Here is a 72,089-nt window from a genome sequence, read left to right as displayed (position 1 = left end):
TAACCCATCTGGTTTATTGGAGTAATCCTTGGATGTGGAGGTTGTGGTCCTAGCACTGGCGGTGGTAACGGCACAGACTGGACTACATTCGGATTCCTTGGAACTATGTGCTGTGACGGTTGCTCAACAGGTGGTGCAGGCATTAGCGCAGGTACTTGAGGTGTGTTTGACCAGGCTAGGGGTGCCTGATTTGCTAACATACGCTTAAGTACTAGGGAATCCTTAGATTGATGGCCATACTTACCACATGCATTGTAATTCCCATTGAATTTGACTCTGAATGTGGGACATTCACTCGTGCTATGTGGTCCTAAGCACACCGAACACCATTGTTGCTCTCTCCTTGGGTACATATGGCTATTTTGAGGAGCTTGATTACCCCTAAAGTATTCTTGGAGAGCCTTAGTAAGGTCGGTCATAGACATTTCAGATATCTTGGGCTCCTTGGCAATAGGTTTCACCGTCATTGGCTCCTGCCCAGATACTTGCGAACTAACGGATTTTGTCTCCAAAGACACCTTTTTACTTGCAATCATCAAGTTGTCTTCTAATTGGATTGCATTGGCAGTGATGACTGCTTCCCACGTTGTAAGACCTCTAATGACTGGGCCATTGTATATGTCCTCGTGGTGGTGCAATCCTCGGATGAATCTATCGAGCAGTTGGTTATTATTGAAGCGCTCATCGGGAGTGCAGTGAGAATTTAGATGCTTCAATCGACTTATAAAGTCTCTCACTGACTCCCCTTCCTCGCGTTCAGCTTTTTGGAGTTGAGACGCTACTCCCCAAAGCACACCCTCACGTATGTATTCTTTCAAGAACAATCTCTTGAGAGTGGGGTAGTGAGTGCGCTCTTCAACCCTTAAGGTTCGATACCAATCTCCGGCCTTCCCACTCAAGGTTAAGCCTAAGGCTTTACACTTATGCAGCTCATTATGCTCTTCCAAGGAATCACACACGTGTTCAAAGACTTCAATGTGCTTCCTAACATCCTCGTTACCACTGAAGTTTTGAGTGAGCTTAGCCACTTGTACTGCCTTGCTTCTAGGTTCTCTCTCAGGCATACCCCGCATGTTTTCCGCAATAGATCGTTCGATCGTCTGAGCAAACGCTGCGAGGTCACCTAGGTGAGCAAGCATAGCTGGTGGAGGCACTTCTGGGATAGCCTAGCTGATAGGAGTTGGCATTGGTCTGAGTATGTTGGCAAATGACGTAGGATATGATATGTGGCTAGGCCTAGCTCCTCTTGGATAAGGGTTGTGATAAGGCGGTCGTGGAGCATACGCCATTGGCGTACTAAGAGGCGTAGAAGCTACATGAGCATGAGTAGCGATAGGTACATAGGGTCGATAGGCACTGGCACGCACTGTTGTAGGTACTGTTCCACTAGGTAGTGGTGTCGTACTAACTACCAGTGGTAATAGGTGCGCTTTCTGTCATGCTCATCATTGGGGTAGGCATTGTGGATTCCTTAATGGAAAGTTGAGCCAAGGTTGGAAAACTAAAGTTACTACTGGTGGGCTCAACCTGCATTGAGACTCCAGGCGAAACTACATACGAAGGGTCTATGGGACTCACCGAGGGAGTCTCCAATTGTGATAGGGTTGGTTGTTTGGCCTTGCCCGTATCCAAAAATCTCATAGGGCCAGTGGAAACTAGGTTCACTCCCCTATTTTGCCTCTCAAATTCGATAATTCTATGAATAACCTCACATATCATGTGCTGTTGCTCCTCTAGATTAGTGGCGCTAGATGTAGATCGTAGGACTTCTAACCAACCTACATGGTATGTGTAACCCGTGTATAGGTCCGTTAGAGTCTCTGTGTGTAGATCATATTCCCAATTTTCATTGTGAAATATCCCATCCAGACTTGGTGTGCCAAACGGTTCTCTTGAAGTGGACGCAATGTCACTTCTTATGGATTGGCTTCTAGGGACCTCCACTTTAGGAAGAGCATCGGAATGTGGTAGCTCAGTAGGGCCCTCATTAAACGAAGTGGGTAGAATATCCACATGGACACTCTTTGGGAGGGTAGGGTCTACATGAGATGTGAATGGCGAATCCACTACCCCTCCTTCTTCATTTACTTCGCTTGTCGCATGTTCAGAGCGTGTAGCTTTACTAAAGGTCTCTATTAGACGACTAAACATGCTAGATCCGAGTTGTGGGGCCCACACTGGCATGTTTTGGCTTGTCTCCTCAGGGTTCTTGGTAGGGTGCCCTTCCATGGCTTCTGAGTCAGAGGACGAGTCACTATCCACTATTCATGGATCTTGGGTTGCACTCCCTTGGGTTCCAGCCGAAGGCCAAGATGCTAACGTGGAGAGATGGTGTGAGCCTGCGTAAACTGAAACGCTTTCTAGTGGGTCAGGCTCTAGCACCCGACCAGAACGTAGATGCATGTGACGTGGATACCCTACGTGCGTTGGTAACTACCCTTGAAACTCACACAAGTGGTTTCTTAGGTGTTTTGCACCCCGTTTTTACTTGTTTTTAGATTGTTTTTAACTTGTTTTTGACCCCCTTACTTACGGTCGAACTTGGACTAGGGCGTGTGATAGCTCGAAACGAGCGTATCGTTTAAAGGGTCCTAGCGTGCTTTACAGCACCGTGTTTGCCTATCCAAAGCTCTCGTGGTCCTCAAAACAGTCCGTTTCCCTATGGGGGAAGGGGCAAAAGCCTATTTGCTTGTGGAGGAAAGGGTGAGGGCTTTATCCCACATGCTCACTTTACTTCTCGGGGAGTGGGCTACATATAGGGCACAACTTCCCATAAGCTCTCACTTGAAAGAAAGCTATGGAGGCTCACTTGAGACCGAGACCGAGGCCGGGGCCGGGGTCGTGGGTCAATTGGGGTTCCTTCTTTTCAAAAAAATTTTCTCCAATCTCCACACGTTTGGTTCTTTCTTTAAAAATAAAATTTAATTTTTTATTTTTTATTTTTTAAAGATTTTTTTTAATTTTTATTTTCTATTTTTTTTAGATAAGTTTTCTAGGGTTTCTTTAGGGTTCAGCCTTGGCTGCGGTGTAGTTCGCAACAGCACAGATCTAGGGATTCAGAAATCCCCCCACACGCAGAAAACCAGATAACAGAACGCACGCCCACACGCGGAGTGAAAAAATAACAAAAGAAACAGAAATGCACAAGACAAATTGCAGAAACATATTGCAAAACACAGAAACACCTCAACAACAAACACACAGTCGCTTTCCTATAGTGTAGATTAAACTTCACGCAGCAGCCGAGCTGCAAACTGGAGCTTCGTGCAGGGCAACTCCCCGGCAAGCGGCGCCAAAAATGTGCGCTTTTACCGCACAGGTCGTAGCTGGGGACTTGCCGAACACCGTATGCGAGCCATGAATGGCTACGGGCATACAACCAGGAAGGCAAGCTCAAAACAGAATGCAAAAGGTGTGTCACTCACCGCTCAACCGTCGCCTTGAAGGATTCCCGCGTCGCAACCGTGAAGGAGGAGCCGTCGTCGCCGCTCTACCGCCTCGCCGCCGCCGCCGTGCCGCTACACAGTACGCTCGATCGCTCTCTCACTCACTCTCTCTCTCTCCCTCTCTCTCTCTCTCTCTCTCACATACACGCAGGAGAAGAAAACCAAGGAGATAAGGCAAGAGCACTCTTGTATTCACAACACATGAGAATGAGGATTTTAGGGTTACATTTGACTCTTATAGGTGACTTGGCCGTTCACACTTGGGCGCCCATACATGGCCGGCCGACCCTAACCCTTATCCTACTGATATTCAAGGTGCGCCTCTCATCAGCGATTACCCAATCCCTTCATCCTTAACATATGGTGCCGACAAGCCCGGCCCATAACTCAGAATATTTAAATTAATGACGTAAAACATAGTACGTCTTAGTGTCCGTCATAGGTTAACACAAGCATTACAACCTATGTGACATTACCCCCCCTTAAGAAGAGTTTTCATCCTCGAAAACAAACTGGGGAAACCTCTTGGAAATTGCACTACGGCATTCCCAAGTAGATGCCTCCTCATCCCTGTCTGTCTATTTAACAAGTACCTCCTGGTACACTTTATGTCGGGTTTGTCTGTCACGATACTCTAGAATCTTCTCAGGTTCATGTGGTATCTTTGGTGGCTCTATCAAGTCCACCAAAATCTCTGGAGAAACTGCGTTCTCTAACCCGTGAAAACTGATTTCTTCAGTTTACTGACATGGAAGATAGGATGGACTTGAGAACTCTCCGGTAACTCAAGTTTATATGCTATGTCCCCAATCTTCTTAAGGATTTTAAAAGGACCACAATATCTCGGAGAAAGTTTATCACACTTTTCCGTTTTCATGGTTTCTGACTGCGCAGGAACCTTAAGGAATACAAAGTCACCTTCTGCAAAGGTCACCTTTCTACGTCCTTCATCCGCATAAGTTTTAGCGCGATCCTGAGCGCTACAAATGCTCTCACGTGCGGCTCTGAGCATATCATTCATATCTTCAAGGAAATCCTTGACAGATTGATTTTTCTCCTTTTCTAGGCCTACAGCCATCGGAGATCTCGGCTAGAATCCATACATTAACATGAATGGTGTAAATCCAGTCGCGTTGAGTGTTTGGAGCTGTTATACACAAACTCCAATAAGGGCAAGTACTCTTCCCAATTAGATTGCTTCTTACTAACATAAGAACGCAACATATCCTCTAGAATTTGGTTAACTCTTTCAGTTTGACCATCAGACTCCGAATGATCTGCCGTACTCATACTCAGAGTAGTATCCAACTTTTTGAAGACTTCCCTCCAAAAATGACTGTTGAACTTTCTATCTCTATCCAACACTATATCTGCGGGCAGGCCATATAGCTTGTAGAGATGTTCAATAAAGAGTTTTGCCAACTCTGGTGTTTTAACAGTTTTCTTTGTGACGATAAACTTTGCCATTTTAGTTAACCTGTCCACTACCACCCACACCGAGTCATTCCCTCGACTCGTCTTGGGTAAATCGGTAATGAAATCCATGGAAATGCTTTCCCATTTCCCTTGAAGAATCTCCAGTGGCGGATGGAGTAGTCCTCCAATCTTAAGACGTTCATGTTTATTAACCTGGCACTTACTACATTTCAGCACATAAGTTTGGATGTCCTTAAACAAACTAGGCCAATAAAATTATCTTTTTACTAGTGCATAGGTCTTTTGAATCCCGGGATGACCCGCACTTGGACTATCATGACTTTCTTTAAGAATTTGGGCCCAAAAGTCACCAATAATTTAGTACACATACTCTACCTTTGTAGAGTAAGTATCCGTCGTCAATGGAGTAATTAGCATATTTCTCCCCCTGACGAAGTTTATCACTCCCCTTTGAAGCCGTGGCAGTCAAAGGTGATGAAGGGCCTACGTCAGAGCTCTCCGGCTCCAAACTATACCCAGAAGACATGGCTAGTCTCTCCGGACTAACTCTCGCTTCCCTTCCCGTTGCACCTTTGGCCAGTCTCTCCGGACTAGCAATCCATGCCAAAACGAGGGAGGTGGTCGCGTCTGTGAAGAAGTGCGTACGCGTACAGCGTGCCAGACCTCTGTAAAAGATGGATCGTGCTCACATAATCCACGTAGTGACTCCAAGAAATCATTCTTGAAGACTGTGAAACTAAGTTCATTAATCTGTGGCATGCGACTAAGTGCATCTGCCACCATGTTATACTTACCTTTCTGGTAACGTATCTGAAGGTCAAACTCCTGTAGAATCTCCGCCCACCCAGCTTTTCTACCCTTCAGTTCATTTTGAGTTGAAAGCCATTTCAGACTTTCATGGTCCGTCCGGACCTCAAAAGAAGCACCATATAAATAGTGTCTCCACTTTTTCAGTGCATGAACTATCGCTAGTAACTCTCGCTCGTAAGCCGAGTAGTTACGCTGTGCACGATCTAACTTTTTATTCTCAAATGCAATTGGGCGTCCCCTTTGCATAAGTACGGTCCCAATGGCCTCATTACTAGCGTCTATTTCCAAGATAAACGGCTCATTTGGATCGACAATAGTCAAAATAGGTGCAGCTGCTACGGTCACCTTGAGCTAATCAAAGCTCTTCTGTTGGGCTTCCCCCCAACTAATGTTTTTAGTTTTTGACCGTAACTGGTCAGTCAATGGGACTGCGATCTTTGCGTAGTCCTTCACATACTGTCCGTAGGACCCCGACATGCCAAGAAAAATCTGCAGTTCCTCGAGATTCTTCGGCGCTGGCCATTTAAGAATAGCCTGTACTTTTTCTGGCTCCATCCGCGTACCATCGGCGGATATAATATGGCCAAGGTAGTGAATTTCTGTTTCAAAAAATTCACATTTGCTCTTCTTTGCAAATAGTTTGTGCTCTCGCAACAACTCGAACACTAGACGCAAATGCTCTATGTGTTCTTTCTATGTCTTACTGTACACAAGAATATCATCTAGGAAAACTACTACGAATATTTCCAGATATGGACGTAAAATGCTGTCCATCAGCGTCGTAAACGTCGCTGGAGCATCGGTTAGCCCAAATGGCATAACCATAAACTCGAAATTCCCGAAACGGGTCCTAAATGCTGTCTTCGCAACATCTTCTGCTTTAATTCTAACCTGATGATATCTAAAGTATCTCGATCCATAGAGTTGATCAAACAGCTCATCCATGCGTGGCATCGGATACTTGTTCTTAATCATTATTTGATTAAGAGCCCTATAGTCTATGCACATCCGCATAGATCCGTCTTTTTTCTTTACCAGAAGAATAGGCGATATCCCTGGACTTGAACTAGGCCGAATGAAGCCTTTGTTCAAATATTCTGTCAATTGTTTTTTCACCTCCTGTGCCTCGGAGTGGCTTAATCTATAAGCAGGTTTGCTTATAGGTTTTGATCCTAGCATAACTTCGATGCCATGGTCTACTTCTCTAGATGGTGGTAAACCATCTGGCAAATCATCAGGAAAAACATCCTGAAATTCCTCTAATAAATTCATTAAAGTATCTACGTACTTTTTATTTAATGTCTCTTTCACCTTGGATTTTTTCTTGTTTGAATCGCATGCATGCCAAACAGGGTTTTCAAACAGTGGGTCTCGTCCAAGGCTATTTTGTTTTCCTTGTTTGTCTATGCAAACATCATTTACAGTTTCATCCTACGGAAACAGAATTTAAAAGAAGGTAACAAGCATATACCTCTACTATCTAGTCTCTGCTGACCGCCGCTGTGCACAGCTCCATGGAGGAAATAAGTGGTATGGTGGGGATAGACGGTCGCCCTGCAGGGTAATGACTCTACCTCCATGCTCAAAACATAGCGTATTATGTAGGTAATTTCGAGCTAGACTAGGGCCCAAGCCATACAGCCACTCCCTGCCTAAATATACGTCTGCTCTGGCTAAGTGCATGACCTGAAAGTCAAGCAGAGCCTCGTAGTCCTGCATAGATAATGGGACCCCCAATACTACGGTATTCCATACCGTTTTGTCATACCCGTTGGCTAGGCCAATAGTATACTCATGATCGCTCTGGGTCTCAGTCAACCCTAACTTCTTGACTAACGAGTAGTTCAAGAAGTTGTGGCTAGCACCATCATCGATAAAAACTGTGACTCTACGGCCACCTATGGTGCCATACATGCGCACCATGTCATGCGGACCTACAATAGGCTGCCACGTCGCTGGTGTCACTGAACAAGCGTGATGCTCATCTCACAATGACACACTGTCACCTCTCTGAACTGTGCGGAACTGAGAGGGAGTCTCTGCACTGTATGCAACTGCCTCTAGAGGATTTACCATCTTTTTTTGGGCTCGTTGCCACTCGTGCTGGCTTTAGGCTTTGGACACTCAGCCATCATGTGCCCTACATCATTGTAATTAAAGCAGCGATTTTCCTTTCGTGCTTTAATATACTGCTCTTTCTTTTGGATTTCGCTGTCTCTTTTCTTCTTCGATGGTCGCGATTTTTTAGACCAATGACCACCCTGTCCTTCCTGGTCCATCCTATCCCCTTGCTTATCACTACGAAACCCTTTTCTTTCAAGACCTGACCTCCTCTTCTCACTACCCTCAACCCTGCTAGAACCACCATGCACACTACGACGCTTGATGTCATCAAATATCTGTGCATACTTAGTTGCCTCTGCTAAGTCTTTAGGCTGTAAGGGCTCTACGTACTCAAGGTAATCATCTTTGAGGCCTCTTTTAAAGCCTCGCAATGTCTGGAATGCATTGATCCCCTTTAGCTTAAGTACTATCTCCCTATAGTCTGAGATATACTGAGTCAGGGATTTGTTCTCCATCGAGCACTTGTCCCATAACTCCCAGCTTCTCTCCGCCTCATTAACAAGCAAAAACTCTTTTCGAAACATCGTTTCAAACTCCGTCCAAGTGGCAAGAAGAGTTGTCAAACTCATCCACCACTTGTATGCTTTGCCGGTTAATGAGAGGCTAGTCTCTACGGGCTATATCTGGCTAGGCTGTTGTCCATAGCGCATGCAAGTCTGACCACTTCGCTCTTGTTGACCGAGTCCTTGTTTCTCTCTTTCTCCTCGCCACCAAAACTAGGCAGCTTCAAGTCTTTCAATAACGACGAAGCTGTCTCTACGGACGGCCCCGCAGGCGCATCGGCTTGTACTCCTACAACCACTGGCGAGGCTATGATCACCCGTGTTGCAGGAGCTCGTCTATCACGAGGAGTCGGAGTACTAGCCGAGGCGGCTGTCAGTGCATCTAACCGTGTGAAGATGCTCTATAGCATCGTGACTAAGTCAACCCCTGGACTTTACCCATATTGTTCAGTTTTGCATTAAGATATTTAAAAAGTCCACTAGAGAGCTCCATCTCTGTCAGGACGTCGGCAGGGTCCAATAGGTTATAATCGTCATCTCGTCATATTCCAAGAGGTCCTCCTCGGTCTCCTCGGCGACATCAGTGTTCATGTCATCTAGCTCATCGACCAGAAAGGGGTCATATGCCTACTGTGGCCGTGCGGGCTCGCTGGGTCCTAAGTCGGGGTCAACAGACGAGGAGGACGCTGGTGGACCTTACCTTGGACCATACCTTGGACCTTACCTTGGATCGTACACACACCAGGGCACCCATACAAAATAGCCGTACATGGACCAAAGACCGACCGCCCTAACATAAGGTCTTCCTTGGCTGCCACATGGACACCCATGTGGCCACTGCCCTAGGAGAGCCGATGTGTACCCCACCTTCAGCCCGCTTACAAGCACCACATTTTCCACAGGCTCATGCAACCATAGGCCGATGTACTTTCACGTACACCATCCTTTCCACCCCTTTTCTGCTCTCCTTACCCGCACCCGTACCGGACCCTATATAAACCCCCTAGCCCCAACACCCCCCTCTATGGCCGACAACCCCTCACTGGCTGTGGAAGCTCTCTCCGACAGCCCTCTGCGGAGCCAAGCTCCCAGAAGCTCTCCCCAATAGCCCTCTTTAGTCAAGCTCTCATAGCGAGTCCACTTGTGTTGTGGAGGGGGTGTCCTACACCTCTCTCTCTCTCTCTCTCTCTCTCCCCCCTCCCCCGAAGGCTTGTGAATAGACTTAAGGGAAGAACACTCCTCCTCTCCCCTAATTGTGGCCAGCCTTCTGGCGAGCCCGCCTTTCTCTTCACTTGTTCACTTAAGGACACTCTAATTTTTGCCCCCCATATAAAGAGACTTAAGCAAGCACACTCTAGCCCTAAGAGGTGGTTTCTACAAGTGAGTCTTTTGCTCATAAAGTGAGCAAACGGACTCCAAATTGTGATCCATTTGAATCATTGAGTTCATGATTGTGCGAGCAATGAGAGAGTGGATAGTATGGCTCCTCCTCGAAGACACCGAAATGCTACCTCAGGAAGCGTGCACGGCAATGACATAAGAGGGTATGCTTTAAATGCGACCCCAGCTCTTCCTTTGGGAGTCCCTCGTGGAGGCAATGGCGAGCCGAGTGGCAATGTTAGGGAGGCTCAGAGTCGGCCCAAGGTATCCCTCCTACCATTGGGAAGTTGAAACTTGCTAGTTTGGTGAGAGTTATGGATGCTACCTAGTTCTGCGGGCCTAGGCTAGTGTAGTGAATAAGCCCACCCTTACGCGTAGACATCCCTCTAAGGAGCGAGAGGATCAAGCAATGGAGCCTAAGAGGGTGACAGGCCAGCTTGAGCCCTCGATGGCTACTAAAACGACAAGGTGTATGGTCCCATAGGGATTGCTGCATAGATGGGGAAAAAGGAATTGCTTCTAGGAATCAAGAATAGAGGTTGCACAAGATAGGTCGATCACTCTATGGGTGATTTGATTTTTTAAGAACCATTTAGGAGACCACGCTCCCCTTCATGTGAGATAGAGCTAGGTCTTACCTAGTAGTCGTATCCTCGTATCTCTACACGATCAAGGTGTCGATGATTAGGAACTTTTAAAAAAAAAACTTAGTAGACTATCTTAAGGATTTTCCTTTTTAGCTTGGGGACCTTAGAACAATGGGGCAATTGTATAGGTTAGGCCAAGATGGGATCATGACGCACTATCCTCAAGATTTCGAATATGTTGCTATCCTTGAGTAAGCCTAGTCTGGCATAGCTGGAGGATATTTCTTAACAAACACCACCACCAAATAAAGTTATACTCGTAGGTTTGTGGTGGCCCACTTTATTTGGAGATACAACTGAATTTATAAAAGACTACACTGAATGTCAGCATTGGTGTTCACAATCGTGATAAAATGCCCCTACACCCTATAGTGTCTCTTCAACCATTTGAGAAGTGGGGCATTAACTTTGTTGGACTGATTAGTCCAGTAGCTCGAGAAACTGAAGCGCAATTTAACATCGTTGTTGCCATGGACTATTATACCAAATGGGTTGAGGTATGTGAGACCGGATGCAAGGGCAACGACCAAATTCCTTTACAAAAATTCGAGCAGGAGTTGTAGAAGAACCCGAAGGTGCAATTCAACTTCCCCTCCAGGATACCTCCACCTCGAACACCCCTCATCGTATATGAAGAATGGATGGGTGGTTGCAAGATCAAGGTTCCCAGTTTTGTCCACTCAGGCACCCTGTAAACAGTAAAAAAACAGGCATTTGTTTACCTTTAGTGGCTAATCTCTCCTAGTAAATGAAGGAATTTCGTTTCAAGTTCTTTTGTTGGAACATCATATTCAAAGTTGGAAATATAGTTGCATAATTTGATTAGGCATTAGATAGTCAAAAGTCCTCATTTTCTTAGGTACAAAGTCAATGTATACACCCTGTCCCAAATTTAAACTGATTCCATAAAATGCTAATATCTTTTACATATAAACTCATATGAGATTCCCACTTTGTATCTTAGATCTTCACATAATATGGAGCTTAACTTGATTTTTTGAGAAAATTTTAAGATATTTGTCTATTTTCTTTAAATATTTCAAGGTCTTTAAAGTGTTATAATATACGCCACTTTTTGTACCCACAATAGCTACCACTTAAAATCCTCAATCTTGTAGATCAAAAGAGTGGGTAGATACTGAGACATTAGTAGAATGTGGTGGTTAGTAAAAATTACAAATCCAATGGTTGGATTTTTAATGATCTCTTTTTCAAAATTCTTCCAGATTGTCAGAAGGCCTGTAAATATTAATAATCTAATTAGTAAAATTACATTTTTGATGTGAATCATATAAAACCTATAGGGACTAGTGTGCTCGTAATGGTGCATCTATGGAAAAATAAATTGGATCACTCTAAGTATGGAAAGATCATTTTTTAATCATTTTATCATATTTTTGATTAATTTTGATAAATTAGACTAATTTATATTAATTTAAGCTATATTGGGTTAATTTAAGGGCAAGCGTCTTTTCTATTATTTTCTTGATCTCATTTTAAGTACCTTGCCCCCCAAAACTTACTCTCCGAGCATTGTCCCAGTCCAGCATAAACTGGATAAAACTAGACACCCTGATCTTGCAACAACCCGGATGCTTCGTACCATGTGCAAGTTCATCCAAGATTACGATGCTGTGCCATCATCCGCTTTTCAGGCTTATCAATTGGCATGCACTCGACGAACGTTAACAGGGCATGGCCTTTGACATCAACAAACGTCCCACACTTCGCCAAATACTTGGCTACTATAAGCGAGTATAGTGAATGCAACGTTGTCGTATGCTCACTTTCGAAGATATTTTCGAAACCACTTTCTAGACATCTTACAAAGTCTTTTATTGTATGTTCGAAACCACTTTTTGGACATTCTACAAAGCCTTTCATTGCACCACCCAATCCCGCTTTAGCTTCTATTGGAACTTCAACGACTTCTACCACTAGCCTCCCATAGAGATTCAGTGTCATTTCTGAGGGGCGGACCTCTGATTAGGAAGGGTAGCTAACATAACTCCACATGCGGCAACTTCTCTAAGCCATATTTTTATACCGCGTAATGCGCTTCATGTAAAATGATTATGGGAAATCTCTGAGCTTACGATTTAAATAATGCCAAAAGATAGTCTAACACAGAGCTTACGACTTATGTAATGCCGATGATGTACATTTAGGTTAGGAAATTAACCTAGACTAGCTTATTGGGCCTCTATACACATTAGTTAGGTGGCGGGCATTGTATAAATGAGTATTGTATATAAGACATTTTGACTATTGAGAAAAGACATAATCCTATTCTCACAATTGAGTTCGAGTCTTCTTGCTCTTGTGATTGTATGCTTTCTCATCTTCTTTGTTGCATACATGCTTAGGGATTATGTGGGTGAGTGATGGTGTTGATGTATGTTCTCTTCTCCATCTTCCCTTCTGTGTTTCCTTTCCTCTATCTTGCAAGGCTTGAGTGTTGTGTCCCCTGAACAACTCTTAGGGAATCTTGGTGGGCCTAACTTCTTGCGTAACGCCCTTTTGAAAGAAGAAATTTGAAAGCTTAAAGTTCTTGGCTAGTGCGCTAAACGGCCGACAGACAGTCCATCACCTTTGGGCACTTGTCTAAGCACTAACCTAAAAGCAACGAGGCAGGGGCTGTGTGGTGATTTCACGCATCAGATTTTGCCAATCTCAACAACGATGGAGCTTGCCAGGATCTCCACCACCGGCAAGGTGACTGTGTGTCCGCCCTCCTTCAGAGGCAAACCAGCAGCATGGAGGCCTCTCTCGTTTCACACATCTGGTATTCCAACAACCTCTCAGAAGACTCTCCGGCTTGTGCCTCGCAACAAAAGAGGCAGTGTTAGATGCCAGGTTGAAGAAACCATCAGCACCCCCGAAGGTCTCGGTCTCTCTCTGTGTCTGTGTGTGTCTCTCTCTCTGTGTGCAAACCCTATTTTAAATTGTTATTGATTAGCACATGTTTATACGCAAAATCATGGTATGATTGTCATTTTTTTTCTTCCAATAATAAAAATCAGAGAGTCATTGTCCTTCGTCTTTGATCTGCTTGCCTGTTAGTTTCTCTGTGTGGTTAGGTGTTCCTGACTTTACAAACGAGGTAACAGCCGCCTGGAGACCGTTCCTGTGGAAGCCGCAGCAGTGGCTGTGGTAACCCCTTTGTTAACTGGCTGGTGGTTTCCTGGCATCATAGGATGTCGGTGGTGATGTCAGCACTGCATCAGCACAACAGGGGAGGTCCAGCTGAAATCTGACACCTGTCAGTGTTGGGGAATGGATTCCGATGTCATCGAATTGTTTCTTGATAGATCAGCACCGCAAGAATGGTTTCTGAAGTTCCTGATGTGTATGCATCTCCTTTGTCTCTATTGGAGGAAGAGAGGTTGGTTGGACAGTGAACATGCAGTTTTTGCTGACCAAGGACCATGCCGTTGCAGTAAAGTACACCCACATTTTCCAGAGTGATGATCGAGAAATAATGCCCGGTGTTACCCTCTTTGTGATTAGAAAACTAGTATCTTTGAGCATCCTTGTGGTTTGGAACTTGCAAGTTGATCCATAATCCTGCTTTAGTGGAACAAGGGTTGAGCTAAAGAGTCTAGCTTGGTTGGAGTTGCCATCTTCCTTTTTTGTCGTGTAACTTAAATACCTCCTTGGCGGCTTCTCCTTCTTCTTCTTCTTCTTCTTATCATATTGTTTCCCAATCTTGTACGAAATGAGCGGGCTTGCTATTGTAATGACGAGTTTTCTTCTTCCCTTATTAGAAGGTTTATGCGGGAAGTTTTTACATGATTAAGAAAAGCATATCAAAATTATGTGGCATCTCATGCACGAAACTCTTTTTTTATTAGTGGAGTCATTTCTATTGGAGACATGATGTACCCTATCTATTGACAGCAGTACAATGAGAAGAAGAAGAAGAAGCCATAGAGGCATTTGGGTTGTGTGGCCATGCAACTCTAACAAAGGAGAGCAAGGTGAGTTCTCCATCTCAGGGCTTGTAGTAGGAGTTAGGAAGGATGTATGGTGGATCAACTCAAGAGCTTCGAACCGCATTACTTCTGGTTTTTTAATGACGTAGAGAGAAAACATGGACTATATGATTAGAGAAAATTGCATTAAGTCGCAAGGAGATGCAATATTTTCTCTCTTATGCCCTTTGGAGGACACCAAGTAAGTCATATATATATCTGGCATGTACTAAACATCACCAGCAAACTACCATCAGTTGGAGAGAGAACAACTTGACAAAATGCATCAGGGAAGGTTGTAATTACAAACTCAATGCAACTACATCAATCCGCTTGTACGCTGGTAGCTAAGGAAGACAGTAAAATATAGCTTTGGCATGAGAATTATGGCCATCTTAATTATAATAGTCTCCAACTGCATGAAAGAGATCATGTAGTGTCACATGCACCTGCTGCACTAGGGTGCCATATGGCCATTCTTTATAGTGTATAGCTGTAACCTTTTAGATCAGCACTGAGCATGTTATGAGCCCTAGTCCAGGGGCAAGTCCCCAGTAGCCATCAAGGCCATAGGGTTAGTTGTCAGGAAGTTGTCCTGCACACGGTTACTACCCACTTGGATTATTCATTGTATTAGTGTCTAGGTTAGCTTATTAGGCCAAGAGCTGGGTGCCAGACACAGATGTCAGTTTGTCATAGGACGCGCACACAGATCAGGCTGAAAACCTCAATTCCAGGCTGCAACAGCTTGACAAGTGCCGGGCAGATTGGGCACAATTGGGAGACTGAATTAAGCCTGAGCAGCCTGTGTGGGGCCTGGGCTTCCACATGTGTGAAGCAAAAGCCTTAATATTAACGTCAAAAACTAATGATTTCAAGCCCACAACTTTATTAATGCAGTCGACCAGCCTGTGTTGCAGCCGGACATCTCCATGACTGTAGAGCATGCAAGAGGTTGATCGTCATAACACACAACAAAGCCTTCTTTAAACCCGTGAGTGGGTGCAATTCCACGTAGAGAGAGAGTAGAAGAGAGAGAGAGAAAGCAGATGAGAGTTGACATAGTATTGGGTCCCAATTTACCCAATGAACACCCCCCCTCCCCCCCCTCTCCCCCCTTTGCAAGCAGGAGTATTTGCTTATATTGATCTTGGAGAACTTACAATGAGTATGAAGGATGATGGAGGACTCCCAGATGCAAGGACGATGTAGACCCAACGAAGGCTGATCCAGATGCTATCCAAGCTCCTTTGAATGGCACTTCAATGATCACTATGCAACCCCAAAACTGAGGGATGCACATATGTTGGCTGAATGCTGAAGATGCCCTTCGTTGGAGACCTGGGAATGCTTGGAACTGATCTTGTATGGAGCTGAATTTGCTGAATACCTGAATGATTGAGTGGGAGGGATGCACATGCTTTTATATCTACAAAAGCATGCAATTGGCTGGTTCATACCCTATCGGCCAACTGATTGTGGACAAATATTAATATTTTAATGTTTTGGTGCTGGTCGACCTGATGCTTTTCACGACTAGATCCCATCCTCGGAAAATTTGTCCATGTGGGTACTATATGCTTGGCAGAGACCCACAAAAGAGCGGATCTCTTGCACGTTCTTGGGAACATCCCATTCGAGAAATGCCCTTACCTTTTCAGGGTCTAGGCTAATCGCGTCAGAACTGATGACATGTCCCAGAGAATGAATTTCTTCTACTCCAAATTTGCTCTTTTTTGCATTGATGTAGAGCGCATTGTCTCGCAAAAGTTGCAAGACTTTTTCGACATCCTGCACATGCTGCTCTGCAGTTGCAGAAAAAATGAGTATATGAGCTCCACAAATACCCGAGACATCATCTTGTTAAACATTGCAGGTGCATTGGTGAGACCGAATGGTCGTAATGGCCACATTCAATCTTGAAGGTTGTTTTTGGAATGTCAGCCGTAAAGATCCGAACCTAATGATAGCTACTTTTGAGATGTATCTTTGAAAAGAACTTTGCACCATTGAGCCGCCAAGAATATACTCAACCCTGGGCATTGGGAACCTATTCTTCATTGTGAGCTTGTTGAGAGCCCGGTAGTCCACGCATAATCGTGCGCACTTGTCTTTCTTCTGCACAAACAAGATAGGTGCAGCAAAGGGTGAGGATGACGGTCGGATAAATCTAGCGCGGAGTAGCTGGGAAAGCTGATGATCTAGTTTGCTCTCGAGTGCCTTACAAAGGCGATAGGGGAACTTATTGGGTGGTTCTGTCTCGGGGACCAACTCAATGCGATGATCCTTAGGACGACTGGGTGGGAGCTGTGGTGGAAGATCATCCTTTAGCATGATGTCTTGAAACTGTGCTAGGAGACCATCCAACTTTAGTGTTAAGGGAGTTGTGGACTGAACATTAGACTGGTGGCTATGGACATAAATCAAAGCATACTCGACTCGTTCTCTCATAGCTCATTGGGCCTGGATGTGTGAAATTAGGGGAATACTTGGAATGCTCCTATCCCTGCGAATTAGGACAGGCTCAGGAACACCATCAACAATTGTGAAAGTGTCCTGCCTCCAAGCAGGAATGGGTGCATACTCCCTAAACCACTGAATGTTGAGAATCATATCACACCCCAAAAGCGGTGGGACAATGAAGTCTCGCTAAAATGTGGCCTTTTGAACCATGAAAGAGAATTGTTGAGCCTTATGAGGGATGTGTATGCGAAGACTGGGTGTGAACCTGTCTACGTCCAGATGATGCTGAGGAGAAATGGTATCCTCAGAGCTGCCCATATCAAAGAGAACAACGAATTGTTGTCCCGTTGCATAAGCACAAATGAGGGCGTTCTTTTGCTCCTCAACCTCGCCCTCCTACTTATCGTCAAATACCACTGTGGGTACGGTGTTTAAGGCGGGCAAGCGTTGGATTGCATTGGTAGCCGATGCTGGAGGTGTAGCTGTAGTTGTTGTGGTGGCTATTGTGGAGGCCAAGGCCTTGGCTGCTTGCGCAGCCTGCCACTTGGTACAATCTTTCTTACCATGCCCCATGGGGTGGCAAAAGAATCATCCGTTCTCCCCCTTATACGGCGTTTGCTCTTGTTGCAGATATCCACCAGTGATGCCCTCCTTGGCCGTTTCCTCAGGTGTTTTCTTAGGCGTGAAGGTTCTATCCTTCTTGCTCTTGAAGTGCTGTGGGATTCTTTCTTATTATCTTTGTTATTCTAAGTCCACTTCCCCCCTTGAGATAATGGACTGTTGGGTTGTGGATGATTGTTGTTGGGGTTTGGAGCTAGTCTGGGCCCTGGCGTTGCTTGGACTTACCTCCATTCAGCATCATTTCCTGATTCTGAGCAAGAGTGAGAGCCTGTCATAAGACTGGCTCAAAATTACGCACAATAAACTTGATGTTTGTATCCAGACCTCTAATGAATTGTTTCAATTCATTCTCCTCGGATACACCTAACTGTCGTGTTGATGGGATTACTTTATTAGAGTAAGTTAGCACGGGTGACCCATTTTGGAGTGTTTGTAAAACTCATCGTCAAGGTTGGTCATGTACTGTGGAGGGAGAAACCTTTTCTTTAGGTCGGACACAAAGGTGTCTCATACATACTGTGGAGCCCCTGTGTACGGGTCTACATGTAGACTCGACCAATGTTGCTAGCAAGTGACCGCTTCGCTTGAAAGGTGAGGTGCCGCTAGGTGGACTCAATCTTGTGGATCTGAAAGCATAGCCAGAGGAAAATACGCAACAAATTGATGAATGAATTGTAAAATTGTAGCATGATCACACTTACCATCATACTTACTAAAGTTCGGTTGAGCTCATATGACGGTGGTAGTGGGGGTGGTGGAGGAACTTGCGCCTTGGTTCGCGAGTGTAGGGAAAATAGACAAAACATTCACCTGCGTAGTGGCTATCAATTGCTCATTTTGGAGTTGCATAGCCTCACGATGAAGCCTTTCGCGGGTAGCTTGGTCTCCTTGCTTTCGGTCTTCTTCATCCTTGCGTTTAGCTCCCTCGGCCCTTCGTTCATCCTCATGGCAAACTTCTTTGGCTAGCCGGTCTTTGTGCTGTTGTTGCTCCATGAGAAGAAATAAATTTTCCAACTCTGAGAGCTCTTTAGGCTTTTCTGCTTCTTCTTTAGCTTTTTCAGTTGCCGCTTTGGCTTTTTTAGCCTCTTCTTTAGCTTTTTTTTCTTGTGCCGCTTCTTCTTCTTTGGCTTCAATTTGCTGCCATAGCAACTTGTTTTGCTCCAAGAGCAATATGATGAAATCGTCATTGCTTGGGGGAAGCATTTCTGTAGGCGGTGTGTCTTCCCTGTAGAACTCCTCTTCAATATCTTCCTTGTAGCTTGGTGACGATGTCTCTCCCGACATTGTGGAGGCCTGTGTTGTTTTTCCTGATCGCAGTTTTACCATCCACGGAATGCTCTCACTTTAGGGTAGCCAAGTTGGGTTGCAACCTGCAGCTTTGATACTAATGTAGCATGCAAGAGGTTGATCATCGTAACGCATAACAAAGCCTTCTTTAAACCCGTGAGTCTGCAATTCCACTTAGAGAGAGTAGAAGAGAGAGAAAGCAAATGAGAGTCGACACAATATTGGGTCCCAATTTACCCACTGAAGCCCCGCCCCTTCCCCCCTAGTATTTGATCTTTGAAGGATTGAAGGATGACTAAGGACTGCCAGACGCAGGCGGCCAGGCAATAGAGGCTGTCCCACAGCAGCAGGCTGGGACAGCAGCCTATGCGCAGCCCAACAGTGTGAAAAGAATGATTAAAAAAGCATTTATTGCTGGATGAGCTGGCCGACCAGAGCATCTTGGGGGTATAAATACCCAGCCTAGAAAATCAATAGATCATCTCATTATTCACAATCGGTGGTGTTCCAAGGGCCAGGACAACCAAGGGGAAGTGCTCCAACCAAGGTGAAAAGTGCAGGTCAAGATGCAGTCTTTATTTTCAGATTTACATCATTCTAATGAAGCAAATACACCATTCGTGGTGGGGGCCCTACAGAGGGTATTTGGGACCCAATACTCTCTCTCTCTCTATATTCACACCCTATAAGGGTTTTCTGTTTACCTTCCATTTCCAGTTTCATTTTCTAGGTGCCTGTAGTATCATCTTTATTTTTCATTTTCTGGGTTTTTTTATCCAGACATTGTATCAGATCCACCATGATGTAACTTTTGGTCTCATAGGTCATTATGGCCTTTTGAAGACGTTAATATAACATTTCATTTCATTTCATTTCTCTCTCTCTCTCTCTCTCTCTCTCTCTCTCTCTCTCTCTCTCTCATGACATCTTGGTTCGAGGCACATGGTTTTAGCATGGACAGATTGCCTCCCTTCCAGTATTCTCTAAAGGCACCCTCTCTCTCTCTCACACGGACAGAGATTACTAGACTCATCCGTCAGGATTTAGTTCAGCTGGACATTAGGAGGACATGGATACAGCCGACTGAGGAGCTGGGCACGAAGATGGCTTTCTACAGAGAGCATTTTCTTCAGCTCACAGCAGATGGTTTTGTGATCAGACCCAGTTACATGGATGTACACTTGTCTTATGCAGTACGATGAGCTATTGGTCAGATTCGCACATCCTCACACCAGCTTGAATTGAGATTGGGCGATATAGAGGTATACCAGCTGAGGCGAGGAGTATGCCATGGGGAGCCAGAGACAGAGCTGCATTATCTATGCCATTGTACTGCATACTATGAGATACGTGGTCATTTCCACTGTTTATTCAGAGAGGGTTTCGGACCACTTTCTAGAGTCATGGGGTACCAGGACCAGAGGTGTTTGGGATTGTTCTTGCTTGAGCTGCGGAGATATAGAGATATCCTGCTTAGGCGCACAGAGAGCCAGACTCAGAGGCACATTACAGACTTCTTTAGTCCAGCCATCACTGCGTCAGATGGACCGCAGCAGCAGCAAGTCATGGATACCGCCCACACCAGCGGTACACTGATTGATCGTGCGATTGAGCTTGGGTGGTCCAGACGCCCACGACTACGGAGGAGGGCATCCCAGCATAGACGGAGGTTGCAGCGGCGGATTCAGATTATTCTTGTGAGACATGCGGGACACCCAGTCAGGGTGCTGACCACAGAGGATATTGAGGAGATCCGCCAGCGTCCGATGCGGCACATATTATGAGATGGAGGCACCTCCATAGTGTACCCCCCCGTCCCACATGATATTGTATCCCCTCATTGTACTCCACTCACCTCCATAGCGTACCCCCCCCCCCCCCCTCACTATATTCACACCCCATAAGGGTTTCTCTTTACCTTCCAGTTCCAGTTTCATTTTCTAGGTGCCAGTAGTATCATCTTTATTTTTCATTTTCTGGTTTTTTTATCCAGACATTGTATCAGATCCACCATGATGTAACTTTTTGGTCTCATAGGTCATTATGGCCTTTTGAAGACGTTAATATAACATTTTATTTCATTTCTCTCTCTATTTTCTGCACATCTTCTTCAGTATTGTGCGTTATATTCGTCATGAATGATTGCTGAATTCTGAGCATTGAAGCTACCGAGTCTTCCACGACTCATCCGCATGTTACAGAGTGCTAGTCTATAGGATACAAGTATCAAGGAGAACCACATTAACACCAATGAGTGCATGTCTACTTGATACAAGTATCAAGGAGAACCACATTAACGCCAATGAGTGCATGTCTACAGGATACAAGTGTCAAGGAGAGCCACACATGTGCCATCTAGCCCGGTGTAGCAGATGCCACAGACTTAAGCCCGTGTGAGCAAGTCTATGCTACTAGTCAGGCTAGAACTCAGGTGATGCTTGGTCCATGAGGTCATTGCACATTGGTACCATCATTGTACTCATTGTGATTCACTAATATAAAAAGTAAATACATAGCAAGGTGGGTTGGTTGGGACCGAATCGGTTGTACTATCTCATCTTCCCCGAGCATATGTAGGGCCAGAGGTCAACCCCTTTGATCAAGGGCCCAAGCCATGTACATTCATCATTAGTAACCTTTTCGTACCATATAAAAATGCAAGAAAACCTTGACGGCAATCTCTCTCTTCTTCTCTCTCCTCTGTCTTAATCATGTTTAAATCAACATCTTGTTCTTAATTAGGCTTAGGGCTGTGGATCAGTACAACAAGGCTTTCGCGCATGCAACACAACTGGTCGGATAAGGTGCGGATTTGTCCAACCGCACACTGCTCCCCGAATGAGAGTTGTGTATCCATGTAGTGTGGGCGTATGATGAAGCCGTCCTCTGTCATGTGAAGAAGATGGTCTCTGTAGAAAGCCATCTTCGTCTCTAGGGGTTGGAGGGGTGGATGCAAGGTCCTTTTGAGTATCCAATCTCACAATGTCCTTCTTGATCACCCTATTTAGTGTTGTGCGGCTGAGAGCAAAGTAAGGGGCCTCTATGCAGTACTGAAACAGCGGGAGTGCCCCCATCTGCATGCCATGCATACCAAACCAAGTGCTGACGTGTGCATACCAACACTGCATGTCTCCATCAAGTGCCAGAGCTGTCTCTAGGACTCTAGGGCAAGCTAGGGGTATCTATCTAGTGGGAGCTCCCATAATCTGTGCCAGTATGTCATTGTTTGGAAAAGAGCCTTTGTCATGATAGGGGCAGCCCCCATCTCCACTCGCACAATCTCATGTGGCACCGAGAGAGAGAGAGAAAGAGAGAGAGAGAGAGAGAGAGAGGTTTGTGAAATTTTTACAATCCCAAATATTTCTAATGGGCTCAATGCATGTTTTTGCTTAGGATTCTCACCTCAATCAGAGTTTTACAAAGTGGAAGCTATTCTACGGTACTTCACTAAAGAATTGACAATGTCTCAATAGCATGAAAAATGTCTTATTATCACATCAAATTATCTGACTTGCAAGTTATTGTGTGATATTTAATGGTTCTTGATGCATACTATGTTGGAAGACCATGGCGCCTCTCTCATGTTACAGCGGTATTAGAGATCCCTTCTTTTCAGTCTTTTGTGTTATATTTGTTGTTTTTAACCCTTGAAATACCTAAAGGGAAAGTGTGTTTATGTTAATTCCTGTAGTATCGGTTGTAGGGTCTTCTTAAAGTGGGAATCCGAGGAGTGACGGTTTCTGATGTCCGAGGCTTTGGTGCCCAAGGTGGAGCTAGAGAGCGGCAGGCAGGTGAGCAAGATTGTGAGGCTGCGTTCTCCTGTTTTGGCTTTGCATCAAAACCTCTTCATGATTTGTGTTTGCATTTGCATATCCCAGTTCACTTCTCTCTTTTTCTTTCTCCAAGAAAAGAGGTAAAGACTCTGATACTCCAAGAAAAAAAGATTCCCAATAAATGTAAAAGGGGGTACAAAAAGAAAGAGAGATCATTGTCTTGGAGTATAGGAGAAGTCTCCTATAAACAATTTAAAGGTAATCTAGTATGTATTAGTGTTACTCCAAGATAGACTGGCTTGTCAGCCTATTCTCTCTTTATTGTGCTTATATATATATAAGTTAAAGAAAACAAATATAGACATAGTTATACACACACATGTATGTATGTGTGTGCGTGTAAATATAAAATTGAGGGGGTACAAAAAGAAAGAGAGATAATTGTCTTGGAGTATAGGAGAAGTCTCCTATAAACAATTTAAAGGTAATCTAGTATGTATTAATGTTACTCCAAGATAGACCGGCTTGTCAGCCTATTCTCTCTTTTATTGTGCTTATATATATAAAAATTAAAAGAAAAGAAATATATACATAGTTATACACACGCGTGTGTGTGTGTATTTGTAACCTTTCGCCCTCTATTTAAGAGAGGCTTGGTATCAATACAAACCATCCTGGCTTCCGCTTAGTTATTTCTAATTAAATACTTGAGACTAGTATCAGTCTTCACACTCTTCACACACGCCAAGAATGGATACAAGGCCTTTCTGTGATGCGGTTCTAAATCAATAACAGTTAATTACTGCACTTTTCAGGGTATATTTGATGTAATAGGAAGCTGTAGCTTGATTTGTGTTAATTGTTGCTGTTCTGGCTGTTTTTGAGGGCTGGTTTTGTTTTTACTCAGGTTTAGTTTTCTCTCCCTTGGCTGGCTACTCCAAAAAGACTCGTTGAAGATGGATCGAGTGAGGAGTGAAGGGTTCTCTTTGCATATCGTTTCAGTTTTTGCATCAGCCTGTGATTGCCCATTCTGGGTGCCGTCGAAAAGTAGACACAAAGCTGAAGGCATCTCACTAATCTGGCAAGGCAGCCTGACACGATAGATGAAGAAGATGTGCATAAAAATGCATCAAATCTATTGTACTTGCACACCATTCTAGACCGATGCGGTCATGTCATGGCCACCCTGCGTATACGGGCCTATATAGATACACGGCCAGCCCCTTCTCCCTAACTTTTACTAGCATACAGTCTCCGTCTCAGCAGTTCCAGATCAGCCATTGAAGCTCCCTTCACAGAAGCACATGGGTGTGGGCTTTTCTATCTACTGTATCACTTCAGTAATACAGGATTCTTCTCTATCTCAGTTATTATGCAATTTGAGTTTTGTGTTGTGAAAGATCCTACTTCTTGTCAGTGTTCTCTTGTTGTATACACTGCATGTTGTATTCTCTTACATGGTATTAGAGCTTTGGCTTGATACAAAAGTTCTTTGCTAATTGCTGTCTAGCAGTCCCTTTGGAGAAATGGCATCTTCCGCAGACCTACTCACAACCATTCAGTGTTGATGGAAAGCTTAACGGCACCAATCATCTTCTGTGGAAGTTTAAGCTTAAGGCTATTCTTTCCATCTATGAGCTCTGGGACTCCACCATCGGTGGTGTTGTTCACCTATCACCAACAAGGGTTTTTGACAGCAACCTTGTACCACATGTTGCCGACCTTGTCCAAACTTAGAGACAAAGGGATGCAGATGCTCTCTGTGCCATTGTCACTAGCGTGGAAGATAGCGTGCTAACCATGGTTCAACATATCTTCAGAAGTATGGATTTTGTTGCAGCGCAATTACGAGGCCACAAATCCCTCAAGGATTGAGAATCTCGAGAAAAAGCTTCGACAAGATCTTGCTCATCACTGTCTAAGGGTATTGCCACACCGGAGTATGTAGTTTTGTTACATCTTTGAATGTGAGTGTTAGGCTTACCCTCACATTTAAGGAGTTCAACTCGTTACTTTGGGATGAGGAGATGCGAATGCAAAGTCGCAATGGTGGTGGTTGGGCTTTTTCTGCTAACACAAAGAAGAAGGCTATGGATTCGAACTCTTCAAATTAGAAGAAAAAGGTTAAATGCTTTTACTATAACAGGACAAGGTAAACAGCCAAAGAATGTAGGAAAAAGCAAGCAGATACGACGAAATTGTGAACTGGGATAGTGGATGTATCCCCAATAAGAATGTGACCATAATACTTGCAGAGATCCTATAAATTTGAATGGGAAGGAGTCATGTAATTGGAAGCACCACTGTCTAGAATCCACTCCGGAGTATCTTGCAGAGAATCCTCCAATCTCCTCCCTGCCTGAAGAAAATGAAACATCGGTGTCCATCACCTCCAGGTGCACAAAACCGGAGTTTTCATGATTGCTGCTGAGGAATCTTCACCCTTCTCGGTCTTCCGCTTGGGACACTGCCTCCAATAGTGGCCTTTCTCGCCACAATCATTATAGGTCCTCTCTGCCTTTAGTTTCTCGCGGTCAGCGTCGGACTTCTTCTCAGAAGACTTCTCCGAGGAAGCCTTCCCTTTGCCCGTGTTACGGCCTTTCGACCGTTGGCCAGTTAAGGTCTCCGAACCTCCACCCTGAGTGAATCGTTCCTCCTGGTCCAAGACCATGGGCACAAGCTCCTCCCACGTGATGGTGTTGAGCTTGCCACTGGTAATCAAAGACGAGTAAAATGCTGAGTACTGAGAGGGCAAGTGTGACAGCAATGTTATGGCCATGTCCTCTGACGATATCTCCTTCCCAGCCTGAAGAACTTCCTGCTGAAGAGCTTGCAGCTTGTTAATATGCTCCCGCATCGTCAACGACTTTGCAGGGCTCATAACCCGCATCTGTACCTCCAAGGAAATCCTCTTCATGGGCGATACCCTGTTGTAAAAGACAGGCCAAATGCTGCCGTATACCTGTGGCCAACGTCATATGCTTAGCCTAGTGAAACCGGCCTTGACGGGCGGTGAAACAAACACTCGCACATAAAACACTTCAACGCCATTGAGGACCTAGAAAAGGAAAACAAACAAAGGGAGCTAGAGTGCTCCTACAAATAGTACACGGACACCGATTGGCCCCAAATCGCAGTGGCGCCCCTTGCGGTATTTCTTTAATTGAATATAAGAGCTTTGATTACAATATAAGGCTGGGAACTCAGCCGTCAAAATGGAACCCCTGAAGCCTGCAAAGAACCTGCATCTGGCTTCTTGTCCACACGGTTCCCCAAACAAGTCCAGCCATTGTTCATATCAAAAGGCTCTCTCACATTGAGTCTGCATACAGAAGCTTTCTCCCATGATCAAGGCTGCCACAACCATCCATAGCCTCTCACACTATGAACAGCATCACACCCTGACACATCCAGTGCTCCTGCATCACAACACAGACTCCCAAACTGTCTCTCAAAAGAGAACTCGTATCACAGCACAGCATACCGTACAGTCGACACACCTGTACAAACCCTCTCTACCCTCCAAGGGTACTATCCATCTCTGTCATGGATTCCCTGTCCCCTGCCCAATCAGTAGCAAGGTTGTACCAAACATGTGTCCATTCCTGTACCTTCTGCCTGCATGTGACCTATCTCCTGGAGAAACCCAAATAACATGTTTCCTCGAGAAAACCTACGACCCGTTTCCACATGAAACCCTTAGGCCTGTTTCCCTTTTGAAACTTCTGTTCTGTTTCCATACATCTAGTTACCTGTTCCCTCATGAAACATCTGGCAACATAGAGATGCCCATAACTGTAGGTCCCACTGTTCCTTTCTAGCAGGAAGAAAACAATCTGCTCCATGAGTACGTAGCCATGCGAGCTTGCATCACTCCCATGCCAAGAAACATAACCAAATAACCTTGTACTTGCAGCCAAGGACCCAAGCACATAGCTGAATTTGCAGCCAAACAAAAACAGCCCATAAACTGTTCCAAAACAGTCCTGAATCCAAAGCAAAGAGAAGCTGAAAGTTCCATCAGTTGAACGCCATCGACATGATGTCTATGTTCATGAATATCCAGCCCTTGTTCATCTAGGAGAAGAGCACGCAACCCTGAGCGCCTGTAGTCTAGCCCTCCTGTACACCAAGCGAGAGAGAGAGAGAAAGCGCTGCAGTCTGCCTGCTTTCCAAAAAGGGGGATAGAGAGTGGGTGAGCTTGCTGAGCTGTGCGCTGCCCTGCAATCTGCCCACCTGCGCTCCTTGGTGACCAGCCATCAAAGAAGAAGCACCCCCGTCTGCTGGCCCGACTTGTAGCTAGAGAGGGAGAGCCTCCACGTGCTGTTCAGCCCCCGTGTGCCACCTGCAAACAGACCGCCTGCCTGCTGCTCAACTCTGTCCCTCTGTCCAGCCCACGTGCAGTCCATCCACGTGGAATTCAGGCCATCAGTCGCGACAGAGAAAAACTGGGAAGCTCCCACGCTTGCAATCAGCCGCCTGTTTTCAGAAAGTCTCCCCTCTCTCTTGCGCTGCCCGCCAGCCTTCCTTTTTCCAAAAAGCTCACACGTGGCCCCAAAATAGCATAAGGGCCACGATTTCCCCTAAAAAAGGGTTCTTATAATTTTAAAGGTTTTTAAACCTTTGTCCCCTCCAAAACCCTTTGTCCCCATGGGTTATGAGAGACTTTAATCACTTGGCCCCCTTCACACTTGGGGTTGTCCACATATGGGCTCCCTTTTTGACTCCAACCTGATGCCATTCACACTGTCCACCATGTCCCCGTGCACACCTGCATCTTGTCCAGAGAAAAACACAGGGTCGTGACATACCCCCCTCTTGAAAAATGGCAAGCGTCCTCGATTGCACTCAATGGCACAGTAAAACATCTTATGAGCAAAGACACCCCATATGACAAAAGCAATGACCCTCCAATGCATCTGGGTGATAAAATAATCATCCTGCACAATAAGCCACACTGTCCTCTTGCTTGTTCCTTCAGAACCTATAGCAAAAGTCTAAAAGCAGATGGAAACACGTTAACTGTGTTAGCCAAAAACAAAACCATGCATCATTCTACATATGGCACACATATGCATGACACACATATGCATTCGCAAACAATATGCTCCTCAAAATGCTCTACCTACTCCAAAGTAACAGTCTAAGGGCTGCTCGCAAGCCTTACGCCCATGGGCATCCCGCAGGACCCACGACTGAAGGTAAAACATGAGCATATGAAAGCACTCAATGCATCCAAACACTACATCCACTAAGTACTTTCCCACATATGTCTCATGGCCATCCCGCAAGAGTTACACCCAATGGTGCATCCATGACATAATAAAGCACTTGATGTATCATACCAACATACATGCAGCACATGACACAATGCAGAGTATTTCCCAATGTATTCTCAATGGTACCAGGATCCAATGGCACCAGAATACAAAAATACCTCTACCTCAAAAAGTGTATGCATACATGCACAAATAGAGTTCGATCCATATTTCCATGAACCAAACCAACTCTAGGACTGCTCGCAAGACTTATGTCCTCCATAGAGTTATCCATAGTTGCAGTTATAGTTCAAGGTGCGCGCGACTGTGAACCATACTCAACCACCATCTCCTGTGACTAGTACACAATATCATAGAAGTCCCATAAGCAGATGTACTGTCAGCCTCAGTACCTTCAGGTGAATACAAAGATATCACCAAGCGACTTCTAGATAACAAATGAGCCTGTCTGCAACAACAAGGGAGCGGAGGTGCTACTCCCCTCTTGAGCATCAGGCAATGCTCCAGACCTATGCTCTGCTGAACCTGAATGAGCCGTAACAAGAGTCGACTCCAACTCATAGGCATCAAGATAAAGCTGCAACTCCTGAGGTGAATCTGCTAAGTCACCCTCCTCCATCCACTTCGCATCCATCAGTGAACCTCCTCCATCCATTGCATTTCCATCAGTGAACAGCTCTTGAACTTCACAGGATAGCGACGGGAAACTTTACCTTGTACCTTTCTTTCCTTATGTGCCAGTATATGCTCAGGAATAAGAACCTCGTCAAGTTCCTCCACTTCCATCTGAGCCTCATCTGATACATCCTCAGGCACCCAAAACCTGCTTGCACTCCACCCAAGTGATAAGCACAAGTCCTCGATGAAGCATAGTAGATCACCACTGCTAAACATAGAAAGAAACTGTCTTCCGAACCCATGAAGCCTGAAGATACCACCGGTGACAAACTGTCGAAGGCCATAGCCTTCAACGCATCTCCTGCACCATAACACTTCAACTGCTTCTTGTTCCTGGCTGACTACTTCTTGTCCTTGGTGTCTTTTCTCCTGAGCTTCATCTTCAGCTCTTGCTCTTCACCTCATATAGTCAAAGACACACAATCTTGTACTGTGTCTTGCACTTCCTTTTCACTTTCCTCATGTTGAAGCTTTTGATGTGACTCTCATGAGACAACCACGAGCTTGCCCCCTTAGGAAAGTTGGCGATTGTCCCGACCAAAGCAACCACGGACTCGCCTACTTGAGAAAGTCGACGATGTGTCCAAGCAACGGAACCTTGAAACCGGCCTTGACGGGCGGTGAAACAAACACTCGCACATAAAACACTTCAATGCCATTGAGGACCTAGAAAAGGAAAACAAACAAAGGGAGCTAGAGTGCTCCTACAAATAGTACACGGACACCGATTGGCCCCAAATCGCAGTGGCGCCCCTTGCGGTATTTCTTTAATTGAATATAAGAGTTTTGATTACAATATAAGGCTGGGAACTCAGCCGTCAAAATGGAACCCCTGAAGCCTGCAAAGAACCTGCATCTGGCTTCTTGTCCACACGGTATTCCCAAACAAGTCTAGCCATTGTTCATATCAAAAGGCTCTCTCACATTGAGTCTGCATACAGAAGCTTTCTCCCATGATCAAGGCTGCCACAACCATCCATAGCCTCTCACACTATGAACAGCATCACACCCTGACACATCCAGTGCTCCTGCATCACAACACAGACTCCCAAACTGTCTCTCAAAAGAGAACTCGTATCACAGCACAGCATACCGTATAGTCGACACACCTGTACAAACCCTCTCTACCCTCCAAGGGTACTATCCATCTCTGTCATGGATTCCCTGTCCCCTGCCCAATCAGTAGCAAGGCTGTACCAAACATGTGTCCATTCCTGTACCTTCTGCTTGCATGTGACCTATCTCCTGGAGAAACCCAAATAACATGTTTCCTCGAGAAAACCTACGACCCGTTTCCACATGAAACCCTTAGGCCTGTTTCCCTTTTGAAACTTCTGTTCTGTTTCCATACATCTAGTTACCTGTTCCCTCATGAAACATCTGGCAACATAACATGTTTCCTCGAGAAAACCTACGACCCGTTTCCACATGAAACCCTTAGGCCTGTTTCCCTTTTGAAACTTCTGTTCTGTTTCCATACATCTAGTTACCTGTTCCCTCATGAAACATCTGGCAACATAGAGATGCCCATAACTGTAGGTCCCACTGTTCCTTTCTAGCAGGAAGAAAACAATCTGCTCCATGACTACGCAGCCATTCGAGCTTGCATCACTCCCATGCCAAGAAACATAACCAAATAACCTTGTACTTGCAGCCAAGGACCCAAGCACATAGCTGAATTTGCAGCCAAACAAAAACAGCCCATAAACTGTTCCAAAACAGTCCTGAATCCAAAGCAAAGAGAAGGTGAAAGTTCCATCAGTTGAACGCCATCGACATGATGTCTATGTTCATGAATATCCAGCCCTTGTTCATCTAGGAGAAGAGCACGCAACCCTGAGCGCCTGCAGTCCAGCCCTTCTGTACACCAAGCGAGAGAGAGAGAGATAAAGCGCTGCAGTCTGCCTGCTTTCCAAAAATTGGGATAGAGAGTGGGTGAGCTTGCTGAGCTGTGCGCTGCCCTGCAATCTGCCCACCTGCGCTCCTTGGTGACCAGCCGTCAAAGAAGAAGCACCCCCGTCTGCTGGCCCGACTTGTAGCTAGAGAGGGAGAGCCTCCACGTGCTGTTCAGCCCCCGTGTGCCACCAAACCTTTGTCCCCTCCAAAACCCTTTGTCCCCATGGGTTATGAGAGACTTTAATCACTTGGCCCCCTTCACACTTCGGGTTGTCCACATATGGGCTTCCTTTTTGACTCCAACCTGATGCCATTCACACTGTCCACCATGTCCCCGTGCACACCTGCATCTTGTCCAGAGAAAAACACAGGGTCGTGACACCTAGGCTCTGATACCATGTCAGAATACGCAGCGGAGATGATGACCAGATCTGGGAACACGAGCAAAACGCAATGCAGAAAAATAATAGCACAAGAGAGAGAATGGTAGAGGCCTGTAACTCTGCTCTATATACACAAGAAAATCCCGGGAATGATACAATACTGACAAGGGGGCTGGGGGCCATTTTATATGGCCCCCCAACAGCAGTCGGCCTGCTGTAGGGTAGCCGATAGGACACCCACGACTTGCAAACAGCGGTCGGCGAGCACAGAAGGTCCACGACCTGTCCAATCTAGTCGGCCAGCTCCAAAATGAGAACATAAACATGCTGATGCAGTCGGCCAGCAACTGGGTCCTCCTGCCATCTCAGGGCTTCAGGGCTGCCTCCCAAGCCACAGAAAAATGGGAAAAAATTACAGGGAGTGCGGAAAAATGAGAAAATACCTAATAAGGGCGGGCACACCCACAACAAAGGCCCTGGTGTATATGTATAGACAGGAGATGACTTCTAACAGAATGATACTCTAAAGAATCCAATCATATTGCAGAAATAGAGCTGTTTGTCGCCATTGATAAATTATGCAATGAGATAGCTAATGTTGTGGCACATGATGATGCTTGGATCATTGACATTGGGCTTCTAGGCACATGACCAGTCGCAAGGATTGGTGTTCCTCCCTAAAGCCTATGGGAGATGACATCATGGTGGCAGTGGGCAATGATGCAAAGTATCCAATCAAAGGTTCAGGTACTATCTCACTTATGTCTAACAAAGGTTGTACAAAAAGTCTTTCAAATGCCAATGAGGTGGTAGTTCAAGTGGTGAAGTGTTTGTCTTGGGACCGGGACGTCTTGAGTTCAAACTCCCACTAGGTGCTCCCTCGGCGGCATCGCCTACGGGCAAAAAAAACGCACCTATGGGCAATGAAATGCGCCTATGGGCGGTGAATAAAAGGTAACTATGGGAGGATCTTGGGCCTAAGGGCCGTCGGGGGTTTGGGGGGGGGGGGGGGGACAGGGGAGAGAAGAGTCTTTCAAATGTTTTTTTGGATTCCAAATATGAAGAGAAATCTCCTTTTTGTCTCGGCCATCACGGACCGTGACTCTTGGATTCACTTTGACAAGAATGGTGCAGTCATTCTTGACAAAGATGACAAGGTCATTGCAGAGAGGATTCCGAGAAACTTCTTGTATGAGCTTTTGGAATTTGCAGTTTAGGCTGATTTGGGTAGGCAGCAAACTTTGGCATGAGAGATAAGGGCATCTCATTATGTAGACTCTTTTAGAGATGCAGAAAGGTAAGCTAGTTGAGCATTTGCCACGAATTTCTGACAATTCGGATGTATGTGAAGCTTGCATGATGGGTAAGCATCACCGGAAACCCTTTCCACAAGAGGCTAGTTTTAGGGCCAAGGCTCCTCTTCAGCTTGTACACAATGATCTCTATGGAAAGATGAGTATAATTTCACTTAGAGTTTCTTCCTATTTTTTCACATTGATAGATGATTACAATACAAAGATTTGGGTGTATTTTCTTACGAAAAAGTCTTAGGCTTTTGGAAAGTTTAAGGTATGGATTGCATTGGTTGAAACTAACAAAATTGAAGCAGTTGAGAATAGACCGAGAAGAAGAATTCACGTTTGATGAATTCTTGGGTTTCAACCAAAAAAAGAGCCATAAAGCGGTAGCTTACTATCGCTCACACTCCGTAGCAAAATGGTGTTGTAGAGCGCAAGAATCGCGCTATTGTAGAGATGGCAAGGAGTATGCTTAATGATGGGAATCTAGCTAAGTCCTTGCTTAATGGTAGGAATCTACCTAAATCCTATTGGATTGAGGCAGTTAACATGGTTGTGTATATTTACAACAAGAGTGCAATAAAGGCTGTCAAAGGGGATGACTTCATCACAGGTCTACTCGTGCAAGAAACCTTTAGTTGCACTCTTGAAAGTTTCTGGGTATGAATATTATGTATATGTTTCAAATGCTTAGAGGACCAAATTGGATGCCAAAAGCCAAAAATGCATCTTCTTGGGTTACAACATGGAGTCGGCTCTATGACCTCATGCAAAGAAGTATTGGGTATTTCGGAGTTAGTCTGGAGTTTGGTCAAGTGTCCTAGTGGTGTGAACACCCTCTTATTTAGGGTCAAAAGATAAGGCCTTGGTGCCTATAAAAGCAATGTATATGGTGGAAGTATGTATATGATTCATCCATCATTGTGTTGTGCAATCTTGCTCTCTTGTGTGGTGTCCCATCTCTCTCTCTCTCTCTCTCTCTCTCTCTTCTCCATCCATGTCTATGCTTCCACACACCATGGCTTGATCTCTCTATCTCTTCCTTCCACTCTCACTCCCTCTTGCGCCTAGCACCATGGTTTATTTCTTGGTATCAAAGCCTAGCTGATTCATAGTTACCACGGAACGGGAATGTTCTGGGAACGTCGGATGTTGGAACAGGAGCGGGAACGGGAGCGGGAGCGGATCGGGAACGTCGCGGAACGCCACGTCATATGACATGTCAGCATATGACATAAAATGACAAAACATTTAAAATATCCAAGATTAAACTTTAAAGTCTCAAACATTATAAATTTGAAGAGTCCAGACTCCAAATAGAAACTGAAAAGAAAGTACATCGCATGTGGATATATAGAAACTGAAAAAGAAAGTACATCGCATGACAAGTACAAAACTAGCCTCAAGGGCCAAGGTAACTGGTGAGTCAAAGACTAGTCATCAGCAAGTGGGATCTCATCCTCCTGTCCAGGCTGTCCCTCAATCTGCTCATCCTCATGCTGCTCCACATCATCCTCTCCCTCTGGCTGATCCTCACCATCATTGTCATCAAGATCAAGGCAAAATCCAATAAATGGCTCTGGAGTACACTCAGCCTTGAACTTGTTAAGCAAACGCAAGTTTGCATTAACAAATACAAGGTCATTTGCCTTCTGGACACCAAGCCTGTTCCTCTTCTTGCTTGCAATGTTCCCAAAACTGCTCCATAAGCGCTCACATGGCGAGGAGCTAGCACCCTGGCTAAGCACTCGAATGGCCAATCTTCGCAGCAATGGTGTATCTGCCCCATAATCCTCCCACCACCGTGCACTGGATATCTTGAACCTATCATTTTGTGCATCCTGCAAAGCGAAGAGGCCTCTCTTTTGTCGATAGAAGGAAAGGTCTTCACGAACCCTCCTCCTATCATCTGCACTGGGTACAAGCTTCCTCAAGATATCCTCCCAACCCTGCACAACCTCTGCATCTGTCTCTTGTCCTTTGCCTTGAAATTCTGGATCCACCACAAATGTAGCAGCCTCTAATGCAGAGTGATACTCTGTCCACATGCGTGTCGCAAGACGAGATAGCTCCTGTCTCCTACCCCCATTCAAAGTCTGTATTGATAGGATTCTCTCAATCATCCTGTCCATCCCCTCATACACCTTGCCAATGCAAGGCTCATCTCCATCAAGAAGCCTCAACATAAGAATGATTGGCCGCACAACCTGCAACAATACCTCAACAGTGTCCCAAAAAGTGTCATCAAGAACTATGGACCTGCATCGAATACCTGCCACTGAGGTATGCTCTCGCCATGCATCCCACTCCTCACAAACTACAAGCTGCCTCAAATGATTCTTCACTTCAAAAAGACGCTTTAGCATAAGGAAATTATATGCAAAGCGTGTATCTGAATACTTTAAGAGATCCTTTGGGGATCTTTGTCGAAATATAGCCAAAATGTAGTGGTGGCGAGTGATAAATGAAACAATGTGATTGCCCATTTCAATAAAAGGCTCCACCCACTGCATCTTACCAATATCTTTGAGGAGATTGTTGAGCCCATGTGACATGCAAGGAGTGAAGCAAATATGTGGGTACCTATCCTCAATGATCCTCCCTGCTGCCCTGTTTGAGTTCTCTCCATCAGAAACAAACTGGATGACATTATTGGGACCCACGTAATCAATGGCTTCACTCCAAATATTTGCCAATCTCTTTGCAGTTTTGCCCGCCTCTGAATTGTCAATAGCTTTAATAAAAAAGCTACATCCTCTGGAGTACGCAAGGATACCCTGAATGGAGCGGCTCCTAGTGTCACTCCAACCATCACCCATGATAGTGACGCCACATCTACGCCATACATCCTGAATGGGTCCCAAGGCATCCTCTATGGCTGTCCTCTCTATGGCTAGAAGTGTAGTGCGCAATGCTTCGGATGAGGGTGGAGCATAGCCAGGTCCGAAAGAAGCAATCTCCTTCACCATATCCCCAAAGTATGGGTTGCAGGCCTTTACCAAAGGAACATCTGCAACATAAAAAAACCGTGTCACTGATGCATCTACTTGTGCCCTCCTCCCAGGGTGCCATGATGCCACAAGACTAGCCTGCACTGGACCTCGTGAAGCCTGGGTCTGGGAAGCATTTGTTCCATGTGCGGATGGCTGTGGAGCAGCCCCAAATAATGGGGTAGATGCACTCGTTGAAGATGCCGCGCCTGCAGGTGTAGCTGATGATGATGTACCTTGAGGATCAAGAACAGAGGGCCGACTCCCTACTGCATCAAGTCTATCTGCAAGTGCTTGCAATCGTATGATATCTGCTCCTGACACTGTAGGGCAAATAGAAATGCCTTTGCCTCTAACCCCCAACAAATGGGCTCGCACACGATCCGTGCCTCCAGTCTTATTGGATCCACAAAAGTGGCACTTCCACTTGCGTGACCCTCCTCCTCTTGCACTATCATATCTGGACACAAGATCCACCTCATTCCACCAAGGGGATCTGTTTTTTGCATCTATGCCACGAGGAGGTGCCATTGAAATTGATAAATGGCTGAAAATTAAAAAAACATGCAAAATGCCCTTGCATGAGACATAAGTAAAGTGTCCACAAAGTGGAAAAAAACTCAGCAAACTAGAATCTCCAAAATCCAATGTTCATTGCGTCAAATTTTAAATCTTACCTGCTCAAGACTCGAGTGCCACTTGAGCAAAAGAAGGGGCCAACTTGCCAAGGCCCAAGAGGAGGGGCCAAGAGGAGGTAGGGAGAGTGTGCATTGTGGGGCAGCCAAGGCTCAAGGTAGGGAGAGTGTGGGGCAGCCAAGAGGAAGGGTGGAGTGGTAGGGAGAGCACTCAAGCAGCAGGCTCAGCCAACAAAACAGGCGCAGCAGCGAATAGAAGCCTTACGCTGGATAGAAACTGCCGCCGCCGACTTAGCGAAAATGCGCTTTTTTCGGAACGCCCGAAACGTGCGTTCCGCCCTAGCGTTCTGGCGTTCCGACAGACGTTCCGCAACGTTCTCCGGCAACTGTGCCGTTCCGGCTCCCGTTTCTGCGTTCCGGGCACGCCTTGAGCTTCGGAGCGGCGTTCCGGCGTTCCAAGAAGGTGGAACGCCGTTCCGTGGCAACTATGAGCTGATTCCATCACCATACTTCCTTCGCTTCATCCTTGCATTTTTTGATCTGCTGACCGCCTCATCTTTGCTTTTTTTGTCATGTTGCTGTCACAAAATTCCTCACAGCTTTTGTTTTCTACTGTTCAAGTCTGGCATAGGAACCTGACATGACATACATGTATGGCTGGTGGAGCCTTATATGGTGTGTCTGTATGGCATATGGAGCCTGACATGATAGTACATGTATGGCTCATGGAGTCTGACATGATAGTACATGTGTGGCTTGTGGGGCCTGACATGGTGTACATGTATGGTTCATGGAGCTTGACATGATGTGATTTCCCTGGGACTAGCTATCCTGGTGATCTTCTGTATTTATGTTCAGTGGATATTCCGTAAGGATCATGAAGTCTTGGACATTTTACCTGATACAACTGAGCAGATGGGTGTTTCTTTCAGTCTAGTTGCACTCATGTGTATGCATGACTTTGATTTTTATATTTGGATAACTTGTTTTGTTTGCGTGGACAATGCCTGAGATTACTACCTATGTTGTCCATGGGCCAGGGATGTTTGGGCATCTTGTGGACATATATGTGCACACTTGTTTGGGACTGATAGGTGGTCTACATGTGTTTCGGAGGTGGTAAGTGTCCCTAAGAACCCAATTTACAGCTTTATGATTTCACATACTAATAATTATGGGTGCAGGTCCACACTCACTTATAAGTGATTGGACAACTTATAAGATATTCACACTGGGCAGGACTATTTTAATATATGTGGCAGGCAAAGGCTGGGCACCAGACTTATTATGAACCAGTTGATAGTAGGCGCCCCCTTCTGGACTAGAAAAGCACACGATTGAGCTATTTTCAGCGGAGGAACTCTATTACGGGGGAACAACTCCAGCTTGGGGCTGGCGCATGCTTTGTGTGTGCATGTGAGAGCTGGTCGACTGGTTCACAGCTTCCTACAGCCATCTACCACTACCTGCCGCGACGGAATTCATCCAGTTGTGTTGCCAGGGCTGGTCGACTCCATCTGGTGGGTGTTTTTGCTGCTGGCCGACTGTTTACAGCCCCTAGAAGCTGCTGGTCAGGACATTCGGAGGCAAGAAGTGTTGGCCGATTTGTGTGGAGGCATCCTCTACTGATCGGAGACCTTTTGGATTGTGACCTTCTGGATTGTGAACTGTTGTTGGTCAACTCCTCTTGTGGCTTCTAAGAACTGGTCGACTGTTGTAAACAGCCCTTCAAGGCTGGTCGACTTGCTCTGTGAGCCAGATAGGAGGAAGATGAAGGTGCAGGGCTGCCATGGGCTGATGTGGGAGTGCTATGGGCTGTCCATGGTTGTCCTACATGTGCTTTATGCCGGGAATGCTCTCTTGTGTTAAGGATTGAATCAAATTCAGCATATGCTTTGTTTTGTTTTCATATTGTACTAGAAGAAATAGGTGCTAGCTAGTGGAGAATTGTAACACGCGGAAGCTCTGGGAGTTTTCTTTCAGCCATAAACACCACTGAGAACATGCTGATGCAAAAACGTAGATAGAAGGGAGAGTAGAGAGAGAGAGATATGCTGGAAATTCAGTATATTTCTGATGGTACAAAAAGGTACCTACAATCTACAGCCCTTGGCTGCCTTCTTGAAAAGTTGAACATCACCAAAACTACTCCTAACTTGGACCCAACTCCTAAAGAGTTGAATGATTACAATGATGAGCAAACTTGCTATTTATAGGCTCTTTGGAACATTGGGATGCTGGCCGACTGCTGGTCGGCCAGCCGACTGGCTTCTTTTTATCCATAATTCAGCGCCATCTGGTCCTCATGCAGCCGACAGCAGTTCTCTGCTCCCGACAGCCTCCAACGCAGCCGACAGTCTCTTGTCTCAGCCTCTCCAAGTCCAACACTACCAAATAGCACTCTGTGCTCCGTCTTCTGGTTCTAATCTTTTTCTTGGCTGCCCCTTTTGGATTAGTTTTGAGAATGTCCATGGCATTTCATCCACATGACAAGAATCCCTGGGCACCCACAAAGTTGTATTTGAAGCAGACTCCTTTTTGGTAATCTAACCATAAAGGAGGGGGTCAGTCCATCTTCTGACCCCTAGTGTGGTGTACTGTGCAGAACTGTTATCTTTTCCTTTTTGGCATGCTTATGTGTTTATTCAACTTTCATGATAGATAAGATTTCTGTGTTATAGCTGCCCTTCTGTTCGTGTTACAGCTGGCCAGTCCCCTTAAGCCGCCTTCTTTAATCCACTACTATGCACTATAGAAATTTTAATATGTTCCGTTTTTCGGCCGTGTAAGCAACACTTTCAGCCGCCTCTCATGCTGTGTTTTCCTCCCACACGGTGCTGAAAAACAGCTGCCATTCTGCTGTGCGTTTTTTTTTTAATATCACTCACAAGATGCCATAAACTTGCAGCCATAACATTCCATTCAGTGGTGCGTTTTCTACACATACTTATGGCTGCCTTCTAAGAGTGAATTTCAAGTTAGGGCTGGATCTAACAAAAGACAGAAAACAATATTCCAATCAGGAACCGCTATCCTCAAAGTATTCAAAAGCAGTGGGTTTGAAAGGATTTACTAGCTGCACAAAATTATTATCAAGGCAATACAGTAGTATGGGTACCCAAGTTCAACCCAAGATCCAATAATGTATGTACCTTTAGAAGAACCATCAACACAAAAAAAACCAATTCCCGATTAATTGTGTTGTACTTGAGGTATCACTTGCTCATCTAAGAAGAATGTTTGCACGTGTGTGCTTACAAATGCCCGCCCGCTTGCACAGTGGGCCCTAAGCACACACAATTATACACCCCTAAATACATACGTATATCTTTGTGTGGGTATGTGTGTAAAAGCTTAATTTCCACATAAACTGGATCGCCACACACTCACATACACATGCATACATACATGCATGCATGCGTACACACACACACACACACACACACACACACACACACACGTATGTAGGTATATGTATATGTACACACGAATTTGTATATACTATATATATATGTACACTTGAGAAAGAGAAAAGAGTGTGTGGGAAGTGAGTTACTGTCTCTTCATAACATCATGGTGATCCTTTGTGTCATTTTCTTGAATCGTTGGCTTGGGCCAAGTTTTTGGAAGAGTTTGTACCTACAAAGCTTTGTACGTTGTGGGCATCTTAGAAGTTGTTATGAGAAAAACATGGAAATTTTGCACTACTCATTCTCATTGGCTTTGTTTATATGTCAAGTTTCAAAGTTGTGTATTAAGAGAAGGTAGATTTTTTTGTGTAAAAATTGGCAGTGATGTGCAGGTTCTGAGTTTGGTGAGGATAGCTTTGTTTCAAAAGTAAAGCTGGAGGTGGTTGTTTCTAAAGACCAGGTATGCTTTACTAAACAAAAAGGAAGGAGGAGCTAAAGCTGGAAGGTTAAAATTAGTTGTTGACAATGCCATAAAACCTCTTCTTGAAACAGAGAATAGACAGAGTGAGTCCATTTCTGCTTGTCATGGTTAGGAGGGGCTTGACATGGCAGAAAACATTGGAATCGTCAAGCATTTGAAAAACATCATGCTGTGCACAGATACCTTGATTCACTTTGCCTTAGAATAAGGCATATGTTGTATGCGCCAAGAGTGAGCAGCCACAGCTGAGATCTTGGAACGTCTGCAAAAATTCCTTAATCAAGCTACAGGATTGGTGCTAGGTGTGTTGTGTGACGGTTATAGCAGAAGCTTGCCAAATTTGCCACTAGACAAGGCTTATCAAGACATGTAGCATATTATAAGTATGGGTGTTCAAGAGGGACCACTGAAAGGGATTTCCTCTGTAAGTACCCACAAGGATGCAAATGGGACGGAGTATGGTATTCGAAAAGGAAACAGTTGGCAGAAGACCTTGAGTTATGCTTGGATGAGTAAAGCTTTCTTCTCTGTTGACTCTTGGGCTTTGTTTTTGTTTGCAGGTTGACACGGTTATAAATGCTATCATTGATCAAGCAAAGACGGGGGAGATCGGAGATGGAAAGATATTTGGTAAGAACATCCTGGACATTGTTTTGCTATCATAATTTAGCTTTGTTAGTCTTGAGGGATCCCCTTTGAAGATGCAGCTTTGGGAAGTGTGAAAATGTGTAGGAGCTTATAATCATGTGTGGCTGTTTGTGCTAACAGTTATACCAGTTGCTGATGTTATTCGAGTCCGGACAGGTGCATACAACTAGATATCTCAACAAACACATTCTTTTTTCTTTGGCAAGGGGAATAAAGCTCAAATAGTAATGCCTTGGCCTGCACTGGGCAGGTCCAAGGTTCAAACCCTGGCACCTAAATATTATTAATCTCTTAAATAAAGAACACATGCATTTTTTGCTTTGCATTGGAGTAATGTGACTTGATAAATAGCATGCTCTTAGTTTGAAGTGGTTTTTCTTGAAGGCGAGCGCGGTTTGAAAGCAGAAAGGATGGCTGGTGGAAGAGCTGACATACTCTCATCTTCTAATGGGAAAGGATTCAACTGAAAGGTGATTCATGATAGAGGAGATCCAATGGCATCTTCTAATAGGAAAAGGAGATAATAATTTTAAGGTGGCTGGTGGAAGAGTGGTGTGCCATCTTCAATGGGAAAAGGTGCAATAAAGATGCATGAAAAGTCTTATGCATTTAGCATGCAAGATGTGCCCTTGTATTATGAAGCATTACAAAAGTGTGTATGCATATGAATGCATTAAATCTTGCATGCATTAGGCATGCAAGATGTGCCCTTGTATTATGAAGCATTACAAAAGTGTGTATGCATATGAATGCATCAGTAAATAATGAAACTGGCATGCTGTTGTGTTTTCTCTAGTTGTTTTACTCTAATCAGTAGGAATTCCGTATTTGGCAGTGGGTTGGTCCCTGAACATGGCTGGCTAGTGGGCAATGTTCCCCAACCCGGACACCTAATATATAATATCACTCAAGAAAAAAAAATTGGATCTTTATTTCAAGCTTTTAAGGATGCTATACCAATCTATATAGAAAAACGTGGGGGGTTTCATATTCATGTATGGATTATCAATGTAGCATGCAAATTTATAAAGCATTCCATTTTTGGAAACCCAACCGTCACGAAACATCATTAAGAAAAAATGGGGAAAAAAAGAATTGCAGTTGGTAAGGGTTTTGACTTTCTAGGCAGGTGTTAGGTTTGATCGGTGCTGGTTGCAATTGTGGGCATGGTTTTGTGGCTATAGCAAATTATTTAAATTACTAAAAAAAACAAAAAGCTCACATCCACTCAAGTAACAAGAGGGTTTTATCTTTTGCCAATTTTCACATGGATTCAAGAAGGGATAAAGGTCCCCTATATCTATATATTGTTTGCCAAAGAGCAGATATTTGATGTTTATAAATTTAATGCTTTATACACAAAATTCTATTTGAGAGTCCATGGAGGTGAGTTAAGCATCAGCATGAAAGGTACAAAATAATGGGTAAGCATGGGACATTTTAGACAATGATAGAATAAGACCTAGAATGAGCTTGTCAAACAAGGGTAGAATAAGACCTAGAATGAGCATTACACTTTTGGAAAGGACGTAGATAACAAGGTAGAGGACAATGACAAGGGAGAGGTAGGTTCGTGACAAAGAGCTATAGAAAAGATAAACCAAAAGGTAGCCTTTACCTCATTAAAACAAAGGCAGGAAGAAAAGATCTAAGAGGATGAAGCAGCTAAGAAGAAGGCTAAAAACAAAGTAAGAAAATTGGGCAACAAACTGACAGTCGAAGAGCAACAATGGAAAAGGTAGCAAGAACCAAGATTATAAAAAGCTTCCAATGAACAAGAACAAGAAGACGAAGCATCGCAAAGAAACAAAGAAATAGCAGAAAAGGCAAGGCCTAGAAAAGGTCAAGACAAGGAGTGGGAACAAAAGGAAAAGAAGGGATTACGAGAGCCATGCCATTGATTTTTTCTCTAAGCTTCATCATGTTAGTGGCAGCTAACATGCTTTTATAGTTTTAGGTGGATTCACATTAATGTGATGCGGAGATGTAATAAGGCATATATGCTGTTTCAAATCTTCGTTGTAATGTAATAGCTATACCCAAGGTGCTCATTGTATCGCGGAGATGTAATAAGGTATACATCTTCATTGTAATAACTATATACATGCCCAAGGTGCGTATTGAGAACCCTTGAGTCAACATAAAATAGAATTTAGAAATAAAGGAAGAATCTCCCCTCCTCGATGACCAATATGATGATGAAGATCTTCTTGATGTAGCCTATAATGTCGATGTAGCTCTTGATCTTCTTTATGTTGATGTAGATGTAGCTCTCGATCTTCTTCATCCTTGATTTCATTATGTAATGAAATCCATGTAGGCAAAGATGGATTATATTCTTAATGTGTTCATAAAGCTTGACATAATGATGATGCATATCACTTTCAGATGATAATGTGTTAAATCGACTTAAGGAGGTCTTAGCCTTATCAATGGCCAGTGTCTTGCCCTTGTGTAATTGATTTATGAGCATGATATATGAGTTACATGAAGTATTCAAGCTCAAAAATTTTATTTTTCCAAACAATTCTAATAAAGATTTATACCCAGTTTTAGATTTACAAATTGACCACTCAAATCAAGGGGAAAATATGATTTGATGATTTACAGAGGTTTACAACACTTGAATGTGAGATATGATCCATTAATGGTCCTAAAAACATTAGATAATTAGCATTAATCAAGGTATTAGTGAAAGTAATTTTTTGTATTTGAGCAGAAAATATTTTGATTTGGAGAGAACAGTTAGAGGGGCAAATCAAGGGGTTTCTCAACATGAAGCTTTGGTAAGCAATAGAAAATTCCCAATGGTTGAACCCTTCATGACACCAGTTAAATTAACATGATGTTTTGCTTGAATCTTCTCCATCTCTTATCATTTTCCTTCAAGATTTGATTTTTAAAGAGCTTATACCATGCTATTGAAGATACCAAGAGCAATTACATTGATTCGAAGTAGAGGTGCTAGATTTCACCAATGAAGATTATGTTTTGTGTTTTTTTTCTTCTCCCAATTGCTCCTTTGGACCAAATAAGCTCAAATTTTATGAGCTTGTTACTCTTACTATAGAGTAACTATAGCTAAGAGCAATTAGGCCAATTTGGAATGATGATGGTGATTTTGTGATTTTACTCTAGATTTGCTACGTTGATTGGCGGCGCTAGATTCATGGGATTTAGGTGGAATTGGAGTGAGTGCATGAGAAGTAGCTTATAAATAATGTTGGCTTTAAAGTCCTTAGAGGGTTTGGCAAGGTGCTATGTGTGGAGGGAGAACCAATAAAAAAACTACAAGGTGATAGAGCTACGTTTTTGCAGGAAGAGGAAAAATGGTGAAAAAATAATTAGCTACTAATCATGATTAGTTCAAATCATAAGATGAAGCTAATCATGTGAAAAGAGAGTAGATAATGAGTAAAGATTAAGCATAAACATTGAGAAGCATGGCTGTGATATCATGTTGGCAATCAGAGGAGATCAACCATGGAGCTATGGAGGATAAAATCTCTCCATGGTTGTGGAGTGTGAAGAAGAGAGAGAAGAGGAAGCTTGAGCACACAAGAGAGAGGAAATTGGGCCTAACAGAGGTGATTGTATTATGAATGAGATGAGATTAATGAACCACCAAGTACAATACCCTTTTATAGGCATCAAACCCTATCTTTTGACTCTAGCTAAGAGGTTGTTCACACCTAGAGTGTTTACACCAAGTTGGCTATAGAACTAATGAATGGATGTCCATATCTCCAATATCACATGGTATTTTGGTGTATTTCCAACACACATAAAGTTCAATATATGACACAGCCTTGTACCAAATTATTGGAAGGAGCTCTTAGGCAAACTGGGTTATCCACTGGTACATATGGATAAGGTGGATGTTGACCCTAAAGCCACTATAATGACGGTTCAAGCGGATTGGGACACAACAATACCTAAAGTACTAGTAAAAGTAAAAGTAAAGACGGTGTATTCTTGGAGTTCTCTTGGGTGGTGGGTCTCGTGCAAACATCATTTTAGACACCATGTGGAAGGAGTTGGGGATCTTGGAATTAGAACCTGCTCCTTTCTTAATAAGAGGCAAGTGAAGCCTTTGGGGTTATTATGCGGGATGTAAATCCAAATTGCTTGATGTAATTACTGTACAGTATTTGTGGTTATGGAGATGGATGAAATCACCAAAGCTTACCCTATGCTATCAGGTTGCCCATGGTTACACCAAGGTGAGATCAAGCATAGTTGGGAAACTTACCAGATTACCTTGTGAAAGGGCAAGAAGATCATGGTCATTGTTTGTAATTTGCAAGACCAATTTATGCCAAAGCTTTAAATTGCCTAGCAGGGGTTGAGGAGGAGAAGAATTTGAAGGAAAATCTGGATTTGTTTTCTCTTTTTGAGTTGGATGTGGACCTATCAATTATTGCCCAATATGGCCCCTTTTCCCTCACATGAGACAACCAAAAGTAATTAATGGCTCCGTTACATCAACAAAGGAAGACAGCTATGGAGACACATGGGTAGAGGTTCTTATTCTAGAAAATGATCCATAAGATCTTAAAGCCTTTGTGGCTACATAGAGACTCCATAGAGTGAAGGAAGATGAATTGGAAGACATGAACTTGGGGGATACATATAATCCTCGGAATGTACGGATAAGTGGCAAATTAGGAGACAACCTCAAAGAGGAGTTGTATGGATTACTTAAGTCCTATGTGGATGTGTTCGCTTGGAGCCACACCGATATAAAAGGAATCGATCCTCAGTTTTATTAGCACCATATTAATTTAAAGAAAGATCTGTTTTTGCTACCGTTCACGGATTCCTCGATGGCCGATCAACGAGATGTAATCTTTTCTCAATGGTTTCAATGGGCATAACTAAGTGTTAATGGCTTTAGAAGATTGGGAGAAGACGTCTATTGTGATCTAATGGGAAGTATTCGCTTAAAATGTGATGTGATGACATTTGATTTAAAGTATGCTTCGGCAACCTTCCAACAGGGATGGTGCATGAGATTTTTGACGAATACTTGACAAGCTTTATGAGTGTTCTTGGATGACTTCAGTGTCTTTGAGCAACACAAATCTATTATTTGTGGTTATGTTTGGAGAAGTGTGGAAAAGCCCATTTGAGTCTTAACTTGACAAAATGGACTAAAAGAGAATACCTTGGAATGATTTATGTTGTTAACAAGTTTTGACACTATTTGTTGGGGAATGAATTCACTTTTTTGTGGATCATCAAGCTTTTTTGTAGTTGATTATAATAAGCCAAATTTGACAGGCAAGGTGGCCAGATGGATCCTGCTTTTTCAAGAATTCACCTTTTAGATTTGCCACTATCCCATGAAGGAGCATGTAGTGGGTTGATTTCTTGTCAACAAGTAGTGAAACAGGGGAAGCTCCCACCAGTGTTATTGATTCATTTTGGAATGCGGATCTAATTTCCAACGGAAGTAGTCCCGTTTCCCTTGGATTGGTACGATGAGATGGATTGGTATGATGAGATGTCGATGTTTCTAACACAAGCAAATTTTCTGCCTACCCTATCACATGATCAACAGAAATGATTGGCCTTAAGGAGAAAGATTTTCCATGACAATTACTGGACAATTGTATAAGATGGGCATTGACCAAATTCTTAGAAGATGTGTTCTATCACATGAACATCAAGCTATCTTGGTGGAAGCCCATCAAATTCTCCGAAGATATCACAGGCCAGAAAGTGTTTTAGGCCAGATTATGGTGGGACTAGAGAGTTCTTAAAGATGCATGATGGCAGATGACTAGGGAATGTGATGTACGTCAATGCCTAGGCTAGCTTTCATTGATCGAATTTCTCACAATCTGATTTTGCCATCCATAAGAAATCAACACTGTATCAAATTGGTCCATGTACATTTTCTTTGGTCATAATAGATGGAGTCCCTTTGCAAAAACCAATAATGGGTTCTGATTAAAACCATATTATGGCAAATTACCATATGATTAGGTATGGATAGCTCAACAACCAGATGGTGATCAGAATGACAAGACTGGAGAAGCGTTGACAAAACAATGGTAGTGGATGCTCAATTGGTCATTTCAGTCTTCTTTTTGGTGGATGTTACAACAATGGAATTCACCTCACCAGATTATGTTTCTGAAAGATCTCGGTGGGTGATCTTGGTGGCTAATAACATAGTTACTCCACAATGGATGAAACAGTCATAAGCCTTGTCACACAAGTAGAATTGGTAGCCCTTGGGGAAGCGGTTAAATCGAGACCACATGTTCACCATGCATTGGTAGTTCTAGCTTTCCTTGCATCTTCCAACAACACGAGGAGCATTCTTCCTTATCACGATATCGTACGCAATGATCAATGTGAGGCGTACACTTTTGTGGGACTGCCTTGGTCCCCTAAATGTGGAGAGGTGTGTGCATCATCAAAGAAAAAGGTACCAAGGTCCTCCTTGAGATAGAAAGAGGCATATAAGCTGAATATCTTGGTGATTTGGGCAACTTGCAGCAGCGAGTTCTTTTTGAAGTTTTTCACTTTGCTTGTTTCTTGTTTTCTTGCCACTCATATGACCTTCTTTGCGATTCTATCTTTGATTAGTCACCCTTGCCCTCAACTTTTGTATCATTCACACCGTCTCTAAACATGGTGGAGTTCAAAAGCCTTGCCACTCTAGCCACCATGTAGGTGGAGGCGCATCAACAATGGCTAAGGTGGGATAGATTGGAGAATTTCATTGCCTTTCCTTGGAGTACTTTGGAGGCGAATCCCCATGCACAAGACGAGTGGTCTCAGCTAGCATTCATCAATGGTGGGGAGATTTTATCTCCTAGGCAGAATTGGTTCACCATCAACTTACCCAAAAGATTATGAAGCTTTTAGAGAAAGCTCATATAAAGATTGGGCCATATTTGGTTGCTTTACATGGTGTCTTGATCACTGGTGTGTTACCACCTCCTTTTGGCACTGTGTTTTAACACCACTGGCATGTTACCACCTCGTTTTGGTAGTAGTGTGTTTGACATCGCTGCTTGGTGTGTTACCGCACCTCCTTTTTTGGCAGTGTGTTTGACATCTCCAGTACCCTGGAAGATACGAGCCCTAGTGTGGTCCAAATGGTGGGCCAACAAAGGAAGAGGTTTGATTCCCATCGTCTTTTGGCTAAAGACATTAAAAGATTACGTAGGCCATTGAAGCAAATAAGCTTCTAGAAGTAGAGAAACCTACATAAGTAGATAAGCTTGTAGATGTAGAGAAACTTGCAGAAGTAGAGAAGCCTATAGAGATGGAGATAGCCAAGCCTACTAAAAGAGGGAGAAGCTAGCTAATGCTTTACGTTTTAAAACCTATTGGGGGAAAGCAGTGATAGAGGCTGAATAGGTATACCCCACTTGCATCCAAAACACTAGCCCTCCTTTAAGCACACCTATGACAGATTTAGTAAATGTGGCTATGGCGGAGATAGTTTCAACCCCTCGAGAAGTCAACGAGTTTAAATCTGAGGGTCAATGGAACACATGTTTTCATATGATTTCCCCAATCCTCCCATGTTTCCTTATGAAATCCAATAGTTGTTGGTAGAGCTTTAAATTATTTAGCAAATGTGACCCATGCATCGATATGTTTGTAGGAAAGGGAGTCACATTTACAAATTCAACTAGGAGACACAGTGAACTAGAAAGCTACACCTGAGCATTGGAGCTAAGAACCACACTAAAGGAAAAGATGGTGAAGAGTATCAGAGATCAGCTGTGGTGGAATGCCAGGATAAAATTGTTTAGATCCTTGATTTATAAGAGAAACTTTAGAACAAGGACACTGAGCTCAAGAGATCCAAGAATAAGGTCAAATGGGTGATTAATGGCATGGTCAAAATGCGCTTCAAGCTTACACATGTAAAATATGAATTGCAAAGCCTTTTAAAGAGAATTCAAGGGAGAGGGAGAGCTTGAGTTCCTTTTGCAAGAACACACACACACACACACACACACACACACACACACACGAGAGAGAGAGAGAGAGAGAGAGAGAGAGAGAGAATAGAGAGATGGATGGCCGAATTTTCTTCTATCTTCTTTTCTTTTCTACAACCATCAATATAAAGAGATAAGAGTACATATTATAAGGGAAAGTACTCTCCCACTATAACATATAATAATATGTCCATGGTATGAACCTAACTATATATGAGCTAGTGTTGCCATACTCTAGTGATCCAAATGTGTCTATTACATAGTCTATCATCTACTCATTGGCGGCATACCAACCATAATCTCATCGCCCATGGCAGTGGCATAAGTGTGGAAGCTATCACCCAGGTGGATCATCAATGTATGTAGTACTAGTTGAGCTCAATATCTCAACACTCCACTGTATTCTAAGTAAGCTCCTAAACCTTTGGAGCTTCTCTGTACCAAGTGCCTTCGTGAAAATATCAACCACCTAATCCTCCATGATGCTGACATATACCGGATCTATATCACCTGCTAGAACCTCCTGCTAAAACCTCACAAAGTGATAATTCACCTCAATCTGCCTCGTCCTAGCATGTTATACTGGGTTACTAGCCAGTTGTATGCTACCTATGTTTTCATAATAAATGATAATGGCCCTATCCATGGGATCATCGATATCACAAAGTAGCTTTTGAAACCAAGCTACCTCACAAGTTGCAATGCAATGCCATTGTACTCTACCTCTATACTTGATAAGGCAATTGTTGCTGCTCCAATTCAGAGTAGTACTCCTAAAAGAAAACATAAAGCCATTGGTAGATCTCCTGCCTCTCCTATGACACTACCAGTCCAATCAGTATATGTGTATGCATGTAGCTATATCTATGTGCGAGCCTCATGAAAAAGTCAATAATCAACTATGGACTTTATGTACCTGAGAATCTGTCTAACCACATCTAAGTGTGGCTTCCTAGGTGTCTTCATAAACTGACTCATGACTCTAGCAACATAGCTTAAGTCTGGCCTAGTAATGGTCACATAGATCAAGCTACCCAACTTTGTTCTCACTTCATCGGGAACATGCACATAAGCAATACACCCAAACACTTTCAAGTGAGACACATTTGGTTTTATGCTTGTAAACTTTTGTTTAGACATCTGAACAACTATAGTAGTCAGGGTCATATTCATAATGTAAATAGTAGTTATTACTGCTTCAGATGTCTAAACTTTTGTTTAGACATCTGAACAACTATAGTAGTCAGGGTCATATTCATAATGTAAATAGTAGTTATTACTGCTTCTACCCAAAAATAATCTGGCATATCCTTTTTAGACATCAAGGCACGTGTCACTTCTGCAATGTGCTTATTTTTTCTTTTTTGCAACACCATTCTATTGTGGAGTATACCTAAATGTGAACTGTCTCTTGATTCCCTGCTTTCTTAAAGAAATCACTGAACTCATTGGAAAAATACTCCCCCACTATCTAATCTTAGGCATTTTATTTGTATGTTTTTTTTCCTCTCAACCAAGGCTTTAAATCTTTGAAAAAGCGTAAACACCTCACTTTTCTCCTTCATGAAATAAACCCACACTTTCCTAGTGTGATCAATGAATGTAACATAATATCTGCAACATGCAATTGTTGTAATCTTGGTTGGTCTTTATACATCTAAATGTATAACATCCAATAGCCTTGCACTGACAAGATTTTCATGCAGAAAGCAAGTTTGTCTTGCTTACCAAGATAGCATGCTTCACATACTTTATCCATACCATCAACCATGAACTTTGGTAAACCTACACAAATATTTGGGCCTGCATAAACTTTAGTCATTGTATGTTCACATGGCCAATGCACTGATGCCATATGTCAATATCTTCCGTGACGTCTCTATACATCTAAATGTATAACATCCAATAGCCTTGCACTGACAAGATTTTCATGCAGAAAGCAAGTTTGTCTTGCTTACCAAGATAGCATGCTTCACATACTTTATCCATACCATCAACCATGAACTTTGGTAAACCTACACAAATATTTGGGCCTGCATAAACTTTAGTCATTGTATGTTCACATGGCCAATGCACTGATGCCATATGTCAATATCTTCCGTGACGTCCCATATGTAAACATGTGACTTCACCTCAGGCATGTTCGCATCCAAAGTAAACATCTTGCCATTTCTGTTACCCTTTGTAACTAAGAGGCACTAGTTTTGTAGTCTTCCACAAAACATCCTTGAGGATTAAACCTCACCTTCAGGCCCCTACTCAACCATCTGTCCAATAGAAACTAGGTTTTTTGTAATATTTAGAACATGAATTACATATGCCAAGTACTTCATTCTACCATCTGTTAATCCAATTCTAGGATTAATAAGAGCTACCGCCATTATCTTACATCAAGAAGTCATGGTAGATACACCAAAGGGTCATACATTCAAGATATGAAGCAATAGTGTCCAAAGCTACAACTTGGACGGGCGCCCGTAATGGTGTGACAGAGTATTTATGGCAATTACCGCTTCAAGAGCGTGTGGTAGCAAGTTAGGATGAAGTCCCAAGTGATGTACTTCATGGATATATTATGCGAGTAGTCATTGTAATAGCATTAGGCCTCTTATGAGCCTAAAGTGCCCGGTCGGCCATAGTTTACATGAGTGTGAACTTTTATGGCCATGTATATAAGTGAATTTCTCTCATAATACAACAGACTCTCCCATTGTGCAATTGAGTCTTGCTCTTGCTAATCCTCTTGCTAATCTCTCTCTCTAATGCATGCTAATGAGTGTGTGTGAGTGAAGTGAGGTGAGAGGAGGGACGAGGATCCGTAGTGCAACGTGGCGGTGTGACAACGCTCACGAGGGAGACGCGGTGGAATTGCTTCTCAAGGACTTGTAGAGCTTGGAGACCTCAAGGGTTATGAGCTCGGCCACCACTGGAAAGATCCTCAAGACAGTTGTGGCTCACTAGGTAATCTCTTTTTGGATGTGTTTCAAGGAGGGTTAGGGTGAGCCATAACATTTTTGGCACCGCCTGTCGGGGAGCCATTCCTTGGCTTTGTCCATTGTTTTGCCTCTAATCTACGCATAACCCATTGTCCATTATCTTGATTAATGGTTTCCCATAAAAAAGATGTGGATTTGATGGTGATTTGTGTGAGATTTGGTGTAGAATAGCTCTCTTTTTTGTTTTTGAAAAGAATGTTTTTTGCTTAATTTTTAGATTAATTTGTTATTTTTGTTGTTATTTTGGTAGTTTTTCATGTTCTTAGGGCTTGCACATAGTTTGCATCAAACGATGCAATAGAATGCAATTCTATTGCATCAAACAATGCAATAGAATGCAATTTTTAGTGAATGTTAGCTCTCTTTAGTTTAAACATAGAACTAAGATCATTAATTTTAGTTTAATTATGCATTTTTGTTAAAATTGTTTGGATTAGAGTGTTAGCAAGCATTAGGAGTAGCTTAATCTTTTACAAAATTTCTTAGGTCAACAACAAAAAGTTGACAATACTTGCTGCAAGGAAGAGGATCCAAATTTAATGGATTTCTATAATGCTGAACGCAAAAGGATACAAGCCTCTTCCACAAAAGCCCCTCTACACAATTACCTACCATCTCCGTCTCAGTGACCGACTCTGATAAAACATCTACTCCTTCAACCCCATCCTCACCTATGAAGTTCGATGCTGCCAAAACCTTGCAATTAGCAGCTATTCATGAAGAAGTTTCTAGAGCCCAACCATCTATCTCTAATAAGGAAATCAAAGGAAAGACCCTGGAGCATATGCATCTTCACATCGACAAACCTCACCAAAGGAGACAACCACATGCTCAAAGACCACGTCATGACAGCCACTCCACAAGAGACTCTAACCTCATCATCATCAACAATGCCCATGAGCCTCAAACCTGTAGCCTCAGTAGCAGCCAAAGTCAAGGGGTGAGTAAGGGAATAGACAAGGGATTAACTCTTTGTGTAAACATCTACGACTAAAAATATATAGAATATTTTGATCCTAATCACCTGGCTATTCAATTAGCCACATATTGGGGATTGGTAGACAAAATAGAACTAGAGACCATTGCATTTTCCACTTGCAGTGGATATTGAAGAGGCCCTAGACCATTAATAACCATACCACACAAGGTGCGCTATGAAGATCTAAGGAAATACTTCATTTTGTGTAGTGGTATGAAGGTTAGCTTTTGCCAAAAGTTAAGAATTAGAAGACTTAGAGACTCTTTGGGAAGAACATGCTTCACACCTTTGAAAGGAGTCCTTCCTTTTATATGGATAGAGCTATCACTAGGCTAAACCTCTTGGGGATTATAGGGAGATTATCTTACTTTAGACGCTTTATAAATAACTTTTCTAGTTTAGCTCAACCTTTGCACATGCTTACAATAAGGAACTCTTCTAAGTCTTTATCTACTTTGAGAGAAGTGCTGAGTTATGTAAGGAAATAGAGTGGGGTAGTTGTTAGGAGAGTAGAATGGATGAGTGCTGAAAGAAGTAGAGAGGTGAGAAATAGAGAGAGAAGAACATTAGGAAAGGCATACTGAGCAATTGGAAGAGTTGAAGGAACAACTAGGGGTAAGACCTAGTGGAACAACATTGTCCCTTATAAATTTAAATGAAGGAAGTATTACAGGGAGTACACCCTCTAGTATCAGTGAGAACGATTCCTCATATTGGGATAGATTAGTTTCAAGTGACGATGAGGGCTATCAACCCGAATATAAGCCCTATTAAAGAGAAAATAGAAAGTGATAAAGAAACTATGAAGGAGAGGAAGGTAGTGTTCAAGAACACACCCCATCTCCACACACTCAAGAGAGAAATAGCACTTTAGAAACGTATAAAGATTTTGGGTTTAGATGATTATTTCACATACCCAAAGGGAGGGCACTTGATTTCTTCCAAAGAAGAAGACTTGGGTTAGCTTTACTTTTATTTAAGCGAATGGTAGTTCCACCACTTACAGCTATAGTTCGCTTATCAGAATTTACACAATATAATGGACTTTGGGATGAAGATCCCGATGCTTGTAAACAAGATTCGAGGTCACATGCATAGCCAATGAAATTATGGTTGATGACCAAAAATTACATATATTTCCCACTACACTGAAGGATGAAGCTGCTAGTTGGTACGGTAATCTAGATCTAGCCTTCAGAGAGTAACATATAATGACCTATCGCAAGCCTTCCTTTACTAAATTTAGGAGGTAGAGTTTTCAAGAAAGACTAGCACAATGATGAGACTATTTATCCCAAGCATAAATGAGAGTATTGACCATTACATTGATGGAGACAATTGAAGACCAGCTGGCCAACCAACAAGATCCAGTATCAAAATTTGGTTCCCAAAAATCTTTCCTTTTTGTCCATCCGAAATGTTCCTCGACGTACGCATGGGCGTCCTAGCAACCGCGAGCCCATGCATCGCCTGGTCAGAACCCTCTAGGATCCTCCTTAGGTGTCCTAGCACTTCACTCAAGGACCGCTTCGTCGGTCCTTGCCCATCATACAGGAAGCGCACCATTTTAACTGTACTACCGAGGCTGGTTAAGACCTCGGCAGGCTTTGCCGCGCGAGCAACGTCCCTTGACGACTCCCCGCTAGCTATTCCAACAAACCTCCTCTTAGAAAAACATAAGCCAAATGCTTCCTCCAGCATTCTGGCGTAGAACAGTCCTTTGAATGAAAAAACAGAGGCTCCAATGCAAGTAAAATTTCAATTTGATATTGGTTCCACAAACCCTTTTTCCATAGTTCCCAGTTTCATAATGAGAGGATCCTTGATTTCTCATCAAGGTAATCTACCCATCATTCAGTCTGATTGTCCAACTAGATTCTTGGTGAGTTCGGTCAGGAAAAACTAGTTTAGTTCCGATAGTGATTAGAAACTGGAATTGGTCTCACGAAGTCTTTACTTGATTCAGATTGAGAGATGGACAAGTAGGTTTACTGTCCGTCCCTCTCGACCAAATTCATTCGGTTTAGTTCTACAAGGATTCCCTTCGGATAAACATCTAGTTTTGGGTAAATATACATTTAGTGATTTTACCAATTAAAATATCCAAAGATATTCTTTATGCCACATAATTGCTCAGCCTTAATTCATTAGGTAGAATTATGGTGGAAATTCATCTTTTGACACTAAAATTTAATTCAAATCCATCTTTTCTTAAATATCATAAAAATTCTTCTTTTAACTAAAATATCAATACCTATTTTTTTTGAATAACTTGAAATCCTTCTTTTTCTCATTCCAATGAGTGCAATCCAATTATCATGGAAATTCCTCTTTTACCATAAATTAAATCTACTTAAAATTCTTCTTAAAAATTACATAAAAATATCCATTAATTCCATTAAGCTAAAAATTTCACTTTTCTCATTTAAACATTTGAATTCCAATATGGTGGGAATTCCTCTTTCATCATTTAATCTTACCTATACAAAAAGATAAATTTAACTAAATTTCTTAAAATTTAAAGAAAAATCTTCATTAATTCCTTTACACTAGGAATTACACTTTTCTCATTTAAATATTTGGATTCCAATATAGTGGGAATTCCTCTTTCATCATTTAAAATTTATCTATGCAAAAAGATAAATTTAACTAAAATTTCTCTTAAAAATTTAAATAAAAGTCTTCATTAATTCCTTTACACTAGGAATTACACTTTCCTCATTTAAATATTTGGATTCCAATATAGTCCTCTTTCATCATTTAAAATTTATCTATGCAAAAAGATAAATTTACCTAAAATACTTCTTTAATTTTTAAATAAAATATGCATTATTTTAGCATCACAATTTTTCTCTTACTTCATTGAAGTACATCGATTTCCATTGTCATGGGGATTACTCTTTTAACATAAAAATGGATTACTAGAAATTCCTCTTTTTCGTAACTAACTATTTATGCATAAACATAAAAATCAAATTTTCATGATTATAATGAGAATCATTCAATTAATCTAGGATGATTAATCCTAGAATATGATAGAAAGTCCTCTTTTCATAATATAAATGAAAATGATTTATGTGTTTATTTTTTAAAAATTTTACCATAGCTCCGCTGCTATTACTAGTAATTCTCAATAAATTTGAAAGAATAAAGTTTAGTATTATTCATGTGATTTTAGAATAACCACTAATTGATGGATTGATTCTTAATTTTACCATAAATTTAAAAGCATAAAAGTATTAAAAAGCCATTATTTTGGCCTCCAATTAGACAAGCATAGAAATTACTTTTAGATTAGAGAAATGCTTCATGAGAAGCTTCATTCGAATTGAGAATAGGTCATAGGAATGACCAATCTTTCTGGGGGGAGAGAGAAAAATGCTTAAAAAACCATTATAAATTAAGCATAAATGGAAATTTATGTGTTTCTTCATTACAATACATTAAAGAACTTCAATAGTATTCAAAAGCCATTCAAATTAATGCTTCTCAAGCTTGAGAGGGGTTGAGAAGAGAAACATTTAGAGATTTAAGAAAAAGAAGACAATAATCCACACTTTACCTCCTAAATTACTTGATTCTTTGATCACAATAGAGGCCCCCAACCAATCAATTGGTTTGGTATGTTGTTGGAGTCTCCAAGGAAGATTAAAGAGAGAGAGAAGCTCCAATCTCTTCAATTTGTAGAGGGTTTTTAGAGGATAATAGAAAATCAGCAGTAATACCTGCATAGTTTAGTTCATAGATGAGAATACAAAAGAATGAGGGTCTATTTATAGGTGAGGGAGGCCACTAACTGAGTCCAACTGAGTTCTAGAATTTTCCAGTTTCAGTTTGGTTGAATTTGGACAAGTTTTGGACCAGTTTGGCTTTCTTTTTTAGTTGGTTTGATCTAGGAGAGAGGAGAGATAAAAATATCCCTTTTTGATTTGATCTAGGAGAGAGGAGAGATAAAAATATCCTATTATTTTTTAGTTTAAAACTCATCCACACATGTGAAATAGGTGCCTCCTTGAAGGGCCCCCTTTTCCTTACTCATGTGACAAAAATGAATGATTACTTCAAAATCTCTCATTTTTTATTAATACTTCATAATTTTTAACTAATAAACCTAGTACTTAGTCAACTCTTCATCTTATGTGGGGATTTACTCATTTTTTGGTATTTTCTTTTATTCTTTGGATTTATCTTGTCCCAACACTTGGATTAATCTTATTGGTCCATAAGAACCTTAATTGGACCATAATCAATTTTTTTTCAAAAATCTTGATCCTTAGGCTAAGGTCTTTTAAATCAAATTTTATTAATTCCAATTGCACCTTGGAAAATCTATTTTGATTTTCTGTTTCAGGGAAACATTTTTTTGATATTTATAGAATTTATTTATCTAAAATATCCCAATATTGATTTATCACTCTCTAGAAATTTTTTATCTCACTAGGCAAAACAAGGAAAAATAATATTTTCTTGTATTCAGAAACATAGAATGATTACAAGGGATTGAAGTAGAGGCTTAATCAATATTCAGCCAGAGGAGGAATCTTACAATAGACGTGGCACTCAAAGAGAAAAATCTCATTATAGAAGAACGAGAGTTACTTATATGCCAACTTTAGAAGAAGGAAGGTGCCCTTATTTAAAAATTTGAGGAAGAAAAACAAGAGGCTATATGGGCCTTAAAGAAGACAATGGGCCCCCTTAATGAGAGTTATGTTTAGATTTTGAAGGATGAAGTGAGTTTCCATATATGGGAAGAAGAAAATTTAGAAACTAAACCCATTAAAGTAGGGCATAAACGATGGAAAACTAGATTTAAACAAGTAGTTAGAGTTTTGAAATTGCATGAGTCTGAATGCAAGAAGAGGGGTATTGATGTCCTACACAGATATGAGGGAAGTGATAGTAAAAAGAGAGAAATTGAACTCAACTATTTTATGGCTGAGTTACTGGAGACACAAGAAGAGGAATCTTATGAATGTCATGAGATTGTGCCATATGTACTAGTGACTCTTGTAACAAAAGATAAAGATATAGCTGTCAAATCGAAATATGGTCTTCTAGAAGAAATCCTGATGAGTATATCTCGAGAGATCCCTAGAGTATCTAGTGAAAGATATCAGTCTACTTATGTACATGATATTAAAATAGAATTGTACAAATTAGAAATCATTGAAGGGAAATCCTTATTAATAGGTTCTTAGCTAGAAGGATTTTATGTGGAGGATTTCTAGAGTATATTTTAACTAAACATTCGTGCATGGTCCTATAAAGAATTAAAAGGAGTTAAGATCGAGCTTTTTTAACATTCGCGTGTTTTTGCATGGTCCTGTATAGTAAAGACTTAAAAGGAGTCAAGCCCAAGCTTTGTCAACATTATATTGACTTAGAGCCTGATGCTAGACCTATTTTGCAACGACAAAGACGAACAAAACCTAGTATATGCAGAGCTTGTTAAAGGTGGAATTACTAAGCTCTTAGATGTGGGGTTTATCTATCGTATAGCTTATAGTGAATGGGTTTCACCTATTGTGATAGTCCCTAATAAGAAGAACAAAAAGATCCGTATAGGCAATTGAATAATAAGACAAAGGAAGATCATTTTCCTTTGCCATTCACTAACCAAGTCCTAGATAAAGTAGCTAGTCATCAGATATACTCTTTTATAACCAAGTATTAATCCATCCTGAGGATCAACCTAAAATAACCTTTATGAGACTGAGTGGGGAACCTTTGCTTATAAAGTCATGCCATTCGGGTTATGCAATGTCGCGGCCACTTTCCAACGTGTCATGATTGTGGCTTATCAAGATTTTCTTAGACATTGGATGGAGGTTCTTCTAGACAACTTTTGCATCTTTGACACTCTTGGGGATATGCCCAATAAGTTGGAACAAATATTCAATCAAAGTATTAAGGTTGGGATATCCTTGAACCCAGAGAAATGTGTCTTTACTATGGAAAGTGGTACATTGTTAGGACACATAGTCTCCAAGGAAGGGATTGCTATGGACGAGGCAAAGATTAGAAAGATTAGTGAGTTACCTGCTCCTCCTGGGAATCTTAAATAGTTACAAGGATTTCTAGGCCAAGTGAATTATGATCGGTGTTTTATTACAAATTTTTCCATTATCGCTTTACCTTTAGATGCCTTGCTAAGGAAAGATCATTCTTTTATTTGGTTGAAGGAATGTGAAGGAGCTTTTGAGCTCCTTAAAACACAGATAAGCGCGGAAGCTCCAATTTTGGCCTCCGGATGATTGGACTAAAGAATTTCATATTCATGCCGGTGCTTCAATGATGATAGTTAGTTTGGTATTATGCCAATCGGATAATAATAAAGTGGATCATCCTACATATTATGCGAGTAGGAACTTAAGCGATGTGAAATGAAACTATACAACAACAGAAGAGGAATGTCTCTCGATGGTAAAAATTTTGTCATTATCTTCTAGGAAACAAATTTATATTGAATAAGCCAGAATTATCAGGACATGTTTTTAGATGGATCCTTTTATTTCAAGAGTTTGATTTTTAAGTAATGACCAAAGTAAGTGAGTTGCATGTATTGGTCGATCATTTATCTAGGTTATTGATAGATGATCAAGAGATTGGGGTAGACGTTGATCTATCGGACGCTCAGTTATTTTTAATAGAAACACAAGTGCCATGGTATGCTGACATTGCTAATTTTTTGAGTATGGCTCAATATCCACCTCTACTAGGGTAGATAGGAGGGAAACGAAAAAACTTTCGTTACAATCAAGGTCTTATAGTCTATTTGGTGGTTATCTTTATAAGTACTTCCCTCATGAAGGAATTTAACGCTGTTGTGTGCATGAAGATGAAATTCCCACTATTTTGAAAGCTTTACACGATGAACCATGTGGCCGACATTTTCCTAGCAAATTAATGGCTTGCAAGGTTCTCCTTGTGGGGTTATTAGTGGCAAATTAATGGCTTGCAAGGTTCTCCTTGTGGGTTATTAGTGTTAAAGTTATATAAAGACTACCATTTTTATTATCATAAATGTGATAAATGTCAACGATTTGACAGACCATCTAAAAGTTTTATGACACCGTTGATGCCTATCTTAGTGCTGAAACCCATTTTTATTATCATAAATGTGATAAATGTCAACGATTTGGGAGACCATCTAAAAGTTTTATGACACCATTGATGCCTATCTTAGCGCTGAAACCATTTGAGAAGTGGGGAATAGATTTTATAGGACCAATAGATCCTATGTCAATGTTATAGATCTAATCAATACATTTTAGTATGTATATATTATATGACCAAAAGGGTGGAGGCAAAACCCTTGAAGAAGACAAACAAAGTCATCGATGTTGCCAAGTTTATTTACAAGAATATTACTATGAGTTTTGGATGTCCTTTAGAATTATTGAGAGATAAAGCTTCCCATTTCTTGATCAATGAATTAATCGAGCTTTACAAAATTAAACATTATAAATCAATGCCATATTATCCTAGAGAGAATGGTCAAGTGGAAGTTACCAATCGAATTCTATGTGGAATATTAACCAGGACAATAGCTAAAAATCGAAGGGATTAGGATGAATGACTACATGAAGCATTATGGGCATACTGTATAGCTTATAAAGTCACTATGCAACTCCATTCAATTTGGTATATGGTATAGATGAAATATTTCCTATTGAATAAGAAATTCTAACTTTACGAATAGCATTAGCTATGTAATTAGGTGACAGTGCTACATTGAATGATCATTTATTGAAATTGGTGAAATTAGATGAGGAGAGATTAATAGCTCTTCAAAGTTTAGAGGCTTTGAAAAAACGTAGAAAAGCGTGGCGGCACGATTGCAATAAAAAAAGTCGTAAATTTAAGGAAGGCAATTTGCTATTAATTTATGATAGTAGGTATTATAAGTTTCCACGCAAATTGAAAATTCGATGGCTAGGACCCTTTAGAGTATTAAAAGTGTTTGACAATGGTTCTTTGAGTGTGCAAGATTTACAACAGGAGAATGAACCATTTGGAGTTAATGGATTGAGATTGAAGCATTATGTGGCTTGAGTGTGGGTTGGAAGTAGTTGTTAGAATTTTAAAGGTATAGGGTATTTAAGGTATAAGAAATGCTCATTTTAACCTTTTTTTTTGTGTGTTGGGGGTAAACAGATACTTCAAGATGGATCTTACTTGGACAGATATGAGCATACTAGTGATTGACAAGGACAATACAAATCCCCTTCATTAGGGAGATTATTATATACCCGATCTTCGTACTTATTATTATTCTTATTATCTCGCTAACAGGGGTGAGTTGTTGTGGGTCATCGTTCGTAGAATTTTTTTCTTTAGTTTCACCCCTATCTATCCTTGCCATGCTTGTGAGAGGAGAATGCTTAGTGTAGCCTCATTTATATGTTGGTCGTGTAGGACCTATTTTAGGCGGTATGGTATACAGGGTTTGTTAAAACCTTAGTGGGCATAACTTCTCAGTGCCATGATAGGATTAGCATCTTTTATCCTCAAAGAGGGCCTTTTTAGCAGTGATTACTTGCCCATGAAGAGGATGTCGAGATTCGGTGGGTGAGGAGAGCCTACAACCTTACTCCATCGTTTGATGAGACCATGGTACCTTCCATTTTGTCATTTTGGGCTACGGTAGGTGATGTGTGAGAGAGTTAGAAGATATTCCACAATGGCTAGCTTTGGTACATCTTCCTTTGACCCCTATGCCATTTCATGAGTTGGTTGCTTTACAACCATATTTATGGTGAGATTGGGTCTATGCAACCTCTCTTACACTCCCATACCAGGTGGATACCTTAGGTATTTCATTCATGTTTCCTACTAATGCAAAGTCTCTTGGCTTCTTAGGGGAAGAGGTTACTAATCTCTACTCTATTATTTTTTGATGTGACGGAAGATGACTTACTTAGGTGATAGTTTTTCTTTTCTTTTAGCTAGTAGCTTTTCATGCTTAGTATTCTCGTACTTTTTATTTTGTTAACAAAATTAAAAAAACAACAAAAACTTTTAAAAAACTTAGATTAAGACAATGCTACGTAAAGGTGGTGTTGTGGTTATGGGGGCAGGTACCTTTTCGAAGAGTGAGAAGAGACTAGTAGATGAGAGATTCAAAGAAAGTGGACAGATGAAGAGCAATAAAGACATGAGACATAGATTTTCAACCTATTGATTGGGTGTATTCAAACCCTCTATAGTTATGCTAATTTGTTATCAAATGAAATCTATTAGAATTAATAGGAAATAAACGAGTGAGATTAAATGAACTGCAAAGAGTATAAAAGTGAAAAGAGACACTATGGGAGGATGATTGGTCTTATGAACCATATAGTTTTGTTGTCTAGATGAGTCTTAAAGCTTTAACCCTATTAGTTCCTTTATGTTTAGATATTCCTTGCATTGTGTTAATGGAGTATGTCAAGATACTTGTGCATTGTATTTTTAGTGAACTATTTGAGACCATGTCCTAGCTGTATAGATACATTGTGAGTGAAAGTGTGAGCTAGCAATGTAGAAAAGGAAAGAAGGGAAAAATAAAGAGTTAGAGACTTAAAAATAAATAAAACATAAACAAGAATATAACTATCGCCATGTGAGATTCTTGGTAGGTTTCTAAAAACACCCTTGGCGCGTGGCAAGGTTGAGGCCAGAATTGATGCCTTGGTCTCCATGGGGTGGGACCTTGTATGAAACAAACAAAAATGATGGGGCTATTAAGGGACTAAGGTTATGTAGAAGGGTGAGAGAAGGGTGTGAGTGTGAATGGACTTAAGGTCCACTTGCTCACCTATTTAAAGGTGGAGCTATGAGGCATTTTGTAATTGAGCAAGGCCTAGTTGTATGCATAAACAGCTTAATAAGCAAGATAGTTTTCTTGTATTTTGTGAGTTCTTTTGCTCCACACACTTGATCTAGCATGAGCACCACGTTTTCTCAATATGGTATCTAGAGCTTGGTTGATTAGAACCCCTTGTGGTGTAGAATAGGTCAAAAGTTTCACTTTTTTCTTATCTTTTCATGTGTGGAGCTCAACCCCCAGCCATTGGAGGACTTCCAGCAGCTTGTAGAGGGCATATCTCTCAAAGCTTTCTTCATGGGAGATGTTGAGGAGGTCTGGGCGTTCATGATCGTACTCTCAATTTGGAGAATTATCCACTCGTTCGCTGCGGCATTGCTGACTGTGTGCGTCGCCTGGTGCTGCTGCTGCTGTGCTGGCCGTACAGCCATACGATGGCTGTAGGCCACCATAAGGCAGACGGCTTTAGGGATTTGGTAGCCCATTGAGTGGTGACTCTACAGCTCAGGTTTGAGCTTTAACAAAGCTTTGACACGCCGGCTGCAGACAAAAAACCAGGTGCCCCTCTTCTTCTCCTTCAAGCTTTTCATTAAAGCTTCAAGTGTGAATGTTTTCTTGCTCAAATCATCTCCTCCCTTGCTCTAATCACTCAAGTGGTGTTGTGAATGTTTGTTGCTGTGCTTTCTCTTGATTTGAAGAGTGGCCATCCACATGAGGTATCCATAAACCTCATTCCCATCAAGCTTCATTATCAACATCAACTTTCAAGCTTTCAAAGCTTTCAAAGTGTGCTTTTAAGCACTAATTGTATTGTTTAACACTAATTAATCTATTAATCCAACAAAGAGAAAGTATTCTTAAACACTAATAGTGTTATTAAACACTAATGGTGAACTAATCACCAAAATAAGTGTCATTTGACACTAAAAATGTGCCTTTTAGCACTAATTATGTTTTATACACACTAATGGTGATCTTAATCACCAACCAAAGTGTTCTTTAACACTAATTCAATAAATCCCCATCAAAATTAGTAATTAAGCACAAACTCTAAGTGCTAAACCATAAAAATTACTATTTTAATCTCCTATTTATGCAACATTCTCAACTTCATTAGGGTTGTTGCACTCTCATAAGCCTCTCTCTTACTAATTAAACCTAAATATTATAAATTTTTGGTTTTTTCTTTTTCTTAATCAGTCCATTACTCTCTCATAATCTCTTTCAATACCCAATGTCAAAGGACACTCAAATCAAGAAGTTCTCGGGAGAGGGCTTCCACACTTGGCAAGTCCTTGTCAAGTACAAGATGATGTCCAAAGGCTTTTGGCCATTTGTTTTTGGCACCAAGGTTATTGATTGAACAAAGGCTGAAGATGTTGAAGATGATGAGAGGGCACAAGCCATCATCATGCTTCATCTTGATGAGGCACTCATCCACCATGTGGACCAGCTTCCGAATGCAAAGGAGAAATGGGATGAGCTTGATAAGCTCTATGGACATATCACTTCTAAATGTCCTAACAAAGAGTCAGAGGCCAACTTTGTATCAGCCTCTACCTCTGCTGAGAAAGTGTTTTAATTCTCAATGTAATCACACCTATATTCCAAACCTTATACGCCTAATGTTATAAAGGCATCCTATGTCCAATACCACCTATTCCATCCTTTCATAGTTGGTATTGAGGGAGGGTATTAAGGGACTAAGGTTATGTAGAAGGGTGAGAGAAGGGTGTGAGTGTGAATGGACTTAAGGTCCACTTGCTCACCTATTTAAAGGTGGATCTATGAGGCATTTTGTAATTGAGCAAGGCCTAGTTGTATGCATAAACAACTTAATAAGCAAGATATTGTTCTTGTATTCTATGAGCTCTTTTCCTCCACACACTTGATCTAGCATGAGCAGCACGTTTTCTCAACAGGGACAGAGGGGAGTTTTGCTAAATAAACAATAAGTGTTGGATTATTAAAGCTTAAGAGTATTCCAATTATTTATAGTCTACTTGTAGAGTTAGAATAGAGTCTTGGATAATTTCATGATGAGATATTGTGTAGTGGGACTAAGGTCATAACCGTAGAAATAGGTTAAGTAGTGTCTAAGTGTAGAGTGGATTAGCACTAGTTTCTGAGAGAGGTAAGGCTTTAATATTTGTCCTAGTAGAAACTCTATATGGAGTTCAAGACCAATCATGAGCTGAGTAATGAGTAAAATTTTACGAGAGTGGTTATACAATTGAATTAGTATTATTACTAGCATGAGTGTGAGCTTTTAAAAAAAAAGAACTAGTTATTGAAGGTATTCTTTATATGTAGATGTTATGAAGAGTGCGAGAAGAAATAGAGCCTAATGAAGACATGATGAAGTGCTTGTGAGGACATTTCACAATTAAGTGTGGGGGATTGATAACCCCTAATTTTGGGCTTCATTTGGCCATTTTTTGGCCTAATTCGGGTATTTTGGGCCAAATTTACAAATTTTAGTAGTTAAAAGACTATTTTTAGCATTTTAACTAATTATTTTTTATGATTAGGATTGTTACCCATTAGAGGGTTTCATTAGGTTTTCATACCTATTTTTAGGTGTCTTAGTTATTTTGGCCAAAATCTCATGTATATTGGAAAATTTATTTTTTGATATTATCAACAATGCAACGCTTGTGGGTTGTGTTGCGATGCCTTGGTGGACTCCAAGAACTCAATGATGTAGATTTATACATTATGTGGAATGTATGCATCAATAGGATCATGTAGGACCAAATTTTGACTCGGTCAAACTCTTTAGATGTGAAGGGGTGGCTTAATATGTGAACAAGACCTTAGTTTTCATGGGAGAGAGGTAGTTCTTTGTTGGGGTGGACAGCCGGACAAGTTGGAGCACCACAGTCATGGTGGCCATTCGGGCACTTATAATGGATTAGTCACTTGGATAAATGCTAGCCTTAGCCATCATGGGTGTAATATAGCCGTTGCTCAGAGCATGGGAACTTCCTAGTTGTAACTTTGCCTTGAGCAGTATAAACATGTAATGGAAATCAAAACAAGGGTTGTTGTTGTTGGGGCTAGCTGATCAGTCAAGTGTCTACTTTGTATATGAGTATTTTTTTTGGTAATACATCAATGCTGATTCATCTCTTGTAATTACATTTATCTCTTGTGACTATATTTATGCTTTGTCTTTTGCTCTTTTATGTATATTTCTTCTACGTTACACTGGTGTATGCTATATGCATAACCAGTGAAAAATCAGTAGGTTTATTGGGTAGCAGTCCCTCGACGAGACCAAGATACGTCTTGCTTTTTCTGCCTGTTTTTCTTTTCGTGTGATTTTGAGTGCGTAATTTTTTGCATGGCCAAGAGAGCCATGTTAGCACATGAGCAGTGCTATTTAGCGTGTCTACATGCTCGAGCACTTTCGTTTGATGAATGTAGCTCGAAATCATCATACGATGATGATTATGCATCAATAGCCCAAGAGGTGGGGTTGGAATTGTCAGGGGCCCTCCTAGTTCATCCAGCCAGAACTACACTTAGAGGAGGATTTTGAGGATGACAAAGAGTTTGTAACTCATCCATCCTCTCCAGACATCGGGAACCAACTGCTACCACACCATCGACCACCGACCACCCCCTGCCCTTGCCACCTCCTCCTCAATTTCATCAATACAACATGTTTCCATGACCAGCAACAATCATGGTGAAAATTCTCTAGGAAATCCTTTGAGGATGCAGATGCACACATTCTTCTCTTTGACATTTCTTGGTGTGTGAAATTCCTCGGGCCGATTGATCAAAATCTAAAGAAGGCCACTTTTGTACCAACCTTACAAAAGAGTGCGGCCCTCTGGGTTGCTCAATATGAGTATGCTCACTTTTTGACCTATGATGCAATCAAGGATGCCTTCCTCCAGAGATTCCGGGAGGATAAGACCTCTGTGCATGTGTTGGTTAAAGCTGTCGGATGAACCAAAAAAAGTTGATGGTGGAAGACTATGCAGCAAAGTTTTGAAAGCTTCTCCGACGAGACTGGATACGGCCAATCGGCTAGGAGGAGAGATTCTTAATTCCTACTTCATAAAGGGATTGAGTAAGTAATTAAAAGGGTAGTTGTAGCTGGTTGCGAATCTTGCAACTATGACTCTGGAGCAGCTGGTTGACTCAGCAACTCAGGGTAGAAGAGAGAGTGTTGGTGACATCTGTCAAAGGTAAAAGCAAGAGCAAAGCAAAATAAAATTGAAGAAGTACATTTCCGACTCTTCGGATAAGGAGGCGGAGGACGATTTTGATGTCTCAGATTCAAGTGAGGAATCGGAGGAGGAAAACTGTAAGACATGGTCAAAGAGCAAGAAGGCAAGGAAAGCGGCCAAGGAACTAGCTGTGGCTATGGCTCAATTGTTTGGTGAAGGAGTGAAGTTCCCTCAAAAAGTCTGATTGAGAACTTGGTGCACGAGATGTCAGAATCACGGACATGTGGCCGAGGAATGCAGCCTGAATGTGCTCTGGTGTGCCATTTGCAAGACTACCATGCATAACATTGATGCTTGTAGATACAATGTGAGGAGATCACCCCAGCCAACTACGGTACAACCGGCCCCAATTGTGGCACGATAGTTCAACCTGCCCTACAGACGGCTCCACAGGAACTATACCAAAAGCCTCCATTCCACCTAAGAGTAAATTTTGCTCCCCCGGGATGTCCCAGGTGCATAGCGCCCCGCTGCTCTGAATTTCACTTGTTTCTATTACCATGCACCGGGTCATCGGAATTCTAACTATGATATCTGGAAGAAACATAGAATCGAGGTGGAAATGCCATGGAAATTATAGCTCTGGAGGAGCAAGAAGTAGACATGCCGACCATAGAGGAGGCAAAATCGTCGGCCAACCCGAGACTCCGGAGAGGTAGAGAAAAAACCGACCTTGGATAAGAAAGGGAAGCACAAGGTGGTCACATGGTAGGATCAACACAAGGTTTGGACACATGTGTCCGATTGGGTGTAGAAGCAACAAGATCAAGAAGCGCTTCCACAAAAGGAGCCAGAAAGGCCCCAACCAATAATTCAACAAGAAGCTGAGGTCACAATACAATCTGATGATCCGATCCAACAAGTCACACGGATCAGGGAGGAGAGGTGTCGAGAAGACATGGGACAAAGTAAACCCTCCGGAAAGTGTGGAGGCACACCGAGGAAGGAAGAAAGTCTGATTAGGGTAGAGAGGGAGAAACTTTGTAGTATGATTTATGGGAAGATCTGAAGAAACAACAGATCCACATGTCAGTGGAGCAGCTAGTGCCAAACTTCAGAAAGGAGTTGGTTTGCCAAATGATGCCCTAGGAGGAGAGGACGGGTCCATTCCAAGTTTTGGAAACCATGTACATTGACAAAACAGAGTCTAAAAATCCGACTTTGCTAAAGGAAGCTCCAATCTATGATGAGGCCATCATCGTGATTCAGGTCAACCTGTCTGGTATGGTCATAGCAGAGGTGCTATTAGATGGGGGATCTAGAGTCAATATTGTGTTGCCAAAAAATTGGGATTGATTAACTAGGATCTAGTCCCATTTGCTATGAAAATGGCAGATCAGCATAGAGTAAAGCCACTCAGATTGATTCACGAGCTGATAATGGAAGTATCTGGGTTTACCTTCCAAATTGTAGTGGTGGTTCTCTGAATGGAGGACACCAAAGGTGCCTACCCAATGTTACTCGGAGGAAAACCATGGCTTTGGGGCAGGCACAGATCAAGCAGGATTGGGATGCAGATAAGATCACCATCCAGAGAGGTAAGAAGAAGGTCTACCCACAAGAAAGTAGTTGAGGGAGTCAACATGTTGGAAGGATTAGATCTGGATGAAGAAGAGAAGTACCTCTAGCAGAGCAGAATGCCAATCTGATCACTTTATTTGAAGATGATGTAGTCATCATCTTGGAGAAGTACCACCCAACCCAGAATCAGCAAAATGTGGCAGGTGAGAGTTAGAGATATCCACTGGGGCAAGTGGAGTCTCCAGATGAGGCCTAGGAGAATTTCGAAGGATTGGCCCACAAATGACAATGTACCAGACCTCCATCTAATCATTGTTGTGACAAAAAAGGGACGTGAAGAAGTCCAAACGGGTCAAAGAAGATGATCTAATGGAAATGAATTTGGGTACAGAGGCAGACCCGAAGATGGTCCGAGTCAGTGAAAAATTGGATGATGCATTCCGAGAGGAGATTTGGGGATTACTCACTTCCTTTAAGGATGTCTTTGCATGGAGCTACACCAACATGAAAGGGATTGACCCCTGATTTTACCAACATCGAATCAATTTGAAGGAGGATCCAACAGTAAAGATATCAGATGAACCCAAACTATGCCAAAAGGGTGAAGGAGAATCGGGGCACAGCCAGATGCTCCAGTTCCTGGTTCATGATCACGATCGAATTCATATATCCAAATCGATCAAGAAACTTGACTGTCCCTGATTGTGATTGTCCCAAAGAAAAATCAGAAGCTCAGGGTCTATGTGTACTATAGGAAAGCTCAATGCCGCAACCATTAACAGACCCCTTCCCTCTACCGTTCACAGATTCTCAGTTAGCTGCAGTAGCCTGCCACGAAATGTATTCCTTCCTAGATGGATTTAGTGGCCACAATTAGGTCCAAATGGCACGAGAGGATAAAAAAAAGACAACATTCGTCACTGAATGGGGTGTCTTTGCATCCAGCATGATGAATTTTGGGATGAAGAATGCTCTGGCCACTTTTTAGAGGATGGTTGATGAAATTTTTGATGAGTATTTGTTGATAAGCTTCATGATGCGGGTGTTCATAGATGGCTTCTTTGTCTTCGGGAAGTCATGTCAGCACTTGATGCATCTAGCATTATGCTTGTCAAAATGCAAAGGTTCTAGACTAAGCCTGAACCTAGAAAAATGGGCATTTGCAGTCCTCTAGAGAGCAGAATGCTCCTTGGTAATATAGTGTCTCAGGAGGGCATTGTTGTAGTAGACTCGGCCAAGGTGGAGGTGATTCAAAAAGCTATGTTTCCGACAAATGTGAAGGAGCTGAGAAGATTTTTGGGGCAAGTCCGATGGCACAACCAGCAGATGCTCCGGTTCCTGGCTCATGTAGGAGTGCCACTGGGCACATGTAGTAGTGCCACTAAACCAGTAGGCTGAAGCATGCCAACCTAGAGTGGTTGAAGGAATGAGACCTCACATTCATATGGCTTAAGCTGATGCTGGCAGAAGCCTCCATTGTGCAGGCACCCAATTCATCGAAATAACCGATCCATGCGTTTGTGGATGCATCGGATGTGGCAATTTGGAGTGTCTTGATGCAGGAAACTGACAAGAAGTGGTTTCGCCCAGTCTACTATGCTAGCCAAAGATTATCAGATGCGGAGCGGAACTACTCCACCACTCATAGGGAGGCACTCGGGATGATTTACTTGGTCAGCAAGTTCCGCCACTACCTGCTTAGGCAACAAATTTACATTCCTTGTGATCACTTTGGATTTCTCTATCTGGTAGATAAGCAAAGTGTCACGTAGGCTGTAATGCCTGTGTGACCGACGGCAGATCGGATGGCCATATCCGGGGTTCAGTGGGAGAGGACGCCCATGCGTAGTCATGGGCGGCCAGGCTAGTGTGGACGGCAGGCCACACACTATATAGCCTGGGGGATGAGGGGCAATCCTCATTCTTCCTCTATGGCTGGGTGGTGAGCCAGAGGCCGTCCCCTCTCGTGGTAACGCCCGTAGCGGCGTTACGGATATCTAACACTGGTATCAGAGCATGGTTCGAAGGGATCGTGAGAGTCCGCGCGCGAACGGGGGACCGGAGCCCATTCGGTGGTTTTCATCCACAATCTCCTTACCCTTATCTACACAAAGGAATGTGTGGAGGAAGGAGGACCAAGACTTTTGAAGGGAAGAACTCTTTCTCTCTCTCTCTCATTCTCTCTCCCCGTCACACACAGCATCGAGGTAAGCAAGATTTGTTTTGTTTTCATTTTTCTTGTGTTTTTCTGCGTTGAATCGCTTTGAAAACTGTGCGTTTAAAAAAAAACGCCTGTGTGTTGAGGCGGGGGGGGGGGGGGGGCAGACCAACCCCACGAAACCTGTGTGTGTGGGGGGTTGGGCGGCGAAACCCATGCCCTGCTGAAATGCGTGGGGTGGGGGGGAGGCGAAGACCAGCCAGCCCCAGCAAGCCTTGAAACATTAAGAAAACGTACGTAGATACGCATTGAGCACCTGTGAAAGGGGGCGCAGATCACCCCCACGACCAGCCCTGTGTGTGATGGGGCGAAGCAAGGCCGTCGAAGCACACGACGTGTGTAGAGGGGGGGGAGGCGCAGGCCGCCACAGCACTGCATTGAGTGTGAGGCGCATACACTTTTCGCCGCTATGCGGGGAGGAGGAGGCGGCCAGGGCCACAAACTGCATTGCACCGTCGTCTTCGTGTTCGACTAAGGCCGGCGGCGGCCAGCCAGGCCGGCCAGCAGCGGCGGCGGCGGCCAGCCAGCCGGGCCAGCCATGGGCGGCCAGCGGCGGCGGCGCCGACCAGCCAACGGCGGCGGCCACCACACAACCGGCCACAGCGCCCAGCACACACCAGACGCCCACCAGCGGCCAGGGACAAGCCCAAAAAAAAAGGGTTTTAAAAAAAAAGAAAGAAAAAAAAAACCATTTCTTTTATATATATATATATATATATATATATATATATATATTTTCATTATTCAATCTGGAAAAATTGAAAATGAGAAAATTCAAAGACCCTTTCTCTCTCAGCTGGGAAGGAGAATCATTCCCGTAAGAAATAATCCCGACAAGGGATAAGTGTTTCCGGAGTTAATTTTTGTTATGAGTTGCAGGCATATTTTCTCGTGGATCGGAGCATCCCGGAAGCGTCCTTGTAGAGGCTCGCAACGCAACAAATCGACAGGCGACCGTAAAGGGGGGTGACTATTATTCTCTCTCCATCATTGCTCATTTTTATTAGCGTTTTTTTTAGTAATTTCCGAGTTCTTGCATTATTTTTGCAAGAATTAAAATGTCTGCTAGGCGTAGTGTGTCTCCACTGCCTTCTACTTCTCTAGGTTTTTCCAGTCTCTTGTCCTCGGTCGCGGGTTTGACCCCGACCGAATTGTCAGGCCGTACACGCCCGACCGTTGTTCGGTCCGGAGCGCGGGTTTGACCCCGACCGAATTGTCAGGCCGTACACGCCCGACCGTTGTTCGGTCCGGAGCGCGCTTATCGATCACTCGTGATCCGCCAGCGCCCTCCTCGTCTATTGACCCTGCCTTAGGACCCAGCGAGCCCGCAGCGGCCGCATTGGCTGATGACCCCTTTCTGGCCGATGAGCCAGAGGACATGAACACTGACGTCGCCGAGGGGACCGAGGAGGACCTCTTGGATTATGACGACGATGACTATGACCTACTAGACCCTGCTGATGTCCTGACAGAGACGGAGCTCTCTAGTGGACTGCTTAAATATCTTAATGCCAAATTGAACACTATGGGTAAAGTCCAGGCTGATTTAGTCACGATGTTACAGAGCATCTCCACACGGTTAGATGCACTGACAGCCGCCTCGGCTAGTACTCCGACTCCTCGTGGTAGCCGAGCTCCTACAGCACGGGTGAGCGTAGCCTCGCCAGTGGTTGCAGGAGTACAGGCCGATGCGCCTGCCGGGCCGTCCGTAGCGACAGCTTCGTCGTTGTTAAAAGACTTAAAGCCGCCTAGTTTTGGTGGCGAGGAAAAGGAGAGAAACAAGGACTCAGTCAATATATTTCTAGCGAAGTGGTCAGATTTGCACGCGCTGCGACAGCAGCCTAGCCGTATACAGCCCGTAGAGGCTAGCCTCTCTTTAACCGGCAAAGCGTACAAGTGGTGGATGAGTCTGACAACTCGCCCTGCCACTTGGACGGAATTTGAAACAATGTTTCGAAAAGAATTTTTGCCTGTTAATGAGGCAGAGAGAAGCTGGGAGTTATGGGACAAGTGCTCGATGGAGAACAAATCCCTAACTCAGTACATCTCAAACTACAGGGAGATAGTACTCAAGTTAAAAGGAATCGATGCATTCCAAACATTGCGGGGCTTTAAGAGAGGCCTCAAAGATGATTACCTTGAGTACGTAGAACCCCTACAGCCTAAGGACTTAGCAGAGGCAAT

At 42.6% G+C, this 72,089-nt stretch overlaps 1 protein-coding gene across 2 annotated transcripts; it reads left to right on the top strand.

The window, feature by feature from the left end:
• Positions 1-12,898: 12,898 nt before the first annotated feature.
• GLB1 (nitrogen regulatory P-II-like protein) lies at positions 12,899-41,103 on the top strand. 2 transcript variants are annotated; one of them, XM_086824712.1, is made up of 8 exons: positions 12,899-13,231; positions 22,086-22,131; positions 22,257-22,284; positions 22,396-22,483; positions 39,427-39,494; positions 40,076-40,145; positions 40,284-40,319; positions 40,548-41,103. In XM_086824712.1, the coding sequence occupies exons 1-8, from the start codon at positions 13,030-13,032 to the stop codon at positions 40,628-40,630; spliced, it is 621 nt and encodes a 206-aa protein (XP_086680838.1). In that variant the 5' UTR covers positions 12,899-13,029; the 3' UTR covers positions 40,631-41,103. The 2 variants fall into 2 exon arrangements, with proteins under 2 accessions (XP_086680838.1, XP_086680839.1); XM_086824713.1 differs by lacking the exon at positions 12,899-13,231 and adding an exon at positions 14,240-14,327.
• The last annotated feature ends 30,986 nt before the right edge of the window (positions 41,104-72,089 follow it).

The sequence above is a fragment of the Cibotium barometz genome, chromosome 31, assembly GCF_041138505.1.
Source record: "Cibotium barometz isolate CiBa-2024 chromosome 31, ASM4113850v1, whole genome shotgun sequence".
Classification (NCBI taxonomy): Eukaryota; Viridiplantae; Streptophyta; class Polypodiopsida; order Cyatheales; family Cibotiaceae; genus Cibotium; species Cibotium barometz.
This window is presented reverse-complemented; position numbering and strand designations above follow the sequence as displayed.

Coding starts and splice junctions, on each gene's coding strand:
- GLB1 (XM_086824712.1), top strand. CDS start 13,030: ATGGAGCTTGCCAGGATCTCCACCACCGGCAAGGTGACTGTGTGTCCG. Junction 13,232..22,085: donor AACCATCAGCACCCCCGAAG/GTCTCGGTCTCT, acceptor GTTTTTGCTTAG/GATTCTCACCTCAATCAGAG. Junction 39,495..40,075: donor TGGTTGTTTCTAAAGACCAG/GTATGCTTTACT, acceptor TTTTGTTTGCAG/GTTGACACGGTTATAAATGC.